This window comes from Hemiscyllium ocellatum, unplaced genomic scaffold, assembly GCF_020745735.1.
Source record: "Hemiscyllium ocellatum isolate sHemOce1 unplaced genomic scaffold, sHemOce1.pat.X.cur. scaffold_633_pat_ctg1, whole genome shotgun sequence".
In the NCBI taxonomy this organism is placed as follows: Eukaryota; Metazoa; Chordata; class Chondrichthyes; order Orectolobiformes; family Hemiscylliidae; genus Hemiscyllium; species Hemiscyllium ocellatum.
This window is the reverse complement of record NW_026869144.1, coordinates 5,165-66,112: the sequence shown is the minus strand read 5'-3', so window position 1 is coordinate 66,112 and position 60,948 is coordinate 5,165. Positions and strand designations below refer to the sequence as shown.

Here is a 60,948-nt window from a genome sequence, read left to right as displayed (position 1 = left end):
CCACGAGCTTATTAAATGGCAGATCAGGCTCATAGGGCCGATTGGCCTACTTTGGTTCCTTGCTAGTACATTAGTCAGTGGGGTAAGCATTGTGCAAGCGACGAGAGGTTACTGAGATGTGCACCCACTTCTGTGTTCCGTTTCAGGTTTTGTATGCAGTATTCGGAAGTGCCGAATTTCAGTGACCACATGAAGTACATGTGTACTACCTGAGTACATGTCCCAGGCATCTTCGCAAAACAAGCCTGTAAGTCTCGACACCCCGTAACGCCCTCCCCTTTCAGACCAGGTTGTTGCTGATATTTTTATCTGGTGCCAGCGCTTACTGTCAGGGGTTGTACCTCCATGGGTAATGGTGTCAATGCTGAGGTTCCTTCCTGTGATTGCTTACTGGCTTGATCACTTTTCTGGAGGCACTGATTTGGCTACGCCTCACTAGGGGCCAGCCTGTTGAAAGCAGAGTCTTGCTATTATTAGGGTCACTACAGATCGGGAAGGGAGAAAAACAATGGGTGTTTTGGGTGGAAGGGAAACTGAGAAACTGGCTCAGTGCTCCCTGGTCACAGGATCTGCTGAGATTATTCTTGTGCTAATTCAAATGATCCTTCTTAGTTTTCCTTCTCCGGATGCTTCCACTGTTTTGCAAGAGGCACAGGGTGGCTGCTTCACACGTACCAAAGTTCTCTTGAATTAATTAGAAGTCACAGCTTGCCGCAACTGCTGATGGAAAAAATAAACTGCTTTTCTTCCGGCTGGAAGTAGCTTTTACTTCAGAGAACGGAGAGCCCCTGAACCGGGGAGGACAAGTGGGAGCAGCTCTTTCGTGTTCCCTTCAGCCATCTGACTGCTTGCCTCTCAAGTGCTTTGAATGGGATCTCTGCAGCAGCTTGGCTCTAGCCTGGGTGAGGACGTGGTTTGTCATGTTGGACGAGTCTGCTGAGCGTCTGACAGCACGGGAACAGAACTTTTGTTCCCACTTGTCCATGCTAACCAGGTTTCCTAAACTGAACTGGTCCCTTTTTTCCTGTGTTTGGCCCATATCTCTCCAAACCCTTCCTATTCATGTACCTTTGAAATGTTGTAATTGTATGTGCCTTTACTACTACTTCTGACAGTTCATTCCATAAACACGCCACGTTCTGTGTGAAAAAGTTACCCCTCAGAATCCTTTTAAATCTTTCCCCTCTCACCTTAAACCTATGCCCTCTTAGTTTTGGATTCTCCCACCACAGGGGAAGTACCTTGGCTATTCACCCTATCCATGCTGCTCATGATTTTATGAACCTTGTAAGGTCACTCCTCCGTATCCTACGCTCCAAAGAAAAACGTCCCAGCCCCTCCTTATAACTCAAACCCTCCAGTCTTGGTAACATCCTTGTCAATCTTTTCTGCACCCTTTCCAGTTTAACAACATCCTTCCTATAGCCGGGAGACCAGAACTGCACGCAGTACTCCAAATGCGGCCTTACCAACTCCTATCCTCAATGCTCTGACTGATGAAGACTAGCATGCCAAACGTCGTCTTCACCGCCCTGTTTAGCTGTGATGCTACTTTCAAGGAACGATGTTACTGCACCCCTAGGTCTCTCTGGTCAGCAGCACTCCCAGGGCCCTACCATTATGTATGTAAGTCATGCCGTGGTTTGTGTTACCAAAGTGCAATGCCTCGCCTCCATCTGAATTAAACTCCATCTGCCACTCCTCGAGCTGTGAGGAGGTCCATGACAAGTTTTGGTTGGTTGGTAGGGTGGGAAAGGAAGAAGAGATCCAGGGGGCGGAAGGGAGCATGGGAGAGCATTCCTGGTAGCTCATTAGGCAGGTTTGCTTCCAATCCAACCAGTTAACCCTGAGCACTCTTCGCTATTTCCTTTCTCGTTTAAGACCCTGACTGAACAAGGTAGCTCTTCTACGGCTGGCCTGGTGACGTCTTTGCCCTCTGTGACGACAGGTGAGTACCTGTGATAAAGGCCTTGCTGTCGGGTAAGCATTTGGGGCAGGGAGAGCTGCAGTGTCAGAGGAACTGTCCTCCAGATCAGAAGTTGAGCCTTGATCCCGTCTTGCCTCAGCTGGAGGTTCAACTCGTTGGAAGGAGATGAAGGCGCCTCCATCCCCACCAACCACCATCACCACCGCAGTCCTGAGGAACATTAGCTCTGCTGCCTCACAACGACGGGGACCCTGGTTCAATCCCGCCCTCGGGCAGCTGTCAGTCTGTTCGGAATTCGCATGTTTTCCCTGCATCTGTGTGGGTTTCCTGCAAGTACTCTGGTTTCCTTGCATGGTCCAAACATGCGAAGGTTAGGGTGGGTTGGCCATGCTAAATTGTCCCCGTAGGTGCTACAAGAATGCAGGTCTGTCTTCTGATCGGCCTTCCCTCAAAGGTGGACAGACTTTGCTAGTTTACTCAGCCAACCTGAGATGGGGAGGATTGAGTAAAAAATGAGGTCTGCAGATGCTGGAGATCACAGCTGCAAATGTGTTGCTGGTCAAAGCACAGCAGGTTAGGCAGCATCTCAGGAATAGAGAATTCGACGTTTCGAGCATAAGCCCTTCATCAGGAATAATTATTATAATAATAATAATAATAATAATAATTATTCATCATTATTCCTGATGAAGGGCTTATGCTCGAAACGTCGAATTCTCTATTCCTGAGATGCTGCCTAACCTGCTGTGCTTTGACCAGCAACACATTTGCAGATGGGGAGGATTGAGTTGGCCATCCCTTTTTGAACTGCGGAGCAAGCCCGAGGGGCCAAATGGCCTATGCCCGGTTCTGTTTTCTGTGTGCGGTTGGCGGGGAGGGGGTGGAGTCTAATGGATTCTACAATCCTGCAGCTTTGTGCCTTCCTCATGTATATCTATTGTATACATGTGTAAATCATAAAATCCCTACAGCGTGGAAGTAGCGGTGGCCCTTTGAGTCTACGCCAACCTTCCAAACAGCATCCCACCCAGACCCACCCTATCCCTGTAACCCTGCCTTTCCCCATGGCTAACTCACCTAACCTGCACACCCCTGGACACTGAGGCAATTTAGAACAGCCAATCCCACCCTAACCTGTACATCCCTGGGCACTACAGGGACAATTTAGCACGGCCAATCCCACCCTAACCTGCACATCCCTGGGCACTACGGGGATAATTTAGCACGGCCAATCCCACCCTAACCTGCACATCCCTGGGCACTACGGGGATAATTTAGCACGGCCAATCCCACCCTAACCTGCACATCTCTGGGCACCATGGGGACAATTTAGCACGGCCAATCCACACTAACCTGCACATCCCTGGGCACTACGGGGACAATTTAGCACGGCCAATCCACCCTAACCTGCACATCCCTGGGCACTACGGGGACAATTTAGCACGGCCAATCCCACCCTTACCTGCACATCCCTGGGCACTCCGGGGACAATTTAGCACGGCCAATTCCACCCTAACCTGCACATGTTTGGGCCATGTGAGGAAACTGGAGTACCTGCAGGAAACCCATGCAGATGCAGGGAGAACATGCAAATTCCACACAGACAGACAGTTGCCTGAGGGTGGAATTGAACCAGGGTCCCTGTCACTGAGCCACCATGCTGCTCTTAAAACTGGGATACACATTTGACTGACTGTCAAGTGATGGTAGAGGCAGCTGTCACTAGACTCTGTACCAGGCAGAGGAATGCAGAAAGCTCTCAGCTGTAAGGAGCAGACCTTGAGTAGTTAAGGGAGCAGGCTGAATCGCTGAGGTGTGCTTGCAGTGGGATAGAAAGTTACCAAAGTTTAACCCACAGAAGGAAGGTACGCAATTCTGGTCTCCCTTCCATTGGAAAGATGCTGTTAAATTTGCAAGGATGTTGCCAGGATCAGAGGGTTTGAGCAATGATTAGATTAGATTACTTACAGTGTGGAAACAGGCCCTTCGGTCCAACAAGTCCACACCGACCCTCCGAAGCGCAACCCACCCACACCCATACATTTACCCCTTACCTAACATTACAGGCAATTTAGCATGGCCAATTCACCTGACCTGCACATCTTTGTGACTGTGGGAGGAAACCGGAGCACCCGGAGGAAACCCACGCAGACACGGGGAGAACGTGCAAACTCCACACAGTCAGTCACCTGAGGCGGGAATTGAACCCGGGTCTCTGGTGCTGTGAGGCAGCAGTGCTAACTGCTGTGCCACCGTGCCGCCCACAAATAGGGAGAGGCTGATTAGGCTGGAGTGTCAGAGGCTGAGAGGTTGACCTTGATAGAGGTTTATAAAATGATGAGGTGCAAGGGTAGGGTGAATAGCCAAGGTCACTGTCACTGCCTCAGGGTAGGGGAGTCCAAAACGAGACAACATAGGTTGAGGGTGAGAGAGAAAAGATTTAAAAGGGACCTAAGGGGCAACGTTTTCACACAGAGGGTGGTGCGTGTGTGGAACGAGCTGCCAGAGGAAGTGGTGGAGGCCACTACAATTAGAGCATTAAAAGGTATCTGGATCGATATATGAATTGGAAGGGTTTGGAGGGATATGGGCCAAGTGCTGACAAACATGACTAAATTAGTTTAGGATATCCGATCAGCGTAGATGAGTTGGACTGAAGGGTCTGTTTCTGTGCTGTATAACTCTATCACTTGACAAGGGAGACTTAGATTGGTTTCCCCTCGTGTGGGAGAGTCTAGGACCTGAGAGTGTCACCTCAGAATCAGGAGTTACCCATTGAAGACCGAGATGGGAAGGAACCTCTTCTCTCTCTGAGTAGGGGAGTGAATCTGTGGAATTCATTGCCACAGCGGGCTGTCGAGGCTGGGCCGATCAATATATTCAAGGCTGAGGCAGAAGGATTTTTAATCAGGAAGGAGGAATTGAGGGGTTACGGGGAATGTGGATTTGAGGGCGATCAGAATTAGAATATAGAACATTACAGCACAGTTGCGCCGACTTGTGAAACCATCTGAAGCCCATCTAACCTACATTATTCCATTTTCATCCATATGTCTATCCAATGACTATTTAAATGCCCTTTAAACTTGGTGAGTCTAGCTTACATGCAGAGTCTGTTGACAGCTGCCTCTCCCATCACTTGACCGTCAGTCAAATGCTTTAAGGGCAGCTCGGTGGCTCAGGTGTTACAGGCAGGGTGTTCCACTTTGCTGAAGAAACTCGGCAGGGTCCGGCAGCTCAGTGCATGCAGAGAAAAAACATCAGGGTTAACGTTTCGGGTGCAGTGAGCATCCTGTTGTATACCGGACCCTGAAAAGTGAACTGTTTCTCCCCATCCCAATCTCTCTCTGCACAGTCGCTGCCAGATTCTGCTTCTGTTTCAGATTTCCGGCCCCCACAGTTCTTCTTTCTATTTTCTATGTTTATTTTCACTGTATTGGGGTTATCCCTTTTATTCTCTTGCTGGGGAATGTCATTACCATCTGGTTTTTGTCTCCCCCTCCGCTCCAGGTAATGATAGCCTGAATGCTGCCGGGTCAGCTGGAGTTCCCCTCGGGGCAGTGAATCATGTACTGCCCGGAGGAGGAAGAGGGAACGGGCGTGGGCCAGGAGGTAGCCAAGCTGTGAACATGTCGGGACCTGCATTAACAAACTCCTCCACCACCACCAGCAGCACCACCCCCAGCCTGAGCAACGGGAGGGATCAGAGACGTGTGCCAAAACGATGAGCGTTCTTCTCTTCCCCATCTCCCGCCACGTTCCAACTTTGTGAATCTCCCTCCCAGAAATCCGTGGGGAAATGCTATCTAAGTGGAATTGGTTCTTTATCCTCATGCTCTGTCTCTCTCATATTCGTTCACTTATTCTCACTCTCTCTCTCTCTCTCTTTTAATTCCCACCAACCCCTTTTACTTCAGTCTTCAATACTCTGTTCCCCACTCTCTTTACCACCACCATCCCCGCCCCCCCCTTAAACTTTGCCCAGCGAGGCTGTTGGAATTACAGTGGGAGGGGGGGTTGAGTCATGTTATCTCAATCCTCTCCTGCATCCCTACCCACCCCAGAAATGTGTGCCTAGAACAGAGTCGCTGCTGCCCTCTTAATGCCCCGGAGTGTCCTCGCTGGGCATCAGAGTGCCCTGATGTCCGTGAGATGTAGGGCATAGAATGAGGCCATTCATCCCATTGAGACTGCTCCACCATTCGATCATGGCTGAAGTCTTTTTCAGCGCCTCCCCCACCCCCCGTGCCTTTCCTGTAACCCTTGATCCTCATAACATCCCTCCCAAGTGCTGCTGGTGTTTGGGCTTCAGTTCTGGAAGGCTATTTGACTGCAGGGTGCTTTTTCACAGCTGAGCTCTATCCTTTTCCCTTGTGCATGCACTCGTGCATCATCTCTCAGCTGTACCCTCATTCTGTTTAATTATCGCCGTCTGATTCACTCCCGCGCTCACCTTTCTTCAGATAAATTTGGTGTGAGAGACATTGACAGACTCGCCCCTGAGATCCGCATGTGTGGAGTCCGGGCTTAATTCAGTGTAACCACAAAGTCTGTTTCATTTTCGGAGGGTGGGGGGGGAGGTTAGCATTACTAATTCTTAACATCAAGAATATATTTCATCAACCTGTTCCAATGCGTTGTGGCACACAAGCCCAGAGCAGAACTGGAAGTTGAACCCAGACCATCTCGCCCAGGGAGGACACTGCCACTGTGTCACATCAATGCTAGTTCTTCAGCAGTCCAGCTCCTGTAATTTACTACATTAGCAAAGTTCAGTTTGGTGCCTTGACCCTCCTTTCTGGACAAGTCTCTGTGATGTGGGCTGCCCCAGTAAACATTTCTGGTTGAAAATACTCTGTCCTGACAACAGTAAGCGGCTTTACTTTGGCTGCACGAAATGAAAAACGCGATGTGGGCTGAAGAGAAATCGGTGTTTGTTGCTTGCTTTGAAAGCCAGCCCAGTACGCGCACTCAGGCACATGCACAGCACTCTCAGGGAGATGGGCACATGCACGCGCACGCATATACACACACACACACACACAGGTAGACAGTCATGCGTGCACAAATGTGCACAGACATGAATACAAACGCGCAAAGATGCGCACAAACACGTGCACGCGTGCGCATACGAACCAGCACAGATATACAGCCGCATGTGTAGACATACATAGACATACCGGCGCACATAGTCATACTGCATGGAAACACACCCTTCGGTTAAATCAGTCCATGCTGACCACGCTCCCAAATTAAACTAGTCCTGGCTGCTTGCGCTTGGCCCACATCCCTCCAAACCTTTCCTCTTCATGATCTTGTTTGAATGTCTTTTAAATCATCTACCACTTCCTCTGGCAGTTCATCGCATCCCACTCTGTGTAAAAAAAAGTTATCAGTCATGTTCTTTTTAAATCTTTCTCCTCTCACCTTATAAATGTGGCCTCTAGTTTTGAACCTCCCCATTCTAGGGAAAAGACCCTTTGCTATTCACCTTATCCATGCCCTTCTTGATTTTATAAGCCTCTACAAGGTCACCCATCAACCTCCTATGCTCAGTTGCAGCCTATGTTTATAGCTCACACCCTTCATTCCTGGCAACATCCCCTGGTAATTTTTTTTCTGAATCCTCTCCAATTTAATAATATCCTTCCTGTAACAGGATGACCAGAGCTGGACATAGTATTCCAGAAGAGGCCTCACCAACACCCTGTGCAACATCAACATGAAGTCCCAGCTCTTATACTCTATGGTCCAAGCATGCCAAACACCTTCTTAACCACCCTGTCTACCTGTGAAGCAAGCTTCAAAGCATTATGTACCAGTACCCTGAGGTGTCTGTGTCCACAACATTCCCCAGGGCCTTGCCATTAATTGTGTAAGTCCTGTCTTTGTTTGTTTTACCAAAATGTAACACCTCACATTTATCCAAATTAAACTCCATCTGCCACTATTCAGTCCATTGTTCCAATTGATCAAGATCTCTCTCTAATCTTAAAACAGCCACCTTTATTGTTAACTATACCACCAATGACGGTGTCATCTGCAAACTTCTTAATGTGCCTCCTATAATTCTTCTCCAAATACACATGCACAGACACACATGCAAATGTGCGCACAGATGCACATACAAGCAAGCACAGAGATACATACAAACACGCAAATGCGCACAAAAACACGCACGGGCACATACCAACACACAGATGCACGCCTGCATGCTGATACTTGGACAGAAACACAGGCGCACAGACAGATTCACACACCCTTTGAAATGTTTACAAGGTATTTTTAACCCCCCCCCCCCCGAAATCGCTAAGTTGAAGAGTCTCAGAAGAGAGCTGGTGTGGTTTCAGGTTCCCTTGGTTGGGATGTGATAACATCATGGGGGCGGGGTGGGAGGGAGCAGGGGCATGTTTTGCAGGGAGAGCTACACCTCCCAGACTCTTCTATTTGTTCAGTTTGTGAGAAGTCAGACATTAGCCAGATGACATGGAGCCGAGGCTGAGCTGTCGTTCCTCAGTCCCCACACTGAGTTCAGCATCTCCCGGTTTAAGGTGAGACAGCCCAGGTGAGCACGGGAGATACCTCCACCTCCACAATTCATCTCGTCGTGCTGCTGGCCTGTGGGACCTTGCTGTGTGCATGTTGGCTCTGGACGTTTTTCCATTTGAAGTACACTCCGAGAGAGGTCAGGTCATGGAAGGAGCTTGTCCACATCACGACCCTTACTCTTTGTCACCCCCCCCCTGCTCGGGTAAGGGATGTGGGGATTTTATGTTTCACTGTTACAATTCAACACCCCTCCCCACCCCACCCAAACTTTCCTTTCTCAAAGGGGTCAACTAGGGAATAGACTGGCTGAGTTGTTTTTATAAGATAAAAGGTTATGGTTGCATTTTGATATCCCTGATAATCAGCTTTTTGTGTTTCATTTTGGGTGGGGGTATGTGTGTGTGTGTGGGGAGGGGGGGGGGAGTGGGGGGAAAGAGAGTGACCGGGTTAGAGCAGATTAATGACGAGTGATTACTGATCAGATCGATGAATGAATGATTAATGATCAGGTTAATGATGCGACATGGGTGATCAGTTTGATGACGAGTGATTAATGATGACAGATTAATGATCCGATTAAAGATCAGTGATTAATGACCTCCCTAAAACTCTCTTCACTGGGAAACTGTAGAGGGCTTATTTCTCTCTCTGTTTAGCCCTAGTTTTTTTTTCCCCTCTGTCCCTCTCTTGCTCTCACTGCCCTCCTTTTCTGTGTCTCTCTCTCTGTATCTCTCTCTTTCTTGCTCACCCTCTCTCTGTCTCTTCTCTCTTGTCTCTCTCTCTCTGCTCCCATCTCCCTCTAGCTCATTCTCTCTCATTCCCTCTGCCGCTCCCTCTCTCTGTGCCGGTGTCTCTCTCTGCGTCTCTCCCTCTCTGTCTGTCTGTCTCTCCCTCTCTGTCTGTCTCTGTCTCTCTCTCGCCTCCAGCTTGACCAGCCTTGAGTGGAAATTTCCAGCTGGTGTAGACCCCCCCCCCCAATTCCTTCCCATTTCCCCATCACACACCGCCCCCCCCCCCCCCCCCCCCCCCCATGATGTGGCCTTGACAAGCTGGTCATCGATCCCATCGCTGGAGGAGAGACGCCACCAGGCCGGCCGACTGATGGTCTGAACGTATCTGTGGATTCTGGTGGTCTGGCCCTGGACTGTGAAGAAGGTGGGCGAGAGGAAGTTCAGGCTTGGACGGCAGGTGAAGGCTGACTGCTGCATCTGGGATCTTGCTGTGCCTGAAGTTGGTGGTGCCTGAAGGTGCTGCAGAAATGCAGATGAGCCCCTTCCTCCACCTTTCCCCCTCGCGGAAGTCAGACTGATTTCAATTATGGACCAGACCAAACCCCCTTGATATATTCGGAAGATTTTCTGGACCCTAACATCTTTCCCATTTTAAAGGCATTTGTAAGGTGTTGCATTCCAGATGCAATTCAGTTGGCCAAACTATCAGACTTGAAGCAAAACAGTTTATTCATACACTACAGTTAAAATACAACAAAAGAAATAAGAACTATATTGGAAAACTTAGCAGAATAATAGACATATTAACTCCGAGACGATAACTGAACAGTGAAGGAATTGAGGTTATGGTGAGAGCAGGGTAAGTGGAGTTGAGTCCATGAAAAGGTCAGCCATGATCTTATTGAATGGCATTGCACTTTTTTGATGGGCCAGATGGTCTGCTCCCCTTATGAGCCTGCATCAACCCTGGAAAGTGCATTCTAGATGCAGACCCCACCCTATCCCCATAATCTCACAGTTCCCCCCACCCCGAACCTGCGCATAATTGAAAAGTAGGACGAAACCAGAGCACCCAGAGGAAGCCCACGAAGACATGGGGAGAATGAGCAAACTCCACACAGTTGCCTGCGGCTGGCATTGAATCTGGGTATCCAGTGCTGCAAAGCAACAGTACTAACCACTGGGCCACCCATTGATATCTGCAAAGGTTTCCTAAACAAATCCATGCTGACTGTTCCTGATGAGTTTGTCTCTCCAAGTGCCAATACATTCTGTCCCTCAGAATTCTTTCCAATAACTTCCCGGTCACCCAGATTAGACTTACTGGCCTGCAGGTTCCTGGGTCTCTCCCTCACTCTATTTTTTTAATAATTGGACAACTTTAGCAGTCCATCAGCACCAGAGAGGGTATATCCTCACTTACCTCCCTCAACAACCTAGGGATACATCTCTTTCAGGCCTGCAGATTTACCCACTTCCAAGGCTGCTGAACATATTAATATTGTGTCTCTCATACACACACATTCCTCTCTCCCTCTCTTTCCGCCCTCCCTCTCTCTCTCTCTCACATTCACGCTATCTCACACTCTCGCTCTATCATTCTGTCTCTCATTCTCTCCCATACTCTTTTACTTACTCACTGTCTATCCCTCTTTCTCTCACTTACACTCACTTTCTCTGCTACTCTTGCTCTATCATTGTCTCATTTTCTCTCTCTTCCATACACTCACTCTCTCTCTCTCACTCTCCCTTTCTCATCCACTGTCCCCTTTTTTTCTCTTGTTTTTTTCCCTCTCTCTCTCTCTGTTAATTCTGTGTATTATTTTACAGTCCGGTCCCCTCAGGTTTATATTTGTGTTGTCTTTCTCCATTGTTAACTAATCACTAAGGGCTATGCCCATACCTCTCTTACACCGATTACCTCGATATTCCCAAATGGGCCCTACTCTTTCCCAAGTTACTTTCCTGATGTTGTGATATTTAAAAACACCCTTTGTGTTTTCCTCGTTCTACCCACCTAAGCACTGAGGATGTCACCTGGACAGGGGACGAAACGTCTGCAACACAAATTCCCGGCTCGGCGAATGGAACCACAACGAGCACCCGAGCTCCAAATCTTCTCACAAACTTTGAACACCCAAGCTTTCTCATGCACTCTGTTATCTTCCCTTTGTATTTTGTAAGTCTGCTCTTTTTTTACACTCCTCCAGGGATTCTGCCATATTGAGCTCTCAGCATCTGCCATAAACATCTCTTAGACTTAACCTTTATACACCTTGACATCCAGAACTCCCATCCATTGACTTCACAGGAACATATTTGCCCCATACATTGACTAGTTCCTAGAACACAGAACAAAACAGCACTCCTGTGGTCCCTTCAGTCCTCCGAGCCTGTGCCGACACATTTTGCCCTTCCATACTGAAACTGTCTTCACTTGCAGGATCTATATCACTCTGTTCCCTTCCCATTGAAGTATTCCTCCAAGTGAATGCTGCTATTGTGTTTGCTTCCACCACCACCTCTGGCAGTGCGTTCCAGTCACTCACCACCCTTTTGTATGAAAAAAGTGCCTCACCCTTCTGTTCTAAACTCTTCCCCACCCCATCCCCATCGCACCTTGAACCTGTGTCCCCGTGTAACTGACCTGGGAGAAAGCCTCATACTTTCCACTCTATCCACACAATCACAATCTTATAAACTTCTATCAGGTCACCCCTCAATCTCCTGCGCTACAGTGAAAACAAACGCAGTCTATCCAACTTTTCTTCATTGCTAAAATCCCCTCCCCATACCAGGCAACATCCTGGTAAACCTTTTCTGTACCTTCCTCTCTGAATGCTTCCCACTGCTGTGACACGGTTTTATCTGCTCCCAGTCCACTTGGACCAAACTGGATCCTATCTTACTTTAATTAGACAGGCCGCCTACTTGCGGAACGTTTCAGGGAACACCTCTGGGACACCCAGACCAACCAACCCAATCACCCCATGGCTCAACACTTCGACTCCCCCTCCCACTCCACCAAGGACATGCAGGTCCTCGGACTCCTCCATCGCCAGACCGTAACAACACGACGGTTGGAGGAAGAGCGCCTCATCTTCCGCCTAGGAACCCTCCAACCACAAGGGATGAACTCAGATTTCTCCAGTTTCCTCATTTCCCCTCCCCCCACCTTGTCTCAGTCAAATCCCTCAAACTCAGCATCGCCTTCCGAACCTGCAATCTTCTTCCTGACCTCTCCGCCCCCACTCCACTCTGGCCTATCACCCTCACCTTGACCTCCTTCCACCTATCGCATCTCCAACGCCTCTCCCCCAAATCCCTCCTCCCTACCTTTTCTCTTCGCTGCGGGACACACTTTCCTCATTTCTGAAGAAGGGCTTATGCCCGAAACGTCGATTTCTCCTGTTCCTTGGATGCTGCCTGACCTGCTGCGCTTTTCCAGCAACACATTTTCACCTTTAATTAGCCTATGCCCAGTTAGAACTTTAATTCCTGCCCTATCCATATCCTTTCCCATAGCTACCCTAAATTTTAACTGGGTTATGATCACTATTTCCAAAACGCTCCCCTGACTGACATGGGCTCCTTTCAGAATATTAAGTCTGAAACTGTCCTCTCCTCTCCTTTACCGGGCTCCCTTTCTACTTCCTCCTCCACCCCCCCCCCCCCCCCCCCTCCCGCCCCTCCCATCTTTCTTCATGAAAACGAAATCTAACTTCTTTCCCACCACCCTCAGTTTTGGGGACGGGTCATCAGACTCAAAATGCTAACTCTGATTTCTGTCCGCAAACACTGCCAGACCTACTGAGCTTTTTTGTAGAATCCCTACAGTGTGGAAGCAGGCCATTCGGCCCATCAAGTCATTTTCGTCATTTATATGGACGTGAGCATAAGAGGTATGGTTAGTAAGTTGGCAGATGACACCAAGATCGGAGGTGTAAGAAGAGGGTGACCTCAGATTACAACAGGACCTTGATCAGCTAGGCCAGTGGGTTAAGGGGTATCAGATGGAGTTTAATTCAGGTAAATGTGAGGTGCTGTGTTTTGGGAAAGCAAATCTTAGCAGGACTTAAACACTTAATGGTAAGGTCCTAGGGAGTGTTGCTGAACAAAGACCTTGGAGTGCAGGTTCATAGCTCCTTGAAAGTGGAGTCGCAGGTAGATAGGATAGTGAAGAAGGCGTTTGGTGTGCTTTCCTTTATTGGTCAGAGTATTGAGTACAGGAGTTGGGAGGTCATGTTGCGGCTGTACAGGACATTGGTTAGGCCACTTTTGGAATATTGCATGCAATTCTGGTCTCCTTCCTATCAGAAAGATGTTGTGAAACTTGAAAGGGTTCAGAAAAGATTTACAAGGATGTTGCCAGGGTTGGAGGATCTGAGCTACAGGGAGAGGCTGGACAGGCTGGGGCTGTTTTCCCTGGAGTGTCGGAGGCTGAGGGGTGACCTTATAGACCTTAAGATCATGAGGGGCTTAGATACGATAAATAGACATGGTCCTTTCCCTGGGGGTCAAGGGGTCCAGAACTAGAGGGCATAGGTTTAGGGTGAGAGGGGAAAGATATAAAAGAGACCTAAGGGGCAACTTTTTCACACAGAGGGTGGTATGTGTATGGAATAAGCTGCCAGAGGAAGGGGTGGAGGCTGGTATAATTGCAACATTTGAGAGGCATTTGGATGGGTATATGAATAGGAAGGGTTTGGAGGGATATTGACCAGGTTTTGGCAGGTGGGACTAGATTAGGTTAGGATTAGGTCAGTATGGATGTGTTGGACCGAAGGGTCTGTTTCCGTGCTATACATCTATGACTCTAAGTCCACACCGACCCTCTGAAGAGCATCCCACCCAGATTCATTCCCCTACCCTATCACTGCATGTTCCCATGGTTAACACACCTAGCCTGCACATCCCTGGGCACTACAGGACAATTTAGCACAGCCAATCCACCCTAACCTGTACATCCCTGGGCACTAAGGGACAATTTAGCACGGCCAATCCCACCCTAACCTGCACATCCCTGGCCACTATGGGGACAATTTAGCACGGCCAATCCCACCCTAACCTGCACATCCCTGGGCACTACGGGGATAATTTAGCACGGCCAATCCACCCTAACCTGCACATCCCTGAGCAACTACAGGACAACTTAGCATGGCCAATCCACCCTAACCTGCACATCCCTGGACTGTGAGATTAGACCCACGCAGCCATGGAGAATGTGCAAAATCCACACAGAACGACAGTCGCCTGAGGGTGGAATGTAACCCAGGTAGGTCCCTGTCACTGTGAGGCAGCAGTGCTATCCACTGAACCACCATGCCGCCCTGCTTTTAGACTGGCTCACAACAAAACAAAAAAAAAATTCACCTGGATGGCAATTTAAAAATCACTCACCCACCTTACATTGCACACTGAAACTACCGCAGTTAAATGATTTTGGTGTGTGCTGTCGATTTGTCTCCCTGTATGTACTCGGGCTCAGAACTGCGTGTTGTAAGGGGAAAGATGTCCATTAAATTGTCTAATGAGGCTTCATTACTGATTGTCAAGTCACGAGATAAATTGTTTAGCCCTTTCACATCATGTTGTGGCACCCACAACCTATTTGTCTGTATTGCCAATGGCTGCTGCTTCTTTTCCTTGTTAATACGGTTAAGGATGATTGTGATACCAGATATTAATGAATAACTTGTGAGATAACAGGGTGTTGTTCCCTCGTCACCTCTTCCCTGCCGTTGTTAGACCCCCCTCACTTCAAGTAATGTTCCTCTTATACAGCTGTAACCCTGTATTCCTCTCTCTGTCCACAATCTATCTGCATGTCCTTGTGTGTTACGATCTGCAAACCAAAACAAAACTTTTCACTGCACTGAGGTGCACGTGACTACAATAAATCAAATCAGATACTCCGCCAGGAGAGGGGTTTGATAGCGCCTGGAGGGGTATCCGCTCACAACAGCCCCATAATTCTGTGTGACAGGCTGGAGGAGGAAAGGGGCTGAATGGCCTCATGCTGTTTCCTGTATGAACCTTTATTTATCTGGAGTCTATGCTTTTGGAAGAGAGAGAGAGTTGAGAGGTCGGCGGAGTGGGGCAGAGTTTAAATACTCTGTTCCTGACAGCAGACAAACAAGTCTCGCTCACTGGACTGTGAGCTGTGTGGACAGGAGTCAAGCAACTCAGCGTTTGCTTAATCTCACGCCGGGCCCTTATCACTGAAGGTGTATTGTAGACCGGGTGTTGTGTTCACAGAGTCTGCTCCTGCTGCTCAGTGACAATGCCAGGAGGAGCAAAGTGCAGTTCCCCGATCACCCTGCGGCTGTGAGGAACACGCCTGGGCCCCCACCCCCCCCCTCCCCGTACCCTCGGTTAAAACCCACCCCCCCCCAGACATCTCTCCCAACCCACTGCCCGAGAGAGAGCACAAGACGGGCCTCCTGGACGGGACGGTGTCTCCGTGTGGAGGGGTAAACCCCTGTGTTGCTGGCCTCTTTGCTGGACATCCTGAAAATCAACCCACCCAGCCCGTCTTCCCCAGAGATACGAGGTAATCAGACTTGCGGACTCCACGGAGAGAGAGAGACAGAGAGGTGGGTAAGTCTTTATTTGAAATGATACGGGGGTCTCTACCCCCAACTCGCGACCTTCCCCTCACTGTCTCCACCTCCCTCACTCTCCACCCCCCACACTCTTGCTTTCCCTCACTCTCACCCATTATCTCACCCTCCCCTCCCTCTCCCTGTCACCTCCCTCTCCACTCTCCCTCACTCTCCCCCTTCTCTCACTTCCCACTCCCCTCACCCTCCCCTCACTCTCCCCTCCCTCTCCCTGTCACCTCACTCTCCCCTCCCTCTCCCTGTCACCTCACTCTCACCCTCACCATCCTCCCCCCACTCTCCCCTTCCCCTCACACTCGCCCTCCCCTCATTCTCCCCCCACTCTCCCCCTCTCCTCACTCTCCCCTTCCCTTCACTCTCCCTTTCACTCTCCCCCTCCCCTCACTCTCCACTTCCCTTTACTCTCTCCCCTCACTCTCCCCCTCCGCTCACTCTCCTCCGTCCCCTCACTCTCTGTGACTCTCACCGTGAGTCTCCCCCTTCCCCTCGCTCTTCCCCTCACTCTCATTCTCCCTCATCCCTCACCCTCCCCCGTGAGGGAGGGGAGAGGAAGGAGAGGGAGTGAGGGAAGGGGGAAGGGGAGGGAGTGAGGGAAGGGGGAAGGAGAGGGAGTGAGGGAAGGGGGAAGGAGAGGGAGTGAGGGAAGGGGGAAGGGGAGGGAGTGAGGGAAGGGGAGGGAGGGAGGGAAAGGGGAGGGAGTGAGGGGAAGGAGGGAGGGAAAGGGGAGGGAGTGAGGGGAAGGTGGGAGGGAAAGGGGAAGGTGGGAGGGAAAGGGGAGGGAGTGAGGGAAAGGGGAGGGAGTGAGGGAAAGGGGAGGGAGTGAGGGAAAGGGGAGGGAGTGAGGGGAAGGGGAGGGAGTGAGGAGAAGGGGGGAGTGAGGGGGGAAGGGGAGAGTGTAAGGGGGGGAAGGTGAGAGTGAGGGGGGAGAGAAGAAAGTAAGGGGAGAGAGTGAGGGGAAAGGGAAGGCCAGAGATCGATCCTGCTCCCAGATTATACAGGGTCGTTTCTGGCCAGGAGTTCCTCATGTCCGTGAATCCTTAGAAGAGTATAAAGAAAGTAGGAAAATTCTTAAGAGGGAAATCAGGAGGGCAAAACAGGGACATGAGATAGCTTTGGCAAATAGAATTAAGGAGAATCCAAAGGGTGTTTACAAATATATTAAGGTCAAAAGGGTATCGAGTGAGAGAATAGGGTCCCTCAAAGACCAGCAAGGCGGCCTTTGTGTGGAGCTGAAAATGTGTTGCTGGAAAGGCGCAGCAGGTCAGGCAGCATCCAAGGAACAGGAAATTCAAAGTTTCGGGCATAAGCCCTTCATCAGGCCTTTGTGTGGAGCCACAGAAAATGGGGGAGATACTAAATAAATATTTTGCATCAGTATTTACTGTGGAAAAGGATATGGATGATATAGACTGTAGGGAAATAGATGGTGACATCTTGCAAAATGTCCATATTACAGAGGAGGAAGTGCTGGATGCCTTGAAACGGTTAAAGGTGGATAAATCCCCAGGACCTGATCAGGTGTACCCCAGAACTCTGTGGGAAGCTAGAGAAGTGATTGCTGGGCCTCTTGCTGAGATATTTCTATCATCGTTGTCACAGGTGAGGTGCCGGAAGACTGGAGGTTGGCAAACGTGGTGCCACTGTTTAAGAAGGGTGGTAAGGATAAGCCAGGGAACTATAGACCGGTGAGCCTGACCTCGGTGGTGGGCAAGTTGTTGGAGGGAATCCTGAGGGACAGGATGTACATGTATTTGGAAAGGCAAGGACTAATTAGGGATAGTCAACATGGCTTTGTGCGTGGGAAATCATGTCTCACAAACTTGAGTGAGTTTTTTGAGGAAGTAAAGAGAATTGATGAGGGCAGAGCAGTAGATGTGATCTATATGGACTTCAGTAAGGCATTCGACAAGGTTCCCCATGGGAGACTGATTAGCAAGGTTAGATCTCACGGAATACAGGGACAACTAGCCATTTGGATACAGAACTGGCTCAAAGGTAGAAGACAGAGGGTGGTGGTGGAGGGTTGTTTTTCAGACTGGAGGCCTGTGACCAGTGGAGTGCCACAAGGATTGGTGCTGGGACCTCTACTTTTTGTCATTGGTTAGGACATTGGTTAGGCCACAGTTGGAATATAGCGCGCAATTCTGGTCTCCTTCCTATCAGAAAGAGGTTGTGAAACTTGAAAGGGTTCAGAAAGGATTTACAAGGATGTTGTCAGGGTTAGAGGATTTGAGCTATAGGGAGAGGCTGAATAGGCTGGGGCTGTTTTCCCTGGAGCATCGGAGGCTGAGTGGTGACCTTATTGAAGTTTACAAAATTATGAGGGGCATGGATAGGATAAATAGACAAAGTCTTTTCCCTGTGGTCGGGGAGTCCAGAACTAGAGGGCATAGGTTTAGTGTGAGAGGGGAAAAATATAAAAGAGACCTACAGGGCAACTTTTTCACACAGAGGGTGGTACGTGTATGGAATGAGCTGCCAGAGGAAGTGGTGGAGGCTGGTACAATTGCAACATTTAAGAGGCATTTGGATGGGTATATGAATAGGAAGGGTTTGGAGGGATATGGGCCGGGTGCTGGCAGGTGGGACTAGATTGGGTGGGATATCTGGTTGGCTTGTAACGGTTGGCCTGAAGGCGCTGTATATCTCTATGACTCTAAGACAAGGGATGTGCAGGTTAGGGTGGAGTTGGCCGTGCTAAATTGTCCCCGTAGTGCCCAGGGATGTGCAGGTTAGGGTGGAGTTGGCCGTGCTAAATTGTCCCCGTAGTGCCCAGGGATGTGCAGGTTAGGGTGGGATTGGCCGTGCTAAATTGTCCCCGAAGTGCCCAAGGATGTGCAGGTGAGGGTGGGTTGACTGTGGGAATTGCAGGGATGGAAGAGGGTGGTCAGGACTTTCCTTGGAGTTCTGTGAATGAATTGTTCTCGTTGTTGGAAACTTACACAATTTTTTCTCTTTTAAGTTTGTGATTTGACATTGTGGATGATTCAATAGATTCTTTTATCTCCATCCCGAGTCTGTCGATTCCCTCTGTATCAGAAGCAGCTCCCCTGTCCCTTGTAACGTTTGGAGTTAGCTGTCTCCTAATAACACAGTATGTCCTACAATTAACCCCTTTACTTTAGCACACGTCCCTTTTGGCAAGCAGACTAAATTACCCATTTGTCATCAGGCAGCAGGCTATCAAGGAACATTATCTCCTCTCTCCCAGGCAACAGCTTGTTTTCACTATTTCTTCCCAGGATGGTTAACTTGCACGTTGTCTTTAATTCCTTCGTAAAACCTCTTTGTCCCTTTCACATAGCCGTACACCACAGAAACTGACCCTTCGGTTCAACTCGTCTGTGCTGACTCAGTTTCCCAAACTAAACTAATCCCACCTAGTGGCACTTGGCCATGTTCCTCTAAACACTTCCTATCCATGTACCTGTCAAATGATCTTTTAAACGTTATCACTGTACCCGTCTCTACCATCCTCCCACGGGCAGCACTATGGCTCAGTGGTTAGCACTGCTGCCTCATGACGCTAGGCGCCCGGGTTCGATTCCACCCTCAGGCGACTGTCAGTCTGTGTGGAGTTTGCACATTCTCCCCGTGTCTGCGTGGGTTTCCGCCGGGTGCTCCAGTTTCCTTCCACAGTCCAAAGATATGCAGGTTAGGGTGGGATTGGCCGTGCTAAATTGTCCCCGTAGTGCCCAGGGATGTGCAGGTTAGGGTGGGATTGGCCGTGCTAAATTGTCCCCGTAGTGCCCAGGGATGTGCAGGTTAGGGTGGGATTGGCCGTGCTAAATTGTCCCCCTAGTGCCCAGGGATGTGCAGGTTAGGGTGGGATTGGCCGTGCTAAATTGTCCCCTAGTGCCCAGGGATGTGCAGATTAAGGTGGATAGGCCATGCTAAATTGTCTCATAGTGCCCAGGGATGTGCAGGTTAGGGTGAATTGGCCCTGTCCCGTAGTGCTCAGGGATGTGCAGGTTAGGTGCATTAGTCATTAAATGTAGAGTAGTATGTGAGGGGAATGGGGTCTGGGGTGGGTTATTCATCGGAGGGTTGGTGTGGACTTGTTGGGCTGAATGGCCTGTTTCCACACTCTGGGGACTCTATGTTTTCTCTGGCTCTTCATCCCACCCAGGAACCAGCCTCTGTGTGGGAAAGTTGCCCGACTTTATCGCAGGGAGAGTTACCACCAATCCCAACAAAGTTGTGAAAACTACACCATCACAGGTTTATTGCTCCTTGGTTGTAAAGTGAGCACTTTGACTGCAAACAAAGTGCGATATTCACAGCCTTGCGAGTGAGGGGACTTTGGAACAGCTTAACCCTCAGAGCCGGGCGATAAACATCAAAGGCTGGGGAGGGTGGGTAAATCTGCTGACGGCAAGAGAGCTGGGGGGGAAAGTGGTGCGGACGTGGGTGGCCCTGCACAGGGGGAGATCAGCGAGCGGGGCAACTTTGACAGAAAGATGGGCATGATCTTAACGGTGAGAGGGTGCAGAGCTGAGCGACACAGAGGTATCAGGCAAACTAGTAAGATGAGATGGGCATCCCCCTCACAGGACAGCGAGCAGGGAGGTTATGACTTTGGAAGGGGCAGAGGTGACTCGATTGACAATTCCTGAGGGGAATTGACTGGGAATAAGTGTGGGGCGGGGGAGGGGATGTGGAAAGGATGTTTCGGGAGGCGCTCGTTTGCTGCTCATGGGATCCTGCTGTGCACCAAGTCGTGCCCCCCCTCCCCCAACCCCGCCTATTGTACTCCGCACCTTTCAGAAGCCCCACACTCGGCTGGCTTGAGACCACGTGCCTCGAGTTGCCCATGGGCGCTACAGAAATGCACCATAGGGTCGTGGCCGATCAGCCCGTCACCGAACGTCCGTCCATTCCAATCCCATTGCCCTCAGACTGATTACCCCACCCCCACCCCCTCAACCTCCCCCAGCCTTCTCTGCCCTCAGCAGGGCAGACACACCAAGGCCTGAGTAGTACTGTCACTAGGCTGCAGACCTGGGCAATGCTCCAGGGACCTGAGTTCAAATCTTGGAGCAGCAGGTGTTTCAAGGTTTTCAAAGTCGAGCAATAAGGGTCCCAATGGTGACCGCAGCAGGGGCACTGTTGATTGTCAGAAAGAACCCACCAGGGTCACTCATGTCCTTTAAGGAGGAGATGATGTGGAGGTGACTGGGGTGGACAAAGTTTAAAAACAAAAATCACACAACACCAGGTGATCGGCCAAAACAGGTTCACTTGGAAGCACTGGCTTTTACGTACTTACACACGCTCACACTCACATGCTCACGCACACCCTTACTCGTACACACGCTCTCTCTCAGACACACACACACACAGAGGCACACCCTCTCACAGTTATACACACACACACACACACACACACACACACACACACCCTCTCACAGTTATATACTCTCACACACACACCACACACACACACACACACACACACACACCCCCTCTCACAGGTATATACATTGTCTCACTCTCACACACACCCTCTCACAGGTACATACACTGTCTCACACACACACACACACACACATACATACACACACACACACACCCTCTCACAGGTATACACATTGTCTCACTCTCACACACACACCCTCTCACAGGTATATACATTGTCTCACTCTCAGACACACCCTCTCACAGGTATATACACTGTCACACACACACACACACACACACACACCCTCTCACAGGTATATACTCTGCCTCACACACAAACACACACACACACACACACACACACCCTCTCACAGGTATATACTCTGCCTCACACACAAACACACACACACACACACACCCTCTCACAGGTATATACTCTGCCTCACACACAAACACACACACACACACACACCCTCTCACAGGTATATACTCTGTCTCACACACACCCTCTCACAGGTATATACATTGTCTCACTCACTCACACACACACACACACACACCCTCTCACAGGTATATACATTGTCTCACTCTCACACACACACCCTCTCACAGGTATATACTCTGTCTCTCACACACACACACACACCCTCTCACAGGTATATATATTGTCTCACACACACACACACACCCTCTCACAGGTATATACTCTGTCTCTCTCTCACACACACATCCTCTCACAGGTGTATACATTGTCACACACACACACACACACACACACACACACACACACTCTCTCACTGGTACATACTCTGTCTCTCTCATACACACACACACACACACACACACACACACCCTCTCACAGGTACATACTCTGTCTCTCTCACACACACACACACACACACACACTCTCTCTCTCTCCCATTCTCTCTCACACTCTCACTCCCTCACACACACTTCCTCTCCTACACAAACACATACTCTCTTCCACACACTCACGCTCTCTCCCCTGCACAAACAATTACACACTCTCTCCCTCTCTCCCCCACACAACACACTCGCTCTCCCTCTCCCATACTCTCTCACTCCCTGTCTCTCACACACACCCGTCTATGGGGAGAATGTATCTGTAAATGCACATTCTGTTTGTTCAAAAAGCACACAATCTGTAGACAGCGAGTGCAAGTGACATTGTATAAATTGTTACTTTGGAAACAGAACCAGTCTCACTCGAGGTTGGGATACAGACAGACTCTAACCTCACACCGTTAATGCATTATCTGAGCTGAGACGTCACCTTGTTTAATAAAACCGGAAATTAACTGGAGAATGTGACTCAAAAGAAGTTTTTGGATTTACATATTAATCAACCCAACCCTGCAGCCCCATTCTAAGTCATTAAAGACTTATTAGATTAGATTAGTTTACTTGCAGTGTGGAAACAGGCCCTTCGGCCCAACAAGTCCGCACCGACCTGCCGAAGCGCAACCCACCCATACGTTTACCCCTTACCTAACACTACGGGCAATTTAGCATGGCCAATTCACCTGACCCGCACATCTTTGGACTGTGGGAGGAAACCCACACAGACACGGGGAGAACATGCAAACTCCACATAGTCGCCTGAGGCGGGAATTGAACCCGGCTCTCAGGCGCTGTGAGACAGCAGTGCTAACCACTGTGCCACCGCGCCGCCCACTGTTTTGTTCGATACGTCACATCAGTTGTATGACACTTTGATCTTTCACTAAAAATTCTGCGTCTGACGAGCCTGCTAACTGACCCAACGAGCGGCGCTCCGAAAGCTAGTGCTTCCAAATAAACCCGTTGGACTATAACCTGGTGTTGTGTGGTTTTTAACCTCAAGGTTGCAAGCTTACAACTCTGGGCAATTTGAGACCGGCAATAAATCCTGGACCCAGGCAGCTACGCCCTGCTCCCGTGAATGAATTTTTTTAAAGAACCCCAGACTGGTGATCCTTTACCCATCGCTAAGTTGCTCCAGACCGGGCAAATTCCGGCAAATCTCCCCTGTGCATCCCCCAAACTCCGACTCCAATGCGATCACCTCCTCCCTCTGGCACGGAGACTGGATCTGCACACAGTTCGTGGCCTGACCCACATTACAGACAGCTCCATCCTAACCTGAGGAAGGGTTGAGTCCACGTGGTTTGCAATCACTGTAACTTCGGAAGGATGAGGACCTCACTAGAAGCCGGGGAGTTGGGCTGGTTGGAGGTGGGGGGGGAGGAAATGCAGAGGTGGGGGGGGAATCCAGAACCGGGGATCACAGTCTAAAGGAGACGGAGTGGGAGAGATGTCTTCAGCCAGAGAGTTAGGGGTGGGGCATGGGTCTGTGGGCCCCCCCGCCATAGAAAGGGGTTGGAATCGAAACACTGAAAAGTATTGAAGAAAGAATCATAGAACCCCTACAGTGAGGAAACAGGCCATTCGGCCCAACAAGTCCACACTGACTCTCTGAAGAGTAGCCCACCCAAACCCATTCCCTCACTTACTGCTGACTAATGCACCGAACCTACACATCCCTGGGCACTACGGGGACAATTTAGCACGGCCAATCCCACCCTAACCTGTACATCCCTGGTCACTACGGGGACAATTTAGCATGGCCAATCCCACCCTAACCTGCACATCCCTGGGCACTACGGGGACAATTTAGCACGGCCAATCCACTCTAACCTGTACATCCCTAGGCACTACGGGGACAATTTAGCACGGCCAATCCCACCCCAACCTGCACATCTCTGGGCACTAGGGGACAATTTAACACGGCCAATCCCACCGTAACCTGCACATCCCTGGGCACTACAGTACAATTTAGCACGGCCAATCCCACCCTAACCTGCTCATCGCTGGGCACTGCGGGACAATTTAGCACGGCCAATCCCACCCTAACCTGCACATCCCTGGGCACCACGGGACAATTTAGCACGGCCAGTCCCACCCTAACCTGCACATCCCTGGGCACTATGGGACAATTTAGCACGGCCAATCCCACCCTAACCTGCACATCCCTGGGCACTACGGGGTCAATTTAGCACGGCCAATCCCACTCTAACCTGCACATCCCTGGGCACTATGGGACAATTTAGCACGGCCAGTCCCACCCTAACCTGCACATCCCTGGGCACTATGGGACAATTTAGCACGGCCAATCCCACCCTAACCTGCACATCCCTGGTTATTATGGTACAATTTAGCACGGCCAATCCCACCCTAACCTGCACATCCCTGGGCACTACGGGGACAATTTAGCACGGCTAATCCCACCCTAACCTGCACATCCCTGGTTACTATGGGACAATTTAGCACGGCCAATCCACAACATTGGACTGTGGGAGGAAACAGGAGCACCCAGAGGAATCCCGCACAGACACGGGGAGGGGGCGAGAACAGACATTTGCCCGAGGGTGGGGTCAAAGCCAGGTCCCTGGCGCTGTGAGGCAGCATTGTCACAGTGTCGCCTTCTTTCTTAGGAGAGGGAAAGGGATTGAGCGAATAGGGCTTGAGGGGGAATGGAGAGAGAGCAGGGAGCAGGAGAGCGAGTCTGATGAACCCATCGAACATGGGTGGGGCAGAGAGCGATGGGTGCTCGTTTGGCCTACTCCAGCTCCTGCGCCATGCATCCCTCAGCAACCCCCTGTACCCAGTCCCACGGGGGTATGCAGGCGATGGGGACCGCAAGCTGATGTGTCTCTATCCGCCCGTAGGTGACCGGGAAGGGAGGACGGGGAGATAGCACGAGGACGATGAGGGGTGTGCTGTGGCCAGTGTTCCTCCTGGGGACACTGTGCATCTGGGCAGACCAGGGGTGTGGCGCTCAGGCCATGGAAGGAGAAGCCAGGAGCCGGGGCACCCGATCCATACCGGAGGCAGTGACAGAGCAGAGGTACTACCTGAGAAGGCTATTTGGCAACTACGGGCAGCACAGCCGGCTCTCTCCCGAGGGCTTACACCGCTTATTCGAGAGCCTGGGCCTAGGCCAGGTCCAGGTGGTGGAGATCGAACACGAGGAGCTGGGTCACGGTCACGTCTCTCACCTCGACGCCCTGGACCTCCAGGAACGCAGGCACGTACACAGCCACACCACGGAGGACCACCTCTCCATGCTGGCCAGAGGGTCCGAGGATCCAACCTGGGCAGGGACAAGCATCCAGGGAGCAAGTGTCACCACAGCTTCCAGGGTCAGGTGGGTCACTGCGTCAACTACCGCAACCACGGCACACTCCTGCAGCTCCTCACTGAGGGAGTGGGGGCTGTGGGAGGGTCAGTGCTGTGGGAGTGGGGGCTGTGGGAGAGTCAGTGCTGTGGGAGGGTCAGTGCTGTGGGAGTGGGGGCTGTGGGAGGGTCAGTGCTGAGGGAGTGGGCGCTGTGGGAGGGTCAGTGCTGAGGGAGTGAGTGCTGAGGGAGGGTCAGTGCTGAGGGAGGGTCAGTGCTGAGGGAGGGGGTGCTGTGGGAGGTTCGGTGCTGACGGAGTGGGCGCTGTGGGAGGGTCAGTGCTGTGGGAGTGGGTGCTGTGGGAGGGTCGGTGCTGAGGGAGCGGGTGCTGTGGGAGGGTCAGTGCTGAGGGAGCAGGTGCTGTGGGAGGGTCAGTGCTGAGGGAGCGGGTGCTGTGGGAGGGTCAGTGCTGAGGGAGCGGGTGCTGTGGGAGGGTCAGTGCTGAGGGAGCGGGTGCTGTGGGAGGGTCAGTGCTGAGGGAGTGGGTGCTGTGGTAGGGTCAGTGCTGAGGGAGTGGGTGCTGTGGGAGGGTCAGCGCTGAGTGGGCGGGTGCTGTGGGAGGGTCAGTGCTGAGTGGGCGGGTGCTGTGGGAGAGTCAGTGCTGAGGGAGTGGGTGCTGTGGGAGGGTCAGTGCTGAGGGAGTGGGTGCTGTGGGAGGGTCAGCGCTGAGTGGGCAGGTGCTGTGGGAGGGTCAGTGCTGTGTGGGCGTGTGCTGTGGGAGGGTCAGTGCTGAGGGAGCGTGTGCTGTGGGAGGGTCAGTGCTGAGTGGGCGTGTGCTGTGGGAGGGTCAGTGCTGAGGGAGTGGGTGCTGTGGGAGGGTCAGTGCTGACGGAGTGGGTGCTGTGGGAGGGTCAGTGCTGAGGGAGCGGGTGCTGTGGGAGGGTCAGTGCTGAGGGAGTGAGTGCTGAGGGAGGGTCAGCGCTGAGTGGGCGGGTGCTGTGGGAGGGTCAGTGCTGAGGGAGCGGGTGCTGTGGGAGGGTCAGTGATGAGGGAGGGTCAGCGCTGAGTGGGCGGGTGCTGAGGGAGTGAGTGCTGAGGGAGGGTCAGTGCTGAGGGAGGGTCAGCGCTGAGTGGGCGGGTGCTGAGGGAGTGAGTGCTGAGGGAGGGTCAGTGCTGTGGGAGGGTCAGTGCTGAGGGAGGGTCAGTGCTGAGGGAGGGTCAGCGCTGAGGGACGGTCAGCGCTGAGGGAGTGAGTGCTGAGGGAGGGTCAGTGCTGAGGGAGGGTCAGCGCTGAGGGAGGGTCAGCGCTGAGGGAGTGAGTGCTGAGGGAGGGTCAGTGCTGTGGGAGGGTCAGCGCTGAGGGAGGGTCAGCGCTGAGGGAGTGAGTGCTGAGGGAGGGTCAGTGCTGAGGGAGGGTCAGTGCTGAGTGGGTGGACACTGTCCGAGTGTCAGCGCTGACCAGGCTGTGATTGCTCCCTCATCCTGTAGATCCTCCAAATGGACGAGCGGTGAGAGTGTCGAGCCCCCTCTGTTCCGAAAGGATTCCCCAGCTGCTGGGGGACGCTTGCAGAGACAGGGAAGCATGTTTGGGCATCGACTGGAGCGGTCACCCAGAGACCATCCCCTCCCTGTGTCCTCTCACGGTCTCACTGACGATGACAGGGCCATGAATCATTCCGATTACAACCATCTCCACGGAAACGTAAGTCTTCGCCAGGAACTTAGCCCGACAACTCTCACTGTCAGTGGTGGTAGGTTCAGTCTAACTGCAGTGTCTCTGATACCCATTTTCCCAGCCGGATTTCCCACACTCTACTGTCGGGAAGCAGACCTATAGAGTCACACAGCACGGAAACGACCCTTCGGTCCGTCATGATGCTGCGCCTTTAACGAGGTTACGTTGTCTTCGGATTGTGTTTCAGAGAGGACTGTAAAGGCAGAGGCTCTGACATGTCTGGGGTTTTCTACTTAAAAAACAGTTCTCCGTCCCTTCCCCTCTCACTACTCCCTCCGTTTGAGGGGACAAAGTTTCCTTCCGGTCTCCCCTATCCATGACCCTCACGGTTTTCTACATCTCAGTCACATCCCATTCTCTCGGTCTCCTCTGCTCCAACAGTCTGTCCAATCTCGCTCCGCCACTGAAACCCTCCAGCCCCCTGCCCCAGGGGGTTGGGGTCATGTCCTGGTAAATCTCCCTGTTGTCCCTCCCCCCACCTCCTCCTGCACAAAGGGCTGTCGCACACCACCCCCACCACACCCCTCCTCCCCCCCCCCCCCACACACACACACACACACACACACACACATCCCTGTAGTGGATTACAGAACTCTAAGTGTGTACGTTAGCTCGATGAGCTGGAAGGTTTGTTTTCAGACGTTTCGTCACCACGCTGGGTGACATAGTCAGTGAGAGTGGCTGGTGAAGTGTTGTTGGTATGTCCTTCCTCTCGATTTGTAGCTCTTGGTTTTTGAAGGTGGGTGATGTCAATTCCAGTTCTTTTTTGTTTCAAGGGAAGGTAGATAGGATCTGAGTCGATGTGTTTACTGATGGAGTTCTGGTTAGAATGCCAGCCCTTGAGGAATTCTCATGCGGTGTGGGAGGGTCAGTGCTGAGGGAGTGGGGGCTGTGGGAGAGTCAGTGCTGTGGGAGGGTCAGTGCTGTCCGAGGATGTGTGTGTTATCCCAGTCAAAGTAATGCCCTTCTTTGTCTGTATGTACAGAAACAAGTGATAGTGGGTTGTGTCTTGGCGGCTAGTTGGTGTTCATGTATCCTGTGGCAAGGTTCCTGCTAATTACTCCGATGTAGTGTTTTTTACAGTTCTTGTAATGGTAACTTGTAAATGACATTAGTTTTGCTGGTAATATCTAACGGATCCCTTTGGTCCATTAGTCGCTGTTTAAGTGCGTTGGTAGGTTTGTGGGCTACCATGATGCCAAGGGGTCTGAGTAATCTGGAAGTCATTCCTGTTGTGTCTTTGATGTATGTAATGTGGCTATAGTTTTTGGTTGAGTTGTGTCTGCTTCTTTGGGTATATTTCTGGGGAATTGGTGGATAGTGTTTATTGGTGGGACACACCACCAGCGCTTCACCAGAGACTCACTGATGGTGTTACTTAGTCATGGTGACTAAACTTCCGAAAACGCATCAGTCAGGGGTAAACATAGGGTAGGGGAATGGGTCTGGGTGGGTTACAAGTGTGAACTTGTTGGGCCGAAGGGCCTGTTTCCATACTGTAGGGAACCTAATCTAAAAACACACCTTCCAGCTCAGCAAACAGACTTGCATACTTACCATCAACCCGAGCTACAAATCTTCGCAAAAACCGCTAATTACAGAACTCTGTCTGACTGAAGGCCGGGATTTGGAGATGCCGGTATTGGACTGGGGTGTACAAAGGTAAAAATCAACTTTAACTCAAACAGGTTTAATTGGAAGCACTAGCTTTCAGAGCGACGCTCCTTCATCAGGTGGCTGTGGAGCACACAATTATAAGACACTCACACACATACACACACACACACACACACACAGTCACAGATCCTTTTGCACACTCACACACACATATACATTCTCTCTCACAGTCACAACCCCCCATCCCAGACACACACACACATACACACAGTCACAGATCCCTTTGCACACACACACACATATACATTCTCTCTCACAGACAGTCACAACCCCCATCCCAGACACACACACACACACACACGCACACACACATATATACATATTTGATTGTGGGGTGAATTTGTACTTGCAGAGTTACATTGTACTTTAGTCAAGAACTGCATGAATTTATGTAAGACTCTGTTAACTCGTTTTTTTCGATTAGAATCAATCTGAACACTATAGCACACGGTGGGGGGGGGGGGGGGGGGGGGGGGGGCTAACACCTTCAACACATTATCTGGGCTGACACCAATTGTTACAGTTAATCTGAGAATCTAAAAAGGTTTTGTGATTTACACATGAAAGAAGTGAAACTACCATGGTCATTGTAACAGATCAGAAACTTAACAAACAATCAAGGTATTTTTCAATGTATAATTTCAGTTACATCACACTGTAAACTTGTTTTGCTATAAATTCTTTTTCTTATAATTGAGTCCTCCGCTACCACCTGATGAAGGAGCGTCGCTCCGAAAGTTAGTGTTTCCAATTAAACCTGTTGGACTATAACCTGGTGTGGTGGGATTTTTAACTCTGACTGAAGGGTGTGGGCTTTCAGAATGGGGGTGGGGTGGGGAATCCCAGTCTGAAGGAGACAGGATGGGACTGAAATGGGGGGAGATGTCTCCACCCAGAGAGGGGTGGGGTGGGCCTGTCGGACACTCTGTCCCGGACAACGCTCAGGGCTGAAAACTTGAATGCTTTCGAGAAGGCATTGTACATCGTTCTGAGGAGGAGCAAAAGATGGAGGGGGCGAGGGAGAAAGCATGGGACTGAGTTGGACCATCAGCTGGGAGAAGAAAGTGAGGTCTGCAGATGCTGGAGATCAGAGCTGAAAATGTGTTGCTGGAAAAGCGCAGCAGGTCAGGCAGCATCCAAGGAACAGGAGATTCGACGTTTCGGGCCAGAGCCCTTCATCAGGAATGAGGAGAGGGTGCCAGGCAGGCTAAGATGAAAGGTAGGGAGGAGGGACTTGGGGGAGGGGCGATGGAGATGTGATAGGTGGAAGGAGGTCAAGGTGAGGGTGATAGGCTGGAGTGGGGTGGGGGCGGAGAGGTCAGGAAGAAGATTGCAGGTCAGGAGGGCGGCGCTGAGTTCAAGGGATTCGACTGAGACAAGGTGGGGGGAGGGGAAATGAGGTAACTGGAGAAATCTGAGTTTATCCCTTGTGGCTGGAGGGTTCCCAGGCGGAAGATGAGGCGCTCTTCTTCCAACCGTCGTGTTGTTATGTTCTGGCGATGGAGGAGTCCAAGGACCTGCATGTCCTCGGTGGAGTGGGAGGGGGAGTTAAAGTGTTGGGACCCCATTGAATGGGAGGAGGGTCGCAGATTCAAGGGGGGGAAGTGGTTCTTCTTGTTCCTGTTTTCGATGTTTCTGTACAGTCGCCAGGTAAGAGGCCAGGCTGGAGGACAGGTTGAACTGAGCGAGGTGTTTAGGGCAGTGGGGAGGGCTGTGATTCTCTGTCTTCAGGGTAGACAGCATGCAGTGTAGAGCTGACAGTGACTGCAGTCTGTTTTTGTGCGCACAGTGTCTAAACGCAACTCAGCTCCTGGTCAACTTCGGGATGAGCAGCACACAGGGGATCACACCAAAGCAGTTTACCTACATCTGCCCGGCCCTGCTCTACCAGATAGACAGCAGAGTGTGTATCCAGCACCACGATTCACTGCAGATCCCACCTCAAGGGGCTACCCAACCGTCAGGTGAGTCTCAATCCCAGCGGGATGAGGAGGGGGACATGGGTCAGGGTCAGGATCACGGTTGGCGGGTTAGGGTTAGGGGTTAGGGTCAGGGATCAGGGTCAGGGTCAAGGGTTAGGGTCAGGGGTTAAGGTTAGGAGTTAGGATTAGGTTCAGGGATCAGGGTAAGGGTTAGACTCAGGGATCAGGGTAAGGGTTAGGGTCAGGGACAGAGTCAGGGACATGTCTGACTGCACATGGTCTACCCCAATGTGGCAGAGTATAGAATACCCCTCCCTTATCTCCCTGTTGCGGGGGTTATAGAATACTGTGATATCAGTATAGCAAGTAGTTAAGGCCCTAGTATTGAAATTTAGTGTGTGTGTGCATGTGGATGATTGTGTGCTATATAGATGAGTGTGTGTGCGTGTTTGTGTGAAAGAGTGAGAGTATGAGTGTGTAAGAGAGAGTGAGCGTGTGAGTGTGTCTGAGAGTGTGTGTGTGAGCATGAGTCTGAGTGTGTGTGTGTAAGAGAGAGTGTGTGAGAGAACGTGTGCGTATGAGTGAGAGAATGTGTGTGTGTGCGTGCTTGAGTGTGTGTGTGTGTGTGAGCATGTGCATGAGTGAGAGAACATGTGTGTGCGTGAGAGTGTATGTGTGTGTGCACGAGTGCGTGTGTGTGTGTGTGTATGAGTGAGAAAGTGAGTGTGTGTGCATGAGTGTGAGTGAATGTGTGTGAATGTGTATGAGTGAGAGTGTGCGTGAGTGTGAATGAGTGTGTGTGTGTGTGTGTGTATGAGTGTGAGAGTGTGTATAAGTGAGGGTGTGCATGAGTGTGAGTGAATGTGTGTGTGTATGAGTGAGAGTGAGTGTGAGTGAATGTGTGTGTGTGTATGTGTGAGTGTGTGTGTGTGAGAGTGTGTGTGTGTGTGTGTGTGAGAGTGTGAGAGAGTGTGTGCGTGTGTGTGTATGTGTGAGAGTGTGTGTATGAGTGAGAGTGTGAGTGAGTGTGTGTATGTGTATGAGTGTGTGTGTGTGTAATGAGTGTGTGTGTGTGTGTGTGTATGAGTGTGTGTGTGTGTATGTGTATGAGTGAGTGTGTGTGTGTAATGAGTGTGTGTGTGTGTGTATATGGGTGAGTGTATATATGGGGGTGTGTGTGTGTGTGTGTGTGTGTGTGTGTGTGTGTATATGGGTGTGTGTGTGTGTGTGTGTGTGTGTGTGTGTGTGTGTGTGTGTGTGTGTGTGTGTGTGCAGTGACCCTGTGCAGGGTAGCTGTAACCTGAGTGATGGGATCCTGTGTGAGCCCCTCAGGGATCCTGTCCCGGACGCTGTGTGAGACTGTCCCAGTCCGTGGAGAGAGGGGAGAGATTCTCCTCCTCCCCGTACCCTCTCTGAGCTGCTGTTTCTCTCCCCTCGCAGTTTGGATCTGTGGATTTGTTGCCGTTACCCTGATCAGCCTGACGTCCCTGTTGGCTGTGGCCGTTATTCCGTTGTTCAGTCACTCCTTTTCCAAGGTCCTGCTCAGGTTCCTGGTCACTCTGGCAATTGGAACGCTGTCTGCTGACGCTCTGCTGCACCTCATCCCTCATGTAAGTACAAACCCACCGCCCACCCCACCGACCTCGGGCACGTTATACAGGGAACGGCAAGAGGCCATTCAGCCCCTCTCCTCCATCTCCAGCCTGTCACACAGGGGAACAGCAAGAGGCCATTCAGCCCCTCTCCTCCAGCCTGTCACACAGGAACAGCCCTGCCTCCCTGTGGAGAGCAGAGTTGAAACACATGCTTTGATTAGATTAGATTACCTGCAGTGTGAAAACAGGCCCTTCGGCCCAACAAGTCCACACTGACCCGCCGAAGCGCAACCCACCCATACCCCTACATTTACCCCTTAACTTAACACTACGGGCAATTTAGCATGGCCAATTCACCTGACCTGCACATCTTTGGACTGTGGGAGGAAACCGGAGCACCCGGAGGAAACCCACGCTCCGGGGAGAATGTGCAAACTCCACACAGTCAGTCGCCTGAGGCGGGAATTGAACCCGGGTCTCAGGCGCTGAGAGGCAGCAGTGCTAACCACTGTGCCGCCCGTGCTGTCAGGGGATGGGATGAGGGAGGGGGTGGGGTTCTGCCTTTCTCTGAACCGCCACCCTTGGGAGGATTCGTGGGGGGTGAGGGGTGGGGTGGTATTTCGGTAAGATCCGAGGAGCCAGACAGCGGGGACAATAACCACCTCCCCCACCCTCTGTGTTCCAGAGCAGTCAGCTACAGCGGCCAGAGGACCACGTGGAGACAGGGAAAGACCCCGTGTGGAAGGGACTGTCCGTGCTGGGGGGCATCTACCTCCTGTTCCTCATCGAGACCCTCCTGGGCCTGGTCAGGAGCTGCAGAGGGGGCAAGGTGAGCGCGTCTCGTGTCCGGGTGGTAGGGTGGGGCAGGGGACTGAGGGTAAGGGATACCGGACCCCAGACCTGAACTCTGATTTCTCTTCACTGAACCAGACCTGCCGAGCTTTCCCTGCGTTTTTGTCAGCAGGAACGAGTTGGGCCGAAGGGTCTGTCTCTGTGCTGCACCACTCTATAACTCGACGATGCACCTTCCATTCTCTGGTCCTGAAAGGAGGGTGTCCCCGTCTCACATTCTCCCCTCACACAGGTTCCCTGTGACTGTCCCTTTGCTCTGGCATTCTTGTAAGGGGTCCTGATGAGCACCAAGAGCTCTGGTCGGGTCGAACCAGGCAGATTATTCCGGAAGGGTCCCTGTTGAGTGTTCTAGCCTCCCCCTGAGGTGTAGGCAGTGTGGCACCAGGCGACGGTGCCTCTGTAAGGATTGACAGGGAGGATCGGGGAGCAATTTCACAGGAGGCTCAGTGTGACTGCGCACCGAGAGTGGGTCTCTCAGCTGGCCTCCCTTCACCCCCTCGCCGGGGTTCCCGACGTTTCGGTACCTGTTCTTCACCAACACCAACCCTTTCTGTTCCCAGGTAGTGGGCAGGAGGTGTACCCGTAACAAGGAAGGTCCAACGCCGGCGAACATGGGTGGTGGGGCTGAACTGCAGCACCTGAGACCAGATGGAGGTGAGGAGAGGGGAGGGAGGGGAGGGGAGAAAGAGAGGGCAGTAAGGGAGGGGAAGGGAGGAAGAGGAGGGGAGGGGAGGGAGGAAGAGGAGGGGAGAAAGAGAGGGGAGTAGGGGAGGGGAAGGGAGGAAGAGGAGGGGAGAAAGAGAGGGGAGTAAGGGAGGGGAGGGGAGGAAGGGGAGGGGAGGGGAGGGAGGAAGAGGAGGGGAGAAAGAGAGGGGAGTAGGGGAGGGAAGGAGGGGAGGGGAGGGAGGGGAGGAAGCGGAGAGGGGAGGGGAGAGAAGAGGGAGGGAGGGGAGAGGAGAGAAGGGAGGAAGGGGAGGGGAGGAAGGGGAGGGGAGGGACTGGAGAGGAGTGAAGGGAGGGGAGGGAGGGAGGGGAGGAAAGGGAGGGGAGGGGAGGAAGGTGGTGAGGGGAGGGAAGGGGAGGAAGGGCAGTGGAGAAAGGGAGGGGAGGGGAGGGAAGGGGAGGAAGGGGAGGGGAGGGACTGGAGAGGAGTGAAGGGAGGGGAGGGAGGGAGGGGAGGAAAGGGAGGGGAGGGGAGGGAGGAAGGGGAGGGGAGGAAGGTGGTGAGGGGAGGGAAGGGGAGGAAGGGGAGGAAGGACGGGTGGAAGTGAGGGGAGTGGAGGTGAGGGGAGGGGAGGAAGGACGGGTGGAAGTGAGGGGAGTGGAGGTGAGGGGAGGGGAGGAAGGGGAGACAGGAAGGTGGAGGAAGGGGAGGGGAGGAAGAAAGGGAGGAAGGAAGGGGGAAAGGGGAGGGAGGGGAGGGGAAAGGAGGGGAGGGAGGATGGGGAGGGTAAGAAAGGGAGGTGAAGGGAGGGGAGGGGAGAGGAGGAGGGAGGTGATGGGAGGGGAGGGCGAAGGTGGGGCAGGCGAGGGGAGTGGAATAGATGAGAGGGGAGGAAAAGGGGAAGGGGAGGGAAGGGAGGGAAGGGAGGGGGGGGTAGGTAGGGAGGAAGGGGAGGGAAGGGGGGGGGGGGGTAGGTAGGGAGGAAGGGGAGGGAAGGGAGGGGGGGGTAGGTAGGGAGGAAGGGGAGGGAAGGGAGGGAAGGGGTAGGTAGGGAGGAAGGGGAGGGAAGGGAGGGGGGGTAGGTAGGGAGGAAGGGGAGGGAAGGGAGGGGGGGGGTAGGTAGGGAGGAAGGGGAGGGAAGGGAGGGGGGGAAGAAGGGGTGGGAAAGGAAAGGAAAGGGATGGGAAGGGGGAAGGGAGGGAAAGGAGGGAAGGGGAGACGAGTAGAAGGGATGGGAAGGGAGGGGGAGGGGATGTGGGGGGTAGTGGAGGGGAGGGAAGGGAAGGGGATGAGGGGAAGGGGAGCAGATGGCAGAGGGAGAAAGGGAAGGGAGTAGAGGGTCCAATAGGCATTCAGTGCTGTCATGGCCGCTGGGCTGAAGGTGGTCAGGGTTTGGCCGGGCCTGGTGTGAGTGTGTAGATTAATTAAGGAGGGAGTTCTGGTGTTCTTCATCAATGATATGGCCTCCCCAAACTCTAAGAGTCTTTCTCACTGCTCCAACTGTAGCTCCAGCTGATCACCCCCACCCTGGCGATGAATTGGAGGTCACACTCAGCACCTACATGACTCCTGAAGCCCAGGGGTTGAACATTGGGGACACAGCTCCTGGTCATGCCCACACTCAGACAGCCACTGGTAAGGCTGCCCGTGATCAGAGAGATCAGCACCACCATCACTGCAGGGAGCGAGAGACCGGGAGGTATGGCCATGGACATTCACATGGGGCCCGGGACATGAGGAAAGCTGGGATAGCGACAATCGCCTGGATGGTCATTGTTGGTGACGGTGCCCACAACTTCACAGACGGCTTGGCAATCGGTAAGGCGGTTGGTATCGAAGGGTTGTCACAGCCTGGCGTTATCTCAGCCGGAGATTATCGCAGCCGGGGATTTACAACTGGGGTTATCACAGCCTGGGGATTATCACAGCCAGGGGATTATCACAGCCTGGGGATGATCACAGCCTGGGGATTATCACAGCCAGGGGATTATCACAGCCAGGGGATGATCACAGCCAGGGGATGATCACAGCCAGGGGATGATCACAGCCTGGGGATGATCACAGCCTGGGGATGATCACAGCCTGGGTATGATCACAGCCTGGGGATTATCACAGCCAGGGGATTATCACAGCCAGGGGATGATCACAGCCTGGGGATGATCACAGCCTGGGGATTATCACAGCCTGGGTATGATCACAGCCTGGGGATTATCACATGCTGGGGATTATCACAGCCTGGGTATGATCACAGCCTGGGTATGATCACAGCCAGGGGATTATCACAGCCTGGGTATGATCACAGCCTGGGTATGATCACAGCCTGGGTATGATCACAGCCTGGGGATTATCACAGCCTGGGGATTATCATGGCCGAAGATTATCACGGCTGAAGATTATCACATGCTGGGGATTATCACAGCCTGGGTATGATCACAGCCTGGGTATGATCACAGCCTGGGGATTATCACGGCCGAAGATTATCACGGCCGAAGATTATCACAGCCAGGGGATTATCACATGCTGGGGATTATCACAGCCTGGGTATGATCACAGCCTGGGTATGATCACAGCCTGGGTATGATCACAGCCTGGGGATTATCACAGCCTGGGTATGATCACAGCCTGGGGATTATCACAGCCAGGGGATTATCACAGCCTGGGGATTATCACAGCCAGGGGATTATCACAGCCTGGGGATTATCACAGCCTGGGGATTATCACAGCCTAAGGTTATCACAGCCTGGGGATTATCACAGCCTAAGGTTATCACAGCCTGGGGATTATCGCAGCCTAAGGTTATCACAGCCGGGATTATCACAGCCTGAGGATTATCACAACCTGAGGTTATCACAGTCCGGGATTATCACAGCCTGGGGATGACCACAGACAGAGATTATCACAGCCTGGGGATTATCACAGTCTGGGAATTATCACAGTCTGGGGATTATCACAGCCTAAGGTTATCACAGCCAGGGGTTATCATAGCCTGGGGATTATCACAGCCAGGGGATTATCACAGCCAGGGGATTATCACAGTCTGGGATTATCACAGCCTGGGGATTATCACAGCCTGGGGATTATCACAGTCTGGGGATTATCACAGCCTAAGGTTATCACAGCCAGGGGATTATCACAGCCGGGGATTATCACAGCCGAAGATTATCACAGCCGAAGATTATCACAGCCTGGGGATTATCACAGCCTGGGGATTATCACAGCCGGGGATTATCACTGCCTAAGGTTATCACAGCCAGGGGTTATCACAGGCTGGGGATTATCACAGCCTGGGGATTATCACTGCCTAAGGTTATCACAGCCTGGGGATTATCACAGCCTGGGGATTATCACAGCCTAAGGTTATCACAGCCTAAGGTTATCACAGCCTAAGGTTATCACAGCCGGGGATTATCACAGCCGGGGATTATCACAGCCGGGGATTATCACAGCCGGGGATTATCACAGCCTGAGGATTATCACAACCTGAGGTTATCACAGTCCAGGATTATCACAGCCTGGGGACGACCACAGACAGAGATTATCACAGCCTGGGGATTATCACAGTCTGGGATTATCACAGTCTGGGGATGACCACAGCCAAGGGATTATCACAGCCAGGGGATTGTCACAGCCAGGGGATTGTCACAGCCTGGGGATTGTCACAGCCTAAGGTTATCACAGCCTGGGGATTATCACAGCCTGGGGATTATCACAGCCTGGGGATTATCACAGCCTAAGGTTATCACAGCCGGGGATTATCACAGCCTGAGGATTATCACAACCTGAGGTTATCACAGTCCAGGATTATCACAGCCTGGGGATGACCACAGACAGAGATTATCACAGCCTGGGGATTATCACAGTCTGGGATTATCACAGTCTGGGATTATCACAGCCTGGGGATGACCACAGCCAAGGGATTATCACAGCCAGGGGATTGTCACAGCCTGGGGATTGTCACAGCCTGGGATTGTCACAGCCTGGGGATTGTCACATCTGGTGTTATCACAGCCTGGGATAATTACAACCTGGGATAACCACAGCCTGGCGATTATCGCAGCCTGAGATTATCACAGCCTGGGTATTATCACAGCCAGAGATTATCACAGCCAGAGAATTATAACAGCCAGAGATTATCACAGCCTGGGGATTATCACATCAAGGATTGTCACAGCCGGGGATTGTCACAGCCTGGGGATTATCACATCTGGTGTTATCACAGCCTGGGATAATTACAACCTGGGATAACCACAGCCTGGCGATTATCGCAGCCTGAGATTATCACAGCCGGGGTATTATCACAGCCTGGGTATTATCACAGCCTGGGTATTATCACAGCCAGGGATTATCACAGCCTGGGGATTATCACATCAAGGATTGTCACAGCCTGGGGATTGTCACAGCCTGGAGATTATCACAGCCTGGGGATTGTCACAGCCGGGGATTGTCACAGCCTGGGGATTGTCACCACCTGGGGATTGTCACCGACGGGGGATTGTCACCACCTGGGGATTGTCACAGACGGGGGATTGTCACAGACGGGGGATTGTCACAACCTGGGCATTATCACAGCCTAGTGATTATCACAGCCTGGGATTATCACAGCCTGGGATTATCACAGCCTGGGATTATCACAGCCTGGGATTATCACAGTCTGGGGATGACCACAACCAGAGATTATCACAACCTGGAATTATCACAGAGGGGGAATTATCACAGTCTGGGATTGTCACAGCCTGGGGTTATCACAGCCGGGGATTATCACAGTCTGGGGATAACCACAACCAGAGATTATCACAACCTGGGATTATCACAGTCTGGGGATAACCACAACCTGGGATTATCACAGACGGGGGATTATCTCAGACGGGGGATTGTCTCAGACGGGATTATCACAGCCTGGGGATGACCACAGCCTGGGATTATCACAGCCTGGGAATTATCACAGCCTGGGAATTATCACAGTTGGGGATTATCACAGCCGGGGATTATCACAGCCTGGGGGTTATCACAGCCTGGGGTTATCACAGCCAGGGGTTATCACAGCCTGGGATTATCACAGCCTGGGAATTATCACATCTGGGGATGACCACAGCCTGGGAATTATCACAGCTGGGGATTATCACAGCCAGGGGTTATCACAGCCTGGGATTATCACAGCCAGGGGTTATCACAGCCTGGGATTATCACAGCCTGGGGATTATCACAGCCTGGGGATTATCACAGCCAGGGGATTATCACAGCTGGGGATTATCACAGCCGGGGATTATCACAGCCTGGGGGTTATCACAGCCTGGGAATTATCACAGCCTGGGATTATCACAGCCAGGGGTTATCACAGCCAGGGGTTATCACAGCCTGGGATTATCACAGCCTGGGGATTATCACAGCCTGGGGATTATCACAGCCTGGGGATTATCACAACCTGGGATTATCACAGCCAGGGATTATCACAGCCTGGGATTATCACAGCCAGGGGTTATCACAGCCTGGGGTTATCACAGCCTGGGGATTATCACAGCCTGGGGATTATCACAGCCTGGGATTATCACAGCCTGGGATTATCACAGCCAGGGGTTATCACAACCTGGGGATTATCACAGCCTGGGATTATCACAGCCTGGGATTATCACAGCCTGGGGATTATCACAGCCTGGGATTATCACAGCCTGGGGATTATCACAGCCTGGGGATTATCTCAGCCCGGGATTATCACCAGACTAACTGCAGCCAGTAGTGACTGTTTTTCTCATCCCATTCTGTCCTGTAGGTGCTGCATTTTCCACGGGGATTTCGGGAGGTTTGAGTACCACTATTGCTGTACTTTGTCATGAACTTCCACATGAACTCGGTTAGTATGACCATCCACTGTTAGCCCTCATCGAGGACAGTTCTCACTGTGTGACTTCCAGTATCTCTGTTTCCTCATTCTTCTCTCTGTCCATCCCCTGGAGGGTCCATCCTTATTTCCCCAGAGGCTGGTTAAGTATCAACTCCATTGCTGAGGGATCACACCTAGGCCAGAGCAGGTATGGTCAGCAGATGTCCAGCCTTAAATGACCCTGGGTCTCCGTGCTTGGGTATACGGTCCCGGTTCCTCCTGGGGTGAGGGTCACCTTGTGTAGTGTCCCGGTTCCTCCTGGGGGTGAGGGTCTCCGTGTTTGGGTGTAGGGTCCCGGTTCCCCCTGGGGTGGGGTGAGGGTCTCAGGTTCCCCCTGGGTGGGTGAGGGTCTCCGTGTTTGGGTAAGGGTCCCAGTTCCCCCTGGGGTGGGGTGAGGGTCTCAGGTTCCCCCTGGGTGGGGTGTAGGGTCCCAGTTCCCCCTGGGTGGGGTGTAGCGTCCCGGTTCCCCTGGGGTAGGGTGTAGGGTCCCGGTTCCCCCTGGGGTAGGGTGTAGGGTCCCGGTTCCCCCTGGGGTGGGGTGTAGGGTCCCGGTTCCCCTGGGGTGGGGTGTTGGGTCCCGGTTCCCCTGGGGTAGGGTGAGGGTCTCAGGTTCCCCCTGGGTGGGGTGTAGGGTCCCAGTTCCCCCTGGGGTGGTGTGTAGGGTCTCTGGTCCCTCTGGGATGGGGTGTAGGGTCCCGGTTCCCCCTGGGGTGGGGTGTAGGGTCCCGGTTACCCTGGGGTAGGGTGTAGGGTCCCGGTTCCCCCTGGGGGTGGGGTGTAGGGTCCGGGTTCCCCTGGGGTAGGGTGTAGGGTCCCGGTTCCCCCTGGGGTAGGGTGTAGGGTCCCGGTTCCCCCTGGGGTGGGGTGTAGGGTCCGGGTTCCCCTGGGGTAGGGTGTAGGGTCCCGGTTCCCCCTGGGGGTGGGGTGTAGGGTCCCGGGTCCCCCTGGAGTGGGGTGAGGGTCTCGGGTCCCCCTGGGGTGGGGTGAGGGTGTCGGGTCCCCCTGGGGTGGGGTGTAGGGTCCCGGTTCCCCCTGGGGTGGGGTGAGGGTGAGGGTCCCCTGGGTGGGTGACAGTCTCTGTGTTTCTGTCCCAGGTGATTTTGCGATGTTGTTACAAGCTGGACTCCATGTCAGAAAGGCTGTCTTGTTTAACCTTGTGTCTGCGGTTATCAGTTACCTCGGCCTGGCCGTCGGCATTGCTATTGGCCAGCACACTGCCTACATTACACCCTGGATATTTACCAGCACGGCTGGCATCTTCCTGTATGTTTCCCTGGTTGACATGGTGAGTACGTCTCCTTAACCCTTCTCCAGGCACCGGAGTCACTGTAGGGATGGGTACAACCTTCACTTCAGATTCACGGTGTTCGAGAGAGAGAGAGAGAGAGAGAGAGAGAGACAGATGCAGAGACAGAGAGACAGAACAAGAGAGAGACAGATGCAGAGAGACAGAGAGAGACAGACACACAGAGAGAATCAGACAGACAAACAGTGAGAGAGAGAGAGGAGGACAGATGGGCAGAGACAGAGAGAGAGAGACTAAGAGAAACACAGATAGAGAGAAACAGACACAGGCAGAGAGAGAGAAAGAGAAAGAGAGAGAGAGAGACAGAAAGAGGGATAGAGACAGACATACAGACAGAAAGAGAGGAAGAGCGAGAGATGACTGTAAGGACATTGGTTAGGCCACTTTTGGAATGCTGCATGCAATTCTGCTCTCCCTGCTATTGGAAGGATGTTGTGAAACTTGAAAGGGTTCAGAAAAGATTTACAAGGATGTTGCCAGGGTTGGAGGATTTGAGCTCTAGGGGGAGGCTGGACAGGCTGGGGCTGTTTTCCCTGGACCGTCAGAGGCTGGGGGGTGTTTATAAAACCATGAGGGGCATGGATAGGGTAAATAGAACAAGTCTTTTCCCTGGAGTGGGGGAGTCCAGAGCTAGAGGGCATAGGTTTAGGGTGAGAGGGGAAAAGAGACCTACGGGGCAACTTCACGCAGAGGGTGGTACGTGTATGGAATGAGGCTGGTACAATTTTCCAACATTTAAAAGGCATTTGGATGGGTATATGAATAGGAGGGTGAAGGAGGGTTGAGAGAGAAATGGGCCAAGTGCTGGCAAATGGAGACAAAAGATGGAGAAATATAGACCAGTGAGTTTAACCTCTGAAATGGGGAAGATGTTTGGGCCTATTGTTAGGGAAGAAATAGCAGGGCATTTCGATTGAAATTGTCCCATTGTACAGACGCAGCATGGGCTCATGAATGGCAGCTTATGCTTCACACACCTTTTGGAATTCTATGAAGCAAGGTGGATAATGGGGACCCAGTGGATGTAATGCACCTAGATTTCCAAAAGGCCTTTGACAAAGTGCCGCAAATGAGGCTGCTGCATAAGATAACGATGCATGGTGCTAGGGGTAAACTACTAGTGTGGATAGAGGGTTGGTTGACTGACAGGAAGCAAAGAGTGTGGATTAATTGTGCTATTCTGGCTGGCAAGCAGTGACTACTAGTGTGCCTCAAGGATCGGTGTTGTATTTACAATTTATATAGATGATTTGGAATGGGGGACCATGTGTATGGTGTCAAAATTTGCCAATGACACTAAGATGAGTGGCAGAGCAAAGTGTGCAGCGGACTGAGTAACTTTACAGGGTAACATAGATACACTGAATGAGTGGGCAAAGGTCTGGCAGATGGAAGACAATGTTAGTAAATGTGAAGTTGTGCATTTTGGTAGGAATAACAGCAAAATAGATTATTACTTGGATGGTAAGAAATTGCAGCATGCTGCTGTGCAGAGGGACCTGGGTGACCTTGTGCATGGATCACAGAAGGTTGGCTTGCAGGTGCAACAGGTAATTAGGAAGGCAAATGGAATTTTGTCCTTCATTGCTAAAGGGATTGAGTTTAAAAGCAGACAGGTTATGTTGCAGCTGTACAAGGTGCTGGTGAGGCCACTCCTGGAGTACTCTGTGCAGTTTTGGTCTCCCTACTTGAGAAGGGATGTACTGGCACAGAGGGGGTTCAGAGGAGGTTCACTAGGTAGATTCCAGAGGTGACAGGGGGTTGGATTGGTTTAGGAGGAGAGACCGAGTAGATTGGGATTATATTCATTGGAATTTGCAAGAATGAGACGGGCATCTTATAGAAACATATAAAATTATGAAGAAAATTGATAAAATAGAAATAAGTAGGATGTTCCCACTGGCGGGTGAAACTGGGACAAGAGGGCATGGCCTCAAAATTAAGGGGAGCAGATTTCCGACTGAATTGAGGAGGAACTTCTTCGCCCAGAGGGTTGTGAATCTGTGGAATTCCCTGCCCAGTGAAGTAGTTGACACTCCTTCAGTCACCATTTTTTAAAGCTATGGTAAACCTTTTTTTTTGAACAATGAAGGAATTAAGGGATACAGTGAGAGAGCGGGTGAGTGAACTGAGGCCGTAGAACAGTCTCATTGAGTGACAGAGCAGGCTCGAAGGGCCAGGTAGACTACCCCTGCTCCTGGTCCTCACGTTCTCATTAGGTTGGGATTTCTGGTCAGCATAGGCAAGTTGGACCGAAGGGTCTGTCTCTGCTGTACATCTCTATGACGCTGTGACTGGATGAGACAGAGAGAAAGGCAAACAGGGAAAGACAGAGAGAGAGAGAGAGAGAGAGAGAGAGACACACACATAGAGAGAGAAAGACAGACAGACAGAGAGACAGAGAGAGAGAGACAGAGAGAAAGACAGAGTGAGTGAGTTTAGGGGATGCTGTTGCCCATGTGCAGCAGAGACAGATCCCGTAATGTTTAATCAGGAACCAGGGCGAGGGGGCTGAAGGAGGAGAGGGGCTGGGACGGCAGGAACGAGCTGTGATGATACCTGGGGCAGTGATGGCTGTGGCGGTGACTAGTCTCCTTTCTGCCCACAGCTCCCGGAGATGTTACACACGCAGACGGAGAGGCAGCAGCACGGTGCTCTCGGGATCTTTCTCAGTCAGAACCTCGGCTTTCTGTTCGGCGTTGGGGTCATGCTCTGTATCGCCCTGTTTGAAGACAAAATGCACATAGACATCAGCTTTTAACGGTGAGCAAGCGGACAGGAACGGGACCGAAAATCATCTCAGAACGTCTCTCACCAAGTGAGATCTTCCTCTTCTCAGACACATCCTGACACCTTCCCAGCAACATGGCCGCTCCCAGAATTCCAGGGCTCAGCAGGGCCTGGCATTCCCGAAATCTCGCCAAGTCGGCTGGACACAACGTGGGGAAAGGTAGACCCTTCAGACAGCAAGAAACTTCAATCAAACATCGTCCCGTACACTCTCCACACTAACAGACATTACCAGACATTCCCCAGACTCTGGGAAATCTAACCGTGTTTATCCCTACTCTGCTGGTACTGTCCCTGCCTCTGGAGCAGGCTGTGACAAAGAATCGGGAATCCTGCGCTTTAAGAGAGAGACAGATTTATCCAACAGTGTAACACCCTGATATACCCCACACCCCTCACTGTAACACCCTGATATACCCCACACCCCTCACTGTAACACCCTGATATATCCCACACCCCTCACTGTAACACCCTGATATACCCCACACCCCTCACTGTAACACCCTGATATACCCCACACCCCTCACTGTAACACCCTGACATACCCCACACCCCTCACTGTAACACCCTGATATACCCCACACCCCTCACTGTAACACACTGATATACCCCACACCCCTCACTGTAACACACTGATATATCCCACACCCCTCACTGTAACACCCTGATATTCCCCGCACCCCTCACTGTAACACCCTGATATACCCCACACCCCTCACTGTAACACACTGATATACCGCACACCCCTCACTGTAACACACTGATATATCCCACACCCCTCACTGTAACACACTGATATACCCCACACCCCTCACTGTAACACATAGATATACCCCACACCCCTCACTGTAACACACTGATATATCCCACACCCCTCACTGTAACACCCTGATATACCCCACACCCCTCACTGTAACACCCTGATATATCCCACACCTCTCACTGTAACACACTGATATATCCCACATCCCTCACTGTAACACACTGATATACCCCACATCCCTCACTGTAACACCCTGATATACCCCACAACACTCACTGTAACACCCTAATATACCCCACACCCCTCACTGTAACACACTGATATATCCCACACCTCTCACTGTAACACACTGATACACCCCACACCCCTCACTGTAACACACTGATATACCCCACACCCCTCACTGTAACACCCTAATATACCCCACACCCCTCACTGTAACACCCTGATATATCCCACACCTCTCACTGTAACACCCTGATATACCCCACACCCCTCACTGTAACACCCTGATATATCCCACACCCCTCACTGTAACACCCTGATATACCCCACACCCCTCACTGTAACACCCTGAAATATCCCACACCTCTCACTGTAATACCCTGATATACCCCACTCCCCTCACTGTAACACACTGATATACCCCACACCCCTCACTGTAACACACAGATATACCCCACACCCCTCACTGTAACACACTGATATACCCCACACCTCTCACTGTAACACACTGATACACCCCACACCCCTCACTGTAACACACTGATATACCCCACACCTCTCACTGTAACACTCTCTGATATACCCCACACCCCTCACTGTAACACCCTGATATATCCCACACCTCTCACTGTAACACACTGATATACCCCACACCCCTCACTATAACACACTGATATACCCCACACCCCTCACTGTAACACACTGATATACCCCACACCCCTCACTATAACACACTGATATATCCCACACCCCTCACTGTAACATACCGACATACCCCACACCCCTCACTGTAACACACTGATATACCCCACACCCCTCACTGTAACACATTGATATACTCCACACACCTCACTGTAACACCGATATACCCCACACCCCTCACTGTAACACACTGCTATATCCCACACCGCTCACTGTAACACTGATATAATGCACCCCCCTTACTTACCACTCTGATATACCCCACCACGTCCTGGAATCAAAGCATTTTCCTGTAAAGTGGGTGGCCATTTGATCCGTCATGTCTGTACTGGCTCCTGAAAGGATATCTTTCTGAATCCTGTTGAAATTGTTCATCGTTTTCAACTCCTCAGTGAGGGTCCCGCCTTACCCCTGTCTGTTCTGATGTGCATGAGTCCAACCTCTGTAACCTTATGTTGTAGCTGAAATCCCTCAGCGCCGATATTGTTTTCATAAACCCCACTTTGTGCTCTCTCCAACCCTCCTTCAAGAAGGTGGCCAGAACTGAACCCAATATTCCGAAGTGTCCCAAACGCAAACAAGGAATCATACATTCTTTCTCTGATTTGTTAATGAGTGGAGCAGGAAACGAGTAAAAGAGACCATTGTGTACTCACTCTAGACCAGTGCCCCCTGCTGGGTTTATATGTCTTGCAATTGGCAGCAATGTCTCATGTTTTGTAATAGAGTCATAGAGATGTACAGCACAGAAACAGGCCCTTCGGTCCAACCCTCCATGCCGACCAGCTATTCCCAACCCAATCTAGTCCCACCTGCCAGCACCCGGCCCATATCCCTCCAAACCCTTCCTATTATATCCCCATCAAATTGCCTCTTGTACCAGCCTCCATCACATCCTCTGGCAGCTCATTCCATACCCATACCACCCTCTGTGTGAAAAAGTTGCCCCTTAGGTCTCTTTTATATCTTTCCCCTCTCACCCTAAACTTATGCCCTCTCATTCTGGACTCCCCCATCCCAGGGAAAAGACCGCGTCTATTTACCCTATCCATGTCCCTCATGATTTTATAAACCTCTATAAGGTCACCCCTCAGCCTCTGACGCTCCAGGGAAAACAGCCCCAGCCTGTTCAGCCTCTCCCTGTAGCTCAAATCCTCTAACCCTGGCAACATCCTTGTAAATCCTTTCTGAACCCTTTCAAGTTTCACAACAACTTTCCAATAGGAAGGATACCAGAACTGGAAGCAATATTCCAACAGTGGCCTAACCAATGTCCTGTACAGCCGCAACATGACCTCCCAACTCCTCTACTCAATACTCTGACCAATAAAGGAGAGCATAACCAAACCCCTCCTTCACTATCCTATCTACCTGTGAATCCACTTTCAAGGAGCTATGAACCTGCACTCCAAGGTCTCTGTGTTCAGCAACATTCCCTAGGACCTTGCCATTAAGTGTATAAGTCCTGCTAAGATTTGCTTTCCCAAAATGCAGCACCTCGCATTTATCTGAATTAAACTCCATCTGCCACTTCTCAGCCCATTGGCCCATCTGGTCAAGATCCTGTTGTAATCTGAGGTAATCCTCTTTGCTGTCCACTATACCTCCAATTCTAGGGTCATCTGCAAACTTACTAAGTGTACCTCCTTTGTTCACATCCAAATCATTTATGACAAAATGTAGAGGATCCAGCACCGATCCTTGTGGCACTCCACTGGTCACAGGCCTCCAGTCTGAAAAACAACCCACCACCACCACCATCTGTCTTCTACCTTTGAGCCAGTTCTGTATCCAAATGGCTAGTTCTCCCTGAATTCCATGGGATCTAACCTTGTTAACCAGTCTACCATGGGGAACCTTGTCAAACGCCTTATAGATCACATCTACGCTCTGCCCTCATCAATCCTATTTATTACTTCTTCAGAAAACTTGATCAAGTTTGTGAGACATGATTTCCCACGCACAAAGCCATGTTGACTATCCCGAATCAGTCCTTGTCTTTCCAAATACATGTACATCCTGTCGCTCAGGATTCCCTCCAACAACTTGCCCACCACTGAGGTCAGGCTCACCGGTCTATAGTTCCCTGGCTTGTCCTTACCACCCTTCTTAAACAGTGGCACCACGTTTGCCAACCTCCAGTCTTCCGGCACCTCACCTGTGACTATCGATGATACAAATATCTCAGCAAGGGGCCCAGCAATCACTTCTCTAGCTTCCCACAGAGTTCTAGGGTACACCTGATCAGGTCCTGGGGATTTATCCACCTTCCCCCATTTCAAGACATCCAGCACTTCCTCCTCTGTAATCTGGACATTTTGCAAGATGTCACCATCTATTTCCCTACATTCTATATCTTCCATATCCTTTTCCACAGTAAATACTGATGCAAAATATTTATTTAGTAGCTCCCCCATTTTCTGCGGCTCCACACAAAGCCCACCTTGCTGATCTCTGAGGGCCCTATTCTCTCCCTAGTTACCCTTTTGTCCTTAATGTATTTATAGAATCTCTTTGGATTCTCCTTAACTCTATTTGCCAAAGCTATCTCATGTCCCCTTTTTGCCCTCCTGATTTCCCTCTTAAGTGCACTCCTACTGCCTTTATACTCTTCTCAGGATTCACTCGATCTATCCTGTCGATACCTGACATATGCTCCCTTCTTTTTCTGAACCAAGCCCTCAATTTCCTTAGTCATCCAGCATTCCCTACACCTACCAGCCTTCCCTTTCACCCTGACAGGAATATACTGTCTCTGGCCTATTGTTATCTCATTTCTGAAGGCTCTATCCTCCTATTCCTGCCCTCACTAGCTCGTAGCACCAGGAGTAATCCAGATATTACTACTCTCGAGGACCTCCTTTTTAAATTCCTGCCTAACTCTCTATATTCTCCTTTCAGAATCTCATCCTTTTCCCTTCCTATGTCGTTGGTTCCAATGTGGACAATGACCTCCTGCTGGCCCCTCTCCCCCGTGAGAACATTCCGCACCCTCTCTGAGACATCCTTGATCCTGGCACCAGGGAAACAACACACCATTCAGATTTTTCGCTGCTGGCCACAGAAACGTCTGTCTGTACTTTGGACTAGAGAGTCCTCTAACACAATTACTCTCTTGCAACCTGACGTACCCCTCATTGCATTAGAGCCAGTCTCAATACCAGAAACTTGGCTGTTCATGCTACATTCCCCTGAGAATCCATCAGCCCCTACATTTTCCAAAACAGCATACTTGTTTGAAATGGGGATAGCCATAGAGAACTCTTGCACTACCTGCCTACCTCTCTTACCCTTCCTGGAGTTAACCGCATCTATGTGACTGTATCTAAGACTTTTCCCTCTTCCTATAACTGCCGTCCATCACACCCCATTGCTCTTGTAAATTCCTCATTGCCTCTCACTCTCTAACCGATCCATTCGATCTGATAGGATTCACAACCAACGGTATTTATTGTAGATATAATCCTCAATAACCTGTAAGCTCTCCCTAAACTCCCACATCCGACAAGAAGAACATATCACTCTGCTAAAGACCATTTTTGCTTCTTCCAATCTGCAGATCCAGAAAATAACACTGTCTTATTCCTCTATAAAACACTTCCTCCAGGTTAAGTGAATACTTATGGCTTTTATTTTTAAGTTTAATCAAGAGACTTATTTCAATAAAACATATAATCAAGAAAGAACCCATTATACTCACTACTGCAGACTTACAGCAAGGCCACACTTAAAACTATTCACTTATCTGTTTCTGTGCTGTGATCTCTCCCAAACAGGTTCCTCCGAGATTAGTTGTGAACTTCAGTTTGTAATTTTCCCAGATGCACTCCGATGTCCAGTGATACATGAATTCAAACAGCAAAGGCAGTAACTGTGCAGGTTCACTGCTCTGTCAGTTAGCAGTGAGGGTTTATTTCTCTCTCTCTCTCTCTTTTGACAAGTTTTTATTAAAGTCAAAAGGTGTGGGGCTGGAAAAGCACAGCAGGTCAGACACCATCAGAGGAGCAAGAGAGTCGACATTTCGAGCATAGGCCCTTCATCAGGAATGAGGGGGTGGCCCAAGGGGGCCGAGAGATAAATGGTAGGGAGGTGGGGTTAGGGGGAATGTAGCTGGGAATGTGATAAGTAGATGGAGGTGGGGGGGGGGGGGGGGAGATGGTGATAGACTGGAGGGGAGGGTGGAAGGATAGGTGGGGTAGGAAGCTGGACAGGTCAAGAGGGCAGTGCTGAGTTGGAGGGTTGTATCTGGGATAAGGTGGGGGGAGCGCAGGGAGGTGAGGAAACTGATGAAAACGACATGGATCCCAGGGGGTTGGAGGGTTCCAAGGTGGAAGATGAGGCATTCTTCCTCCAGGCGTTGGGTGGTGAGGATCTGGCGATGGAGGAGGCCCAGGACTTGCATATCCTCGGCGGGATGGGAGGGGGAGTTGAAGTGTTCCGCCACGGGGCGGTGGGTTGGTTGGTGCAGGTGTCCCAGAGATGTTCCGTGAGTTGTCGTCCTGTCTCTCCAATGTAGAGGAGACCACATCGAGAGCAACAGACACAGCGGTGACAGACACACACATGAGTGACTGTAACTATTTACTCATGCACCGGTCTCTGCAAATTTGTTCCCATCCTTTAGTGACTACCACCAGGTGGAGCTCCCTGACTGGGGGCTGTTAACCTGGTTCAATCAGGGAGCCCTGGCTGACAGATATAAACAGGAGCGTCAGAGTGTCTGCTCACTCTGAGAGCTAATGCTGGGCAGCTGGGATTAGCATCGATGCTTTGCAGAACACTAAATGGGCCGAAGGGTCCATTCTGTGTCGTGTGACTCAAGTCAGCGTGTTAACCTTTGCCTGAGATGTTGGCAACAGCGAGAAAAGGCTGGCAAGGGGGTGGTCAGAGAGCAGCTGAGGAGGGAGAGACACACAGATAACGTTTTAGCTCAGACTCAGTGATAGAGGCCGGGGAGGGGGCGTTGGATAGGTGAAGGGGTACTGACCTGTTCTGAAGAAGGGTCACCGGCTCCCGAAATGTTAACACTGCTTTCTCTCAGCAGGAGCTGCCAGACCTGCTGAGTTTCTCCAGCCATCTCTGGGTTTGTTTTTTTTTTGGGTATTTCAGTGAGCCGGACGAGCGCGGCTCCGACAACACTCGAGAAGCTCGACACTGTCCGGGGTGGGGGTGGGCGCGCCAGACAAAGCAGCTCCCCTTTCCCTCCCCCCCCACCCGATCGTCACCCTCTCCCCCACCTCGCCCGCTGCAGCAAATCACCGACTGACAGCACCTTCCAAACCCACCACCTCTTACCCCCCCTTCTCCCCAACCCTGGGAAGGATGAGGGAGGGGGGCAGATGCGGGGTGGGGTGAGGGAGCACCACTGTCCACCCTCACCACCGCATCCCGATTAGGAAACGATACGGGCCGTTCCCTCACTGTCTCCGGAGTCAAAATCCCGGGATAACGAGCTGCCGGAGGAAGTGGTGGAGCCTGGTACACTTGCAACACTTAAAAGGCATCTGGAAGGAGATAAGAACAGGAAGGGTTTGGAGGGATATGGACCAAGCGCTGACAAATGGGGACTGGATTAGGTTGGGATATCTGGGTCAGCACGGGCGAGTTGGGCCGAAGGGTCTGTCCCCCCGCTGCGCCACTCTGTGATTCTGGGATCTCGGGGGGGAGGGATGCTGGAAGGAGCTGGGGAGGGATGGATGGATGGATGGGCTAAATTCTCTGCCTTGAAAGAAACCACCTTTCGCGAAAAAAAAACGCGAAACAGAGTGTTACAAGGGGACATAAATTTCAGGTGAAGGGTGGAAGGTAGAGGGGGGGATGTCAGGGGTAGGTTCTTTACCCAGAGAGTGGTGGGGGCATGGAATGCGCTGCCTGTGGGAGTGGCAGAGTCACAATCATTGGTGACCTTTAAGCGGCAATTGGATAGGGTACACGGATAGGGGCTTAAAGCTAGGACCAGTGTTCGGCACAACATGGTGGGCCGAAGGGCCTGTTCTGTGCTGTATTGTTCTACGTACTAAACAACGCAGCCGATCGATTTACCGAGAGCGCGCGGGCGAAACCGCAGCAAATTTCATTTTGGGAAAGTCACAGCAAATTTCGTTCAAAGGAAAATGTTGCCGGGGGGGTTGGGGGTGCGGCTGATTCCACTTCCCGATTGCTGGTTGAATTCAGGAACGAATTGCGATTTGAGACACAGCGCACACTTTATTTTCAATGAAAGTGAAATTAAGCGACAATCGATGGAAAGTCCTTTGAGGTACCAGAGAGAAGTTCGTCCCGCACCAACATGGGCCGGGTGCTGGCAAGTGGGTCTAGGTTAGTTAAAAATCCCACAACAACCAGGTTATAGTCCAACAGGTTTAATTGGATGCACTAGCTTTCAGAGCGACGCTCCTTCATCAGGTGATAGTTATCAGGTACTAGGGTTAGGGAGCGTCGCTACGAAAGCTAGTGTGCTTCCAATTAAACCTGTTGGACTATAACCTGGTTGTTGTGTGATTTTTAACTTTGTACACCCCAGTCCACCCCACCGGCGTCTCCAAATCGGGACTAGATTAGGTTGGGGTGTCTGGGCCAGCACGGACGAGTTGGGCCGAAGGGTCGGTTCCCTGTGCTGTATTCGGATAAAACCGCGACGTCCGTCTGAGCAGCTCTCCAACTCTCTCCCATCACGCTGCCGAGACGGAGAGTGAAAGCAATTCCAAACCCCCCCCCCCAAAAACAATGCCTGCCGGCCGGCTCCAAAGCGGTGGGGAGGTTTGCGGGGGATCGGGGGGAGGACGGGGTTAAAGGGCTGCTGCTCCTTCCCCACAGCGGGACCTGATGAGCAGTGAGTGTGTGCATGGCCGCGGGCGATGGACGACGAGGACGGTTAGGGTTGGGGTTGGAGCTGGGGTTGGGGGCGGGGGGAGGCTGGGGTTGGGGTTGGGGGCGAGTTGGGGTTGGGTTTGGGGGCGGGGTGGGGTTTGGGGTTAGGGTTGGGGGGTTGGAGTTGGGGCTGAGGTTGGATGTGGGGGTTGGAGTTGGGGGTAGGGTGGGGTCGGAGTTGGTAGGGTGGGGTTGGGGTTGGGGGAATAGGATTGGGGTTGGGTTGGGTTTTGCGCGGGGTAGGGGGTAGAGTTGGTTTGGGGGTTGGGGTTAGGGCTAGGGTTAGGATTGGGGTTAGGATTAGTGTGGGGGTGGGGATTGGGGTTAGGGTGGGGGTTGGGGCTGGGGGTAGGGTTAGGATGGGGTTGGGGTTAGGGTAGGGTTAGATTGGGGTTGGGGTTAGAGTTAGAGTTAGGGTTAGGGTGGGGTTGGGTTAGGTCTGAGATTGAGATTAGGGTGGGTTTGGGTTAGGTTTGGGATTGGGATTGGGGCTAGGGTTAGGGTGGGGTTGGGTTAGGTTTGGGATTGGGGTTGGGGTTAGGGTGGGGTTGGGTTAGGTTTGGGATTGGGGTTGGGGTTGGGGTTAGGTTTGGGATTGGGGTTAGGGTTAGGGTGGGTTGGGTTAGGTTTGGGATTGGGGTTAGGGTGGGGTTGGGTTAGGTTTGGGATTGGAGTTGGGGGTTAGGGTTAGGGTGGGGTTGGGTTTGGGGTTGGGTTTAGGGTTAGTGTGGGTTGGGTTAGGTTTGGGGTTGGGGGTTAGGGTTAGGGTTGGGGTTGGGGGTAGGGTTAGGGTTGCGGGTGGGGTTAGGGTTAGGGTTGGGGTTGGGTTAGGGTTAGGGTTGCGGGTAGGGTTGGGGTTAGGGTTGGGGTTGCGGGTGGGGTTGCGGGTAGGGTTGGGGTTAGGGTTGGGGTAGGGGTTAGGGTTGGGGTTGCGGGTAGGGTTGGGGATACAGTTAGGGTTGGGTTTGGTGGTTGGGGCTGGTGGTTAGGGTTAGGGTTAGGGTGTGGTTGGGGGTTAGGGCTGGCGTGGGTTTGGGGGTTAGGGTTAGGGCTGGGTTGGGTTAGGTTTGGGGTTGGGGTTAGGGTTGGGTTGAGTTAGGTTTGGGATTGGGGTTAGGGTTAGGTTTGGGTTTGGGGTTAGGGTAGGGTTAGGGTGGGGTTGGGTTAGGTTTGGGATTGGTGGTAGAGTTAGGATGGGGTTAGGGTTGGGGTTAGGGTTAGGGTGGGGTTGGGTTAGGTTTGGGTTTGGGATTGGGGGTTAGAGTTCGGGTGGGGTTGGGTTAGGTTTGGGATTGGGGTTGGGGTTAGGGTTAGGTTTGGGGTTAGGGTGGGGTTGTGTTAGGTTTGGGCTTGGGGTTGGGGTTAGGGTTAGGGTGGGGTTGGGTTAGGTTTGGGATTGGGTTGGGGTTAGGTTTGGGATTGTGGTTAGCGTTAGGGTGGCGGTGGGGTTAGGGTTAGGGGTAGGGTGGGGTTGGGTTAGGTTTGGGATTGGGGTTAGGGTTAGGTTTGGGGTTGGGGTTAGGGTTTAGGTTGGGGGTAGGGTTAGGGTTAGGGGGTAGGGTTAGGGTTGGGGTAGGGTTAGGATTGGGGTTTATGTTAGGGTTAGGGTTGGGGTTGGGATTGGGGTTAGGGATAGGGTTTATGTTAGGGTTAGGGTTTGGGATTGGGTTGGGGTTGGGGTTAGGGGTAGGGTTAGGGTTAGGGTTAAAGTTAGGGTTAGAGTTAGCCTTACGATAGGGTTATGGTTGGGGTTAGGGTTGGGGTTGGGGTTGTGATAGGGTTAGGGTTAGTTTGGGGTTGGGTTAGGTTGCGAATGGGATTAGGGTTAGGGTTAGGTTTGGGATTTGGTTGGGGTTAGGGTTAGGGTGGGGTTGGGGTTAGGGTTGGGGGTAGAGTTAGGGTTAGGGTGATGGTTGGGGATAGGGTTACTGTTGGGGTTAGGGTTGGGGGTTAGGGTTAGGGTTGAGGGTAGGGTTAGGGTTTGGCTTCAGGTTAGGGTTGGGGTTGGGGTTGGGATTTGGATTAGGGTTTGGGCTAGGGTTTGGGATTGGGATTGGGATTGGGGGTTAGGGTTAGGGTTAGGGTGAGGGTTAGGGTGAGGGATAGGGTTAGGGTTGGGGATAGGGTTAGGGTTGGGGTTGGGATTGGGATTAGGGTTAGGGAGAGGGTTTGGGTCAGGGTTAGGGTTTGGGTTTGCATTTGGGTTAGGGTTAGGGTTGGGGACTAGATTTAGGTTGGGGTTAGGGTTAGGAGCTGGGGGGTTGGTGCTGGGTTAGGGTTAGGGTTGGGATTAGGGTTGGGGTTAGTAGTTGGGGCTGGGGGTTAGGGTTAGGGTTAGAGTGTGGTTGGGTTCGGTTTGGGGTTGGGGTTAGGTTTCGGGTTGCGGTAGGGATAGGGTTAGGGTTAAGGTTAGGGTTAGGTTGGGATAGGGTTAGGGCTGTGGGTTAGGGTTAGGTTGGGGTTGGGGTTGGGATAGGGTTAGGTTGGGATAGGGTTAGGGTTAGGGTTGGGGTTGGGGTTAGGGGTAGAGTTAGGGTTAGGGTGAGGGTTGGGGGTAGGGTTATGGTTGGGGTTAGGGTTAGGGTTGGGGGTAGGTTTTGGGTTAGGGTTAGGGTTTGGGTTGGGGTTGGGGTTAGAGTTAGGGTTGGGATTTGGGTTAGGGTTGGGGTTTGGATTAGGTTAGGTTTGGGATTGGGGTTGGGGTTAGAGTTAGGGTTAGGTTGGGTTTGGGTTAGGTTTGGGATTGGGGTTGGTGGTTAGGGTTGGTGGTAGAGTTAGGGTTAGGGTAAGGGTTGGGGGTAGGGTTACGGTTGGGGTTAGGGTTAGGGTGGGGGTTGGGGTTCAGGTTGGGGGTAGGGTTAGGGTGAGGGTTGGGGTTAAGGTTGGGGGTTATGGTTAGGGTGGGGTTAGGGTTGGGGTTTATGTTAGGGTTAGGGTTTGGGTTGGGGTTGGGATTGGTGTTAGGGATAGGGTTTATGTTAGGGTTTGGGATTGGGTTGGGGTTGGGGTTAAAGTTAGGGTTAGAATTAGCCTTACGATAGGGTTGGGGTTAGGGTTGGGGGTTAGGGTTGGAGTTAGGGTTGGAGTTAGGGTTGGAGTTAGGGTTGGAGTTGTGATAGGGTTAGGGTTAGGGTTAGTTTGGGGTTTGGTTAGGTTTGGGATTGGGGTTAGGGTTAGGTATTGGATTGGGGTTAGGTTTGGGAATGGGATTAGGGTTAGGGTTAGGTTTGGGATTTGGTTGGGGTTAGGGTTAGGGTGGGGTTGGGTTAGATTTCGGATTGAGGTTGGTGGTTAGGGTTAGTGTGGGGGTTGGAGTTAGGGTTGGGGGTAGAGTTAGGGTCAGGGTGATGGTTGTGGATAGGGTTACTGTTGGGGTTAGGGTTAGGGTTGGGGTTAGGGTTAGGGTTGAGGGTAGGGTTTGGGTTGGGGTTGGGGGTTGGGATTGGGGTTAGGGATAGGGTTAGGGTTTGGGATTGGGGTTGGGGGTTAGGGTTAGGGATAGGTTAGGGTTGGGGATAGGGTTAGGGTTGGAGTTGGGATTGGGGTTCGGGATAGGGTTTGGGTCAGGGTTAGGGTTTGCGTATGGGTTAGGGTTAGGGTTGGGGACTAGGTTTAGGTTGGGGTTAGGGTTAGGAGCTGGGGGGTTGGTGCTGGGTTAGGGTTAGGGTTAGGGTTAGGGTTGGGGTTAGGATGGGGTGGGGTTGGTGGTTGGGGCTAGGGGTTAGGGTTAGGGTTAGGGTTGAGATTTGGGTTTGGGTTGGGGTCAGGGTTTGGGTTTGCATTTGGGTTGGGGTTGGAGTTAGGGTTAGGGTTAGGGTTAGCGTTTGGGTTTGGGTTAGGGACTAGGTTTAGATTGGGGTTAGGGTTAGGAGCGGGGGTGTTGGTGCTGGGTTAGGGTTAGCGTTGGGGTTAGGATGGGGTGGTGTTGGTAGTTGGGGCTGGGGGTTAGGGTTAGAGTGTGGTTGGGTTAGGTTTGGGATTGGGGTTGGGGTTAGGTTTGGGGTTGGGGTTGGGCTAGGGATAGGGTTAGGGTTAGGGTTAGGTAGGGATAGGGTTAGGGCTGTGGGTTAGGGTTAGGTTGGGGTTTGGGTTGGGACAGGGCTAGGTTGGGATAGGGATAGGGTTAGGGTTAGGTTGGGTTTAGGTTGGGGTTAGGGTTAGGTTTGGGATTGGGGTTAGGGTTAAGGTTCGCGTGGCGTTGGGTTAGGGTGGGGTTTGGGGTTAGGGTTGGGGGTAGAGTTAGGGTTAGGGTGCGGGTTGGGGGTAGGTTTATGGTTGGGGTTAGGGTTGAGGGTATGGTTAGGCTTAGGGTTTGGGTTAGGGTTAGGGTTTGGGTTGGGATTGGTGTTCAGGTTAGGGGCGATAGCGTTAGAGTTAGGGTTGGGGTTTGGGTTAGGTTTAGGGGCAGTAAGGTTAGGGTTAGGGTTGGGGTTGGGTTTAGGGTTGGAGTTTGGATTAGGGTTAGGGGCTGGGGTGTGGGGTTTGGGGGGCAGGGGTGGGTTGGGGGTTGGGGATTGGGGTTAGGGTTAAGGTTAGGTTAGGTTGGGGTTAGGGAAAAGGTTGGGATAGGGTTAGTGTTAAGGTTAGGGTTGGGGTTGGGGTTAGGGTTGGGGCTTGGATTAGGGTTAGGGGCGATAGGGTTAGGGTTAGGGTTGGGGTTTGTATTAGGGTTAGGGGCGATAGGGTTAGGGTTAGGGTTGGGGTTGGATTAGGGTTTGGGTTGGGGTTAAGGTTAGGGGCTGGGGTGTTGTGTTTGGGGGGCGGGGGCGGGTTGGGGGTTGGGGTTAGGATTAGGGTTAGGGTTAGGGTTAAGGTTAGGTTAGGTTGGGGTTAGGATAGGGTTAAGGTTAGGGTTAGGGTTAAGGTTAGGTTAGGTTGGAGTTGAAGTTAGGGTTAGGATTAGGATTAAGGTTAGGTTAGGTTGGAGTTGGGGTTGGGGTTAGGGTTAAGGTTGGGGTTGGGGTTAAGGTTAGGGTTGGGGTTGGGGTTGGGGTTGGGGTTGGGGTTAGGGGTTGGGGTTAGGGGTTGGGGTTAGGGGTTGGGGTTAGGGTTGGGGTTAGGGTTGGGGTTAGGGTTGGGGTTGGGGTGTGGGGTTTGGGTTAGGTTTGGGATTGGTGTTAGGATTAGGGTTAGGGTGGGGTTGGGGTTATGGTTAGGTTAGGTTTGGGATTGGGGTTAGGGTTAGGGTGGGGTTGCGTTAGGTTTGGGATTGGGGTTGGGGTTAGAGTTAGGGTGTGGTTGGGTTAGGTTTGGGATTGAGGTTAGGGTTAGGGTTAGGTTTGGGATTGGGGTTGGGGTTAGGGTTAGGTTGGGGTTTGGTTAGGTTTGGGATTGGGTTTGGGGTTAGGGTTATGGTTAGGGTTAGGGTGGGGTTGGGTTAGGTTTGGGATTGGGGTTAGGGTTAGGGTTAGGTTAGGTTTGGGATTGGGGTTAGGTTTGGGATTGGGGTTGGGTTAGGTTTGGGATTGGGGTTGGGGTTGGGGTTATGGTTAGGTTAGGTTTGGGATTGGGGTTGGGGTTAGAGTTAGGGTGGGGTTGGGTTAGGTTTGGGATTGGGGTTAGGGTTAGGGTTAGGGTTAGGTTAGGTTTGGGATTGGGGTTGGGGTTAGGTTTGGGATTGGGATTAGTCTTAGGTTTGGGATTTGGTTGGGGTTGGGGTTAGGGTGGGGTTGGGTTAGGTTTGGGATTGGGGTTGGTGGTTAGGGTTCGGGTGGGGGTTGGGGTTAGGGTTGGTGGTAGAGTTAGGGTTAAGGTGAGGGTTGGGGGTAGATTTACGGTTGGGGTTAGGGTTGGGGGTTAGGGTTGAGGGTAGGGTTAGGGTTGGGGGTTGGGATTGGGGTTAGGGATAGGGTTAGTCTTTGGGATAGGGTTAGGATTAGGGTTTGGGTTTGGAGTTGGGACTGGGTTAGGGTTTGGGTCGAGATAGGGTTAGGGTTAGGGTTAAGGTTAGGGGCTGGGGTGTGGAGTTTAGGGGGCGGGGGCGGGTTGGGGGTTGGGGTTAGGGTTAGGGTTAAGGTTAGGTTGGGGTTGGGGTTAGGATTAGGGTTCGGATAGGGTTAGGGTTGGGATAGGGTTAGGGTTAGGGTTGGGATTAGGGTTAGAGTTAGGGTTGGGGTTGGGGTGAGGGTTAGGGGCGATAAGGTTAGGGTTAGGGTTAGGGTTGGGGTTTGGATTAGGGTTAGGGTTGGGGTTTGGGTTAGGTTTAGGGGCAATAAGGTTAGGGTTAGGGTTGGGGTTGGGGTTAGGTTTGGGGTTTGGGTAGGAGTTGGGACTGGGTTAGGGTTTGGGTTGAGATAGGGTTAGGGTTAGAGTTAAGGTTAGGGGCTGGGGTGTGGGGTTTAGGGGGCGGGGGTGGGTTGGGGGTTGTGGTTAGGGTTAAGGTTAGGTTGGGGTTGGGGTTAGGGTTAATGTTTGTTTAGGTTGGGGTTGGGGTTAGGGTTGGGACAGGGCTAGGTTGGGATCGGGATAGGGTTAGGGTTAGGTTGGGTTTAGGTTGGGGTTAGGGTTAGGTTTGGGATTGGGGTTAGGGTTAAGGTTCGCGTGGGGTTGGGTTAGGTTTGGGGTTGGGGTTGGGGTTAGGGTTGGGGGTAGAGTTAGAGTAAGGGTGAGAGTTGGGGGTAGGTTTATGGTTGGGGTTAGGGTTGAGGGTAGGGTTAGGCTTAGGGTTTGGATTAGGGTTAGGGTTTGGGTTCGGGTTAGGGTTGGAGTTGGGATTTGGGTTAGGGTTGGGGTTTGGATTAGGGTTTGGGTTAGGGTTGGGAGTGGGGTTAGGGTTAGGGTTTGGGTTAGGGTTGGGGTTAGAGTTAGAGTTTGGCTTTGGGTTAGGGCTGTGGGTTAGGGTTAGGTTGGGGTTGGGGTTGGGATAGGGTTAGGTTGGGATAGGGATAGGGAGAGGGTTAGGGTTAGCTTGGGTTTAGGTTGGGGTTAGGGTTAGGTTTGGGATTGGGGTTAGGGTTAAGGTTCACGTGGGGTTGGGTTAGGTTTGGGTTTGGGGTTAGGGTGGGTTTGGGTTAGGTTTGGGATTGGGGTTGGGGTTAGGGTGGGGTTGGGTTAGGTTTGGGATTGGTGTTAGGGTTAGGATTAGGGATAGGGTGGGGTTGGGTAAGGTTTGGGATTGGGGTCATGGTTAGGGTTAGGGTTAGGGTTAGGGTTAGGGTTAGGGTTAGGGTTAGGGTTAGGGTTAGGGTTAGGGTGGGGTTGGGTTAGGTTTGGAATTGGGGTTGGGTTGGGTTAGGTTTGGGATTGGGGTTAGGGTTAAGGTGGGGTTAGGTTAGGTTTGGGATTAGGGTTGGGGTTGGAGTTAGGGTTAGGGTGGGGTTGGGTTAGGTTTGAGTTTGGGATTGGGGTTGCGTTTAGGGTTAGGGTGGGGTTGGGTTAGGTTTGGGATTGGAGTTGGGGTTAGTGTTAGGTTTGGGATTGGGTTTGGGGTTAGAGTTAGGGTGGGGTTGGGTTAGGTTTGGGATTGAGGTTAGGGTTAGGTTTGGGTTTGGGGTTTGGGTTAGGGTTAGGTTGGGGTTTGGTTAGGTTTGGGATTGGGGTTGGGGTTGGGGTTAGGGTTAGCGTGTGGTTGGGTTAGGTTTGGGATTGTGGTTGGGGTTAGGGTTATGGTTAGGGTTAGGTGGGGTTGGGTTAGGTTTGGGATTGGGGTTAGGGTTAGGTTAGGTTTGGGTTAGGGTTAGGGTTAGAGTTGGGGTTTGGGTTAGTGTTAGGGGCGATAGGGTTAGGGTTAGGGTTTGGATTAGGATTAGGGTTGGGGTTTGGGTTAGGTTTAGGGGCAATAAGGTTAGGGTTAGGGTTGGGGTTGGGGTTTGGATTAGGGTTAGGGGCTGGGGTGTGGGGTTTGGGGGCGGGGGTGGGTTGGGGTTAGGGTTAAGGTTAGGTTAGGTTAGGGTTGGGGTTAGGGTTAGGGAAAAGGTTGGGATAGGGTTAGTGTTAGGGTTAGGGTTAGGGTTGGGGTTGGGGTTAGAGTTGGGGCGATAGGGTTAGGGTTGGGGTTTGTATTAAGGTTAGGGTTGGGGTTAGGGTTAGGGGCGATAGGGCTAGGGTTAGGGTTGGATTAGGGTTTGGGTTAGGGTTAAGGTTAGGGGCTCGGGTGTGGGGTTTGGGTGGCGGGGACGGGTTGGGGTTAGGATTAGGGTTAGGGTTAAGGTTAGGTTAGGTTAGGATAGGGTTAGGGTTAAGGTTAGGTTAGGTTGGAGTTGAGGTTAGTGTTAGGGTTAGGATTAAGGTTAGGTTAGGTTGGGGTTGGGGTTGGGGTTAGGGTTAGGTTGGGGTTAAGGTTAGGGGCTGGGGTGTGAGGTTTGGGGGCGGGGCGGGTTGGGGATTGGGGTTAGGGTTAGGGTTAAGGTTAGGTTGGGGTTAGGGTTAGGGTTGAGATAGGGTTAGGGTTAGAGTTAAGGGCTGGGGTGTGGGGGCGGGTTGGGGTTGGGGTTAGGGTTAAGGTTAGGTTGGGTTAGGGTTAGGGTTAAGGTTTGGTTAGGGTTGGGTTTGGGGTTAGGATTAGGGTTAGTGTTGGGATAGGGTTAGGGTTAGGGACTGGGGTGGGGGTGAGGGTTGGGGGTTG

The 60,948-nt window shown here is 51.9% G+C and overlaps 1 protein-coding gene and 1 long non-coding RNA gene across 2 annotated transcripts; both read left to right on the top strand.

Moving 5' to 3' along the window:
* The first annotated feature begins 210 nt into the window (after positions 1-210).
* Positions 211-5,483, top strand: LOC132814030 (uncharacterized). The gene is made up of 3 exons (XR_009644260.1): positions 211-247; positions 1,882-1,948; positions 5,438-5,483. It is a non-coding gene; the product is annotated as an uncharacterized LOC132814030 (long non-coding RNA).
* A 19,514-nt stretch (positions 5,484-24,997) lies between these two features.
* Positions 24,998-43,900, top strand: LOC132814031 (zinc transporter ZIP10-like). The gene is made up of 10 exons (XM_060823351.1): positions 24,998-25,437; positions 26,895-27,108; positions 30,608-30,782; positions 32,181-32,350; positions 33,021-33,164; positions 33,748-33,841; positions 35,358-35,669; positions 39,619-39,699; positions 40,824-41,014; positions 43,644-43,900. Exons 1-10 carry the CDS (start codon positions 24,998-25,000, stop codon positions 43,794-43,796), a joined length of 1,974 nt encoding a protein of 657 aa, XP_060679334.1. The 3' UTR covers positions 43,797-43,900.
* Positions 43,901-60,948: the final 17,048 nt, after the last annotated feature.

Excerpts from the sequence above, each read along its gene's own strand:
- LOC132814031 (XM_060823351.1), top strand. The coding sequence starts at position 24,998 with ATGAGGGGTGTGCTGTGGCCAGTGTTCCTCCTGGGGACACTGTGCATC. Across the intron at positions 33,842-35,357 it reads GCACCTGAGACCAGATGGAG|CTCCAGCTGATCACCCCCAC; the intron begins GTGAGGAGAGGG and ends CTCCAACTGTAG. Across the intron at positions 41,015-43,643 it reads ATGTTTCCCTGGTTGACATG|CTCCCGGAGATGTTACACAC; the intron begins GTGAGTACGTCT and ends TTCTGCCCACAG.